This window comes from Amphibalanus amphitrite, unplaced genomic scaffold (genome assembly GCF_019059575.1).
Source record: "Amphibalanus amphitrite isolate SeventyFive unplaced genomic scaffold, NRLGWU_Aamphi_draft 000985F_arrow, whole genome shotgun sequence".
NCBI lineage: Eukaryota > Metazoa > Arthropoda > Thecostraca > Balanomorpha > Balanidae > Amphibalanus > Amphibalanus amphitrite.
This window is the reverse complement of record NW_024882479.1, coordinates 140676-212298: the sequence shown is the minus strand read 5'-3', so window position 1 is coordinate 212298 and position 71623 is coordinate 140676. Positions and strand designations below refer to the sequence as shown.

Here is a 71623-nt window from a genome sequence, read left to right as displayed (position 1 = left end):
CAAGACAAAGTAAATTAATATTATTTCCTTGGCATGGCACTATCTTGTGATGCTAGGCAATGGCCATATTTTCTTTTTGTAACAACTAATATCGAGTGTGCGTGAGCTCTCCGTTTGCTGTCCGGATGCGGAGACATTCCTGACCGACTCCGGACGGAGACCGCATGCGCCCATAGGGCTCTCTCTGTATTAAATTCCGTACGGACCGCAAGCGCTCCGCATAGTGGACGGCGGCCCGCTTTACACAAATGTCTTCCTCGTTTCCCAGGTGCCCCCATTAGCTTCATAGGCGCACTATTGGGCATATAAGCGCCCTATGTATAGTCATCAGAGACATCCCTGTATGTCCCACAGTCGCCCCGTTGTCGCATACAATGTGCGCTTAGCATAGGCGTCTCTCTTTTATGGACACTTGAAGGCGCTTCTCTTTGCCATGCCTCTCCCCTGTTTCTTATGAATGCACCCCCATGGCATTGATCAATTGCAGTCGCAGACCTCTAATGCATGTGGATGCCCATACATGTAGGCCTCAGAGGCGACCCTCTTTCGCATTGAGGCGCCCCTATGGGCTTCATAGGCGCCCCCCTATTGCACGTAGGTGCCCTACTGTCTCAGAACCGCTCCCCTTTGGCATGCAGACGCCCATCTTTCGTACGGAGGAGCCGTTGTGGTTCTTAGAGACGGCATGGTGCTCCCAGACGCAGATGGGGCTCTCGGAGTCGACAGTGTGGGACCTTCAGTCGCTGATGGGTGCCCGCCAGATGTGAACCCTCGGAGACGCCGGTATGGGGCCCTCAGCGATGCCGGTATGTGGCCCTTAGAGACACCGGTGTGGAACCCTCAGATACTTCAGTGTGAAGCCCTTACAATTGCTGGTGTGGAGCTATGAATGCGCTGGCTTAAATCCCTCAGAGGCCGGTACATGGACATTAGAGCTCAGTGAGAGCTTGTGTGGTGCCTTCAGTGGCCTTGTGGAGCCGTTAGACATCAACATGGTGCTCTCAGGAGCCGGTGAGTCGTCAGAGTCACCGGTGTGGGGCCTTCAGAGCTCCGGCCTCCGAGATACTGGTGTGGGGCCCTGAAAGGTGTCGGTGTGGGTCCTTCAGATGTATACCTATAGAGCCTTGAGATGCACAGGTGTGGTGGCCCACAGAGGCGCCGGTGTGGGGCCCCCAGAGCCACCGATATAGGGCCCTAAGAGACACTATATGTTACGGAATTTAGTGAACGCTTCTCTTGGCAGCGATTCAACGACTATTTTTTTAGCAGTGGTTTAGTGTTTCGACGGTCGTCGACGTGGCCTGAGAAATGTGATGTGGTGCGCAGGAATCGTCTGATTCAATATATACGCATTGAAATGGCTTGAGCCACGTGTCTCCAGGTCTGTGTCGGAGATTTTTCGGATTTATTTGAGAGTTGAGAGTTGAGTCAAGTTGAATTGTCAACATTTTGGTGCCGAAACCCGGGAATATTTACTGAGTTGTTCTTTCCCGTTTCCAGTCTGATATCGAGTATGGCGGAGATAGAGCGCTTGAAACGTTCGAGGAACGCCGCCCGAGGGTGGCTGAATCGTGCAGGCGAGTCCCTGAGCGCCGCGCTGACAAGCAAAGATGCAAAGCAAAGTGACGCACAGACAAGCAAAGATGTGGATCTTTTTGAACTGGAAACCATGCTTGCTCTCTTTGATAGGAGGATGTGTAACTTTGAAGCCGCGCAGACGGCTCTTGAGTCGGAACAATCTGAGGAGGACACCCTGTCCGACCAGTCTTCAGGGTCGTTGGACCAGTTGATCATGTTGAGAGCGAGGGCCATGAAACTGCTGGCAGTCCACCAAGCAGCACCAGCTTCTGGTGCTGGGATCCGAGGTGAGACCCCCAAGCTACCGAGGTTGGACCTGCCCCGTTTCTCTGGAAAACCCCAAGATTGGCCTGCATTTTGGGAGGCGTTTTGTGTCGCAGTACATGATTCGAAGTTAGCAGATGTCACAAAGCTCACCTATCTGAGAACGTTGCTGGATGGTGAGGCGAAGAGATGCGTGGAGGGGCTCGCATTGAGTAGCGAGAGTTATAAGATAACATGTGATCTTCTGCAAGAGCGGTTTGGACGCAAGGATTTAATAATATTTTCTCATGTGCAAGCTCTCCTCAACCTTGATCCTATTCCTTTGGACAAGCTCCGTGACCTAGTAGATATCCTCCTCATCCACATCAGAAGCCTGGAAGCCCTCGGCATTACAGGAGAGTCCTATGGTGTCCTTCTAAATCCTATCATCCTTTCCCGACTACCCAATGCTGTCCGCCTGGAGTGGGCCCGTGAAGCCGAGGAGAAGGAGGCTGATCTTGATCATCTCATCGGGTTCCTGACGAGGGAGGTGGAGCGGCGAGGTCGCTCTGGTGTCTACGTGGGACTGGCTTGTGCTGGAGCATCATCTTCATCTTCACGAGCCAGTGGTGCCGGCGCTTCTTCACGGGCTGGTGGTGCCGGAGTCTCCGCTCGGGCTGGCAGTGCCGGCGGTTCTTCATCTTCGAGAGGTGGAGGCAGCCACCCTGCTGTCACTAGCCGGCGCCCGTCTGTGTACACGGAGGCGCGGGGCACCGGCCCTGGTCTACCCTCCGGGGCAGCTCTGCACTCATCTGAGCTTAAGTGCTCTTTCTGCGGTAAGGGACATGTCTCTGAGAGATGTAGAGTGTTCCAGCGTCTGAATCTCCGTCAGAGATTTCAGAAGCTTCGTGAGTTGTACGCATGCTTCTCATGCCTTGAGGTGGGCCATCGGGCCACTGATTGTGGTAGGATGTGTGATCGTTGTGGAGGTAACCATCACCCATTGTTGTGCATGGGTAAGAGTGTCGGAGTGCCATCCCGTGTAGAGGTAGGTGGTGTGGAGAGGGAGCAGACAGCTGCTCTGCCTCAGTCTGACTCTAGTCAGACTCAGAGTCTCAGTGTGGTGGCTGATGCAGCCCCGGAGGGAGGGCCCCAGGGGGGTGGAGGTGCGTCACTGTCATGTGATGGAGATAAGAAGTGTTCTGTGCTTCCTGTAGCAAGGGTGCTGGTGCAGGGTCACGGGGGGAGTCTTGTTGAGGCCAACCTTCTGTTGGATTCTGGCTCAGACACTACTTACGTGAGCAGTGCGCTTGTGCGCAAGGTACAGCCGCGTTGGTGTGGCTCCACGGAGGTGGGGTATGCAGTGTTCGGAGGAGGAAAGGTTCCCAGAGCCACCCGTGACGTGTATGAGCTGAGTGCAGGCGCGGATACAAGGGGGGGTGGCCATGGGGGCCATGGCCCCCCCTTGGCCGATTTTTTCAAAAATAAAATAAAAAGTTAAAAAGTTAAAAAGCTGAAAAGGGGGCCTCCTGAAAATAAAGTGGCCGAAATCCGATGAGTTTTTTTTTAACCTACCCACTTAGTTATTTCTTAGAAGACTAGCTGAGAAGACTTCTTTGTTAGAAGATTGGTAAAGCTTTTCATAACTTGGAGGTCTCTTATACTCACAGAGATGACCACTTTTACAGGGCCTCCTAACCTGCACAGAGGGCCTCCAAGCCTGCACAGATGTTGAGATGTTGCCTGAACAGCTAGATAAGCTCAATAGACGCAGTTTTTTTTTGGGGGGCCAACAAGTGGGAAGATGGGGCCTCCAACAGGTGGGATTATGGGGGGGCCTCCTGGTTTCTAATGGCCCGTCCCTTGGAGATTTTCTGGATCCGCCCCTGGCTGAGTGTGAGTGGTTCACATGGTTCTGTATCTGCCCCTCAGAACCTCAGAGCTGTGGCGGTTCCAGCCATATGTGCCCCCCTCGCGCGTCCACTTCTGCCGGCCTCTGTTCTGGATCAGCTTGATGGTGTAGTCCTGGCTGACCCGCTAGAGAGTGAGAGTCTGCACATCGACATTCTGGTCGGTGTTGATCAGTTCTGGCAACTGGTAAGTGGGGAGACGCGAGTACTGCGAGAGGGTATGGTGGCTCAGAGAACTGTGTTCGGCTGGGTGCTGAGCGGTCAGGTGAGTGGCGTAGATGACCACAAGGGTGGATGTCAGCTCCTGTGTCTGGGTGACATACATGAGTCGGCGCTGCGCCGTCTGTGGTCACTGGAGGGAGTAGGTGTGACGGATGTGACCACTGGTGATGAGTCTGATGTGATGACCACGTTCGAGTCCACTGTGGAACGATCAGCTGATGGTCGTTATGTGGTGAAACTGCCATGGAAGGAGGGTGCAGTTGACCTGTTGCAGGATAACCGAGCTAGTGCTGAAAAGCGGCTGACTGGTCTGGGACGTAAGCTGGAGCGGGACCCTGACCTGCGTGCCTGTTATGATGGTGCCCTGTGTGAGATGGAGGGGGCTGGGGTGATTACAGAGGTGCCTGTGGAGGAGCTGGTAACCCAGAACCCTACATTTTACCTGCCCCACCGTCCGGTAGTCAAGGAGAGCAGCACCTCTACTAAAGTCCGCCCAGTGTTCGATGCGTCCGCTCGTGGGCCTAACGGTGTCTCTTTGAACGATTGCTTGGAGGTGGGACCCTGCCTCCTGCCTAACCTGCTGGAGGTTCTCCTGCGTTTCAGGCGTTGGCCGTTCGCAGTGACCGCTGACATCACGAAAGCCTTTCTGCAGGTCGGTCTGAGTGTCGAGGATCAAGACACCCACCGTTTCCTGTGGGACTGTGACGGTCGTGTGCGTGTGATGAAGTCACAGAGGGTCATTTTTGGTGTCAGTAGTTCTCCCTTCCTCCTAAGTGCTACGATTAGACATCATTTGTCTCTGTACCCTGATTCTCCTGCCATTCGTGAGATGCGTGAGAATTTCTATGTGGATGACCTGTTGTCGGGTGCCAACAGCGAGAGTGAGGCCTCCGCGCTGCTCTCAGAGGCTCAGCGTGTGATGAGAGATGCCCACATGATGTTGACCAAGTGTCGCTCTAACAGCCCCCTGTTGTTCGACAAGGCGCAGGGTGTGTTTGGTGAGAGTGAGCATGTGAAGGTGCTCGGTGTGATCTGGAACCCGACTGATGACCTGTTCGCATTCCAGGGCGTGTCACTGCCTGACGACATTGTTCCCACAAAATGTGTCGTTCTCAGCTTTGTCGCACGCATGTTCGATCCCCTTGGATTCATCAGCCCGTTTGTGATGACTCTGAAATCTCTCTTCCAAGAGCTGTGGCAGCTGGGGTTGCACTGGGATGACCCGCTGCCGGAGTCCTGTCGTGAGACGTTCGCCAGATGGCTGAGTTGACTGGCGGTGCAGAAGGAGCTGCGTGTGCCGCGCCGCTACTCGCCGAGCGCGTGGAGGGACGGCCACGGCGCTGAGCTTCTGGCATTCAGCGATGCATCGCCCAAAGGGTATGGAACTACCGTTTACATCCGTGTCCCTTTGGAGGATGGGTCATTTCATGTGTCGCTGGTGATGGCAAAGAGCCGTGTGGCGCCTGTTAAGAAGCTTAGTCTTCCTAGGCTAGAGCTTCTTGGCTGCCTGATCGCGGCCCGCCTGGTCGTGTTCGTGAGGAGTGCGCTCCGTCTCTCGCACAGTACTCCGTGCCTCTGTTGGACTGATTCAATGGTAGCACTGGGTTGGATCAGGGCCGATCCACGTAAGTGGAAGGAGTTTGTGGCCAACAGAGTGACTGAAATTCAGAGTCTGACGGATCCTGAACGGTGGCAGCACTGTCCGGGGGAGTGTAACCCGGCTGACCTCACCACACGCTTCTGCTGAGGAGCTTGTGAGGTCAGAGCTGTGGCTCAGTGGGCCATCTTGGCTGTCACACTGTCACACACCTGACGTGAACCAGTCTGTCTTGGTGCAGCACGATTTGTCCGGCGTCTCTGTGAGTTCTCCCGGAGGTGACGTGTGCCCCCGTGCAGGTGACGTGTGCCCCCGTGGAGGTGACGTGTGTTCCCTTGGTGGTGATGTGTACCGAGCTGGTGGTGATGTGAGCACGCCTGTGTGCTCACCAGGCGGTACCGTGCGCACGCCTGTGTGCTCGCCTGGCTGTGCTGTGTGCACGCCTGTGTGCTCGCCTGGTGGTGCTGTGTGCTCGTCCGGCGGTGCGGCGTGCTCGCCTGGCGGGGCTGTGCGCACTCCCGGCGCAGCCGTGTGCTCGCCTGGCGGTGCTGTGTGCTCGCCTGGCGGTGCTGTGTGCTCGTCCGGCGGTGCGGCGTGCTCGCCTGGCGGGGCTGTGCGCACTCCCGTGTGCTCGCCTGGCGGTGCTGTGTGCTCGCCTGGCGGTGCTGTGTGCTCGTCCGGCGGTGCGGCGTGCTCGCCTGGCGGGGCTGTGCGCACTCCCGTGTGCTCGCCTGGCTGGGCTGTGTGCTCACCCGGCGCTGCCGTGTGCTCGCCCGGTGCTACCTTGTGCACACCGGACGGAGCTGTGTGTTCGTTTGACGAGAAGGTGTCTGATCCTATTACTGAGGAGATGGTTGAAGTAGAGTCCTTCTGTTTGGTGACTTCACAGTTTGAGGAAGTATTTCCTGTTGAACGCTGGGGTAAGATGTCCAAGGCTGTCCGTGTGGCGGGCTGGGTCCGTCGATTTATACGGAACTGTCGTGTCCCAGCTGACAGGTGCAGTCTTCCTGATCTGACGACTCTCGAGCTAGCTGACGCGAGGCTCGATCTGCTGCGACAGGAGCAGCGGAAGGCGTTTTCTGGAGAATGGAGCGCGTTGGAGAAGCGCCAGTCGCTGCCGAAGGGCTCGCGCCTGATCGGTCTCGACCCGTTTATCGCTGACGATAGACTTCTCAGAGTGAGGGGTCGGCTGGAGTTCTCTGACTTGATGTACGAGGAGAAGCACCCGATTCTGCTGCCAAAATGTCACTTGGCTGTGCTTTTGGCAAGAGAGCAGCATGTTCTTCTGAAACATGCGGGTGTCTCAACGATGATGACTTCGCTCAGAGGAGCGTATTGGATCTTGGGCTTGCGCTGCATCGCCAAGGGTGTGAAGCGCGGCTGTGTCAGCTGCCTTCGTCACGATTCTCGACCGTTCAACGAGGAGGCGGCGCCTCTGCCGGGCTGCAGAGTGACTCAGTCCCCTCCATTCACAGTGACTGTTGTTGATTTTGGTGGTCCCCTGTTCAGCGTCGATTTTCCACGGAAGAAATTTTACGTGTGCCTGTTCACGTGTGCTGTCACGCGTGCCGTTCACCTTGAAATGACTGACGCCCTGTCGTTACCGGCATTCATGCTAGCACTCAGGCGTTTTTCAGCCAGGCGCGGTCTACCAAGGATCATGTACTCTGACAACGCACCTACTTTCAGGGGAGCTGATAAGCAGCTGCAGCGTGTCTACAGTCATCTGGCGCCTGAGTGGCGCTTCATTGTACCGCATTCGCCGTGGTGGGGCGGATGGTGGGAACGGCTCATCCGTTCCGTGAAAGTGGGCCTGCGCAAGTCGCTTGGGTCACGCTGTCTGTCACGGGATGAGCTGGAGACTGTGTTGTTAGAAGTTGAGTGTTGTGTTAACCCGCGCGGGGCTGGGGGGGTAAATTTTACCCCCCCCCCCTCGCGAATTTTTGCGATATCTCAAAAACGGCGGCGCGCAGCGCCGCCAAACTTTCAGTACCTTTTCTTACATCAATTTGACACGTTCCCTGAAAATTTGAGCGAAATCCGTCGGAAAATTTTTGAGAAATTGACGTTTTAGTGACGTCATGTTCGCCATTTTCGCCTCAAAAACGGCAAAAGTTCAAACGCCGCTAACATCTTCATTTTTAAAGGAATCAAGACGTAACAAAAAAGGTTATACGTAATTTTACTTTGTCTATCAAATGGCTATCTCGGTTTTTTGAAAATTTTGGATTTTGGCCTAAATTTTTTTTCAAAAAACTGATTTTTTTGGGAAAATCATTATAAAATCCAAAATTTTGAGTCTATCGAAAAAACCGGAATATATGTCAGAGAAGTGGTCTATGTGCACCTACATACCAAATTTTAGAAGAATCGGTTCAAAAATGTGGGAGTTATTCAAGATTTTATGACGTCACGACATACAAAATTTTTGAAAAATGACTTTTTTGGAAGTTCTAGACCTCGTACGGAAACAAAAATAGCACCATTCGATTTGCCGTGAAAAACTGCATCAGATAGACACCTTTTTAGGCCTTAACAACCAACTTCAAAATTTGACCTCACTTGACCTGACCTTGACCTGACCTCGACCTGAAATTCATCCAGAGGTGGTCCATATCACTTATTGAGTGTGCCTATTGAATTATATGAGTAAAATGACCCATAAAACATGTGTCGCACATGCCCTTTTCTATATTTTGTTTTTGGTGACCTGACCTGACCTGACCTGACCTTGACCTTGACCTCTGAATGATATTGTATGCAACGAATATTGTCTTTGTAACCTAAGAACACGTTTTGGGCGATCAGTCTCAGTCCATGACTCCATTCTTCGGCAACTACGGTGCAAGGCCGATACTGTAGAAACTTGCAATTTGTACCCTTGACCTGACCTTGACCTTGACCTCAAACTTTAAATTAAGTACATGTTTTTAGTAGTTCGTGATGAGAGCTTTCGATTGGCGTTTGAATTTTCCAAATCGGACCATTAGTTCGGGAGATAACAGGGGGGGGGGGTAAAATTTACCCCCACCCCAGCCCCGCGCGTTCGGCTGGAGACCCCAGCCCCGCGCGGGTTAACTCCCGTCCATTGACGTTTGTTGGTGATGGACTGGACTCGAGCCCCCCGATCACCCCGGCGCACTTTCTGACGGGCAGAGGGACCGGGTTCTCCTCGCGGGTGGTGGAGGACCCTGCCTGTGTGAATGCGAAGGCGCTGACTGAGAGAGCTCGTGCGTGTGAGAAGCGTCTGGCTAGATTTTGGTCTGTCTGGTACAAGGAGTATGTCAGGACCCTGCCGCCTTCTGTCAGAAGGTTCAGGCCTCAAGGTAAGCTGTCCGAGGGCTCCATGGTCATGCTGCAGGAGGATAACGTGCCGCGCATGAGGTGGGTACATGGCGTCGTCACGAGACTGATCACCGGCCGAGACGGAAAGGTGAGGTCGGCAGAAGTCCGGACTCCGTCTGGTCTAAAAACCCGTCCCATCCAGAGGCTTTTTGACCTCGACCCGCTGTCCTCTGAGCCGTGAACCGCTCACATTCGTCGGCGGTGTTAGACCGCAGTGTTCGTCAGCAGTGTTAGTTTGTTTTTCTCTCGTCTGCGATTACAGGCAAGGTAGTGTTGGGCGCCGACTGTAGATGTCGCTCTGAGCAGTGAGGCGGCGTGCAGAGGACGCGCTGAGTTGACAGTTGCGTGTGGTGGCTCGCAGAGTGCAGGGTGCAAGTGGCCCTGGTGATGTGACAAGTTTGATGTCGTTTGCGTCGAGGTTGGCGTCTGTTTGTTTGAAGAGTGGTTAATCGATTTACGTTTGCGTTTGTAGACTGATGCGTTTGACTCAGATTCTCTGTCTGAATCTGTCTGAATTGAATTAAGTGATGCAGTCTTGTTCGCTGTGAACTATGGATCTGTCGTTGTAAGATCGGTTCCGTACCTGTGTGAAACGCGCCCTCTGAAGTTCGCATTTCAGGGGGGAGGATGTTATGGAATTTAGTGAACGCTTCTCTTGGCAGCGATTCAACGACTATTTTTTAGCAGTGGTTTAGTGTTTCGACGGTCGTCGACGTGGCCTGAGAAATGTGATGTGGTGCGCAGGAATCGTCTGATTCAATATATACGCATTGAAATGGCTTGAGCCACGTGTCTCCAGGTCTGTGTCGGAGATTTTTCGGATTTATTTGAGAGTTGAGAGTTGAGTCAAGTTGAATTGTCAACACTATATATAAATTGAATAGAAGGGCCTCTCAGACCATCAGTCTCATGGGCCTCCTCTGGCTAGTATGAATAGAAGGGCCTGTTAGACCATCAATCCTAGGGGCCTCCTCTGTTTATTATAAATAGAAGAGCCTCTCAGACCATTAATCTCAGGGGGCTTCCTGTGGACAGTATAAATAAAAGGGCCTCTCAGACCATCAGTCTCGGGGGCCTCCCTAGAAAAGTGTAAATGTGGATAGAGGGCGCCCTCAGATTCATTAGGAGTGGACCTCTCTGACTATCAGTCTCAGGGGCCTCTTGTGGCCAGTATGAATATAAGAGCCTCTCAGACCATCGGTCTCAGGGGCCTCTTCTGACTAGTATGGATAGAGGGCCCTCCCAGACCACCGGTTTCAGGGGCCTCCAGTGGCCAGTTATATGAACAGAAGGGCCTCACAGCCATCAGCCTCGGGGGCCTCTTCTGACTGGTGTGAATATGAGGGCCTCTCATACCATCAGTCTCAGGGGCCTCCTCTGCCTAGTGTGAATATAAGGGCTTCCCAGGCCATCAGTCTCAGGGGACTCTTCTGACTGGTGCCGGATTGAGGGACCTCCCAGACCGAAAATTTTGGGGGTCTCCTGTGGCCAGTATGAATAGAAGGACCTCTCAGTCCATCAGTCTCATGGGCCTCTTCTGCCTGGTGTGATTATAAGGGCCTCTCAGGTCATCAGTCTCAGGGGCCTCCTCTGACTACAGTGTAGATGGATAGGCATCCCAGACCATCAGTCTCAGGGGCCTCTTCTGACTATTGAGGATAGAGGGGCCTCCTATGACTAGTGAGGGTAGGGGGCCTCAACTAGACCGCCAGTGTCAGGGGCCTATTCTGACTAGTGTGGATGGCGGGCCTCCCAGACCACTAGTCTCAGACCTCTGACTAGTGTGGATAGAGGGGCCTCCCAGACCGCCAGTGTCAGGGGCCTCCCCAGACCAGTGTGGATATTGGGGCCTCCTCAGATCCACTAGGGCCTCTCAGGCTATCAGTCTCAGGGGCTTCGACTGACAAGTATGAACAGAGGGCCTCCTTGGATCCATCACGGCCCCTTGGAGTCCGTGCGTGGGGATTCGTGGAACTTATTTTTACCGAGTTTGTTTATTCTGGAAGGTGACGACGTCCTCTCAAATCGAGACGAGGGGCCTCGAGTAAAAAGTGGGTGGGCCAAAACACATGGTTGGCCCCCCCACATCGAAAAGTGGGTGGGCACTTGCCCACCTGGCCCCCCTGTTCCTACGCCTATGGCTCAGTCCCTTGCAACAGACTCCTTCCTGAAAAATAGCTTACTTAAACTTATATATGTCAATGTTTAAACATTTTTTTTCATTAACCTCTGGGTATCTGAAGCACCTGTTCACGAGTATGTAAACCAAAAATCAGCCTGATCTGACTTGCCAGACGGCAGCCAGAGCCCAAAATGTGAACAAGCCAAATATCGATAATTTTTACTTTGACCTGACCTGTGACGTCAGCGGTGACCTCGAGGTCAATTAAATTAGGTTCCGCCCGACAATTTTTCCGGGGCTATCAGATGCCGTTTGAATTTTGACGATCGGCCCAGTAGTTTCGGAGTTAGGAGGGGGGAGCTATGAATAGCCCCCCCCCCCCAGTAGGGCGTGTTATACACAGACCCCAGTGGGGCGCGGGTTAAATCACCCTTAGACGTCTTATATTAGATCGGTTTGACGAAAAACAACATTTTTCTCATTAGCTCAAACTCTATGCATCCTGGCCCCATGAGCTCAAGGAGGCCATTGATACGAAGTAAGACAAAGGTAGTGAGTGCATAAAGCAGCAGATAACAGCAGCGGTTCAGCCGGGAGGGCTGGTGGTCCATCTTGCCCCGCTGGGACGTCTTACCCAACCTTCCCCTACTCTATCTTAAAGTGCCCCATGGACTGCCTGAGTGGAGTTGTTTGCCTGGAACAAGGATGGATAACCAACGTCAAATGACTTTCAAAACCTGGCCGGTTCAGGGGGGGTGGCACAAGGACGCAAACATCGTGGCAAACGCTATATGGGGTCCTCGTGGCACATTTCCTAAAAAAATCGAGCTTCAGTGACCTTAGGTCAGGTCAGAAGGTCACTAAAACTTCAAAAAGGTTGAGATTACACTGAAGTAGCGTGTATTCAGCAGAAGTATTGTGTGTACCTTCTACCAGTAATTATGTTCGACCAAATACCAGTGTTCGCCATGAGCCGGGCCAGCCCAATGGGCTATGGGCTGGGCTGGGCTACGGGCTGGGCTGGGCCCTCAAATATGAAGCATTGATGGGCCGTGGACGGGCTGGGCCATAAGAACTTGAAAATGGACTGAAATGGAGGAGTTCGCGAGTCGCGACTGAGGCAAAACCCATAACTATCTTATTATTGTGCAATGTGCAAGACTGAAGGACTATAGCTGATAAAGCATGCATGTTTAATGTGCATTGTGCATGATGCTCTCAAAAGATTGTTACTTTCTAGTTTCCATAATGTTTAATTCATTCATTATGGTCGGGCCGGGCCGGGCTGGGCTTTGCCGCTTTTACCGTGAACGGGCTCGGGCTGGGCCGGGCCGTGAGCCCATGGGCCTGGGCTGGGCTGGACTGGGATTTTGCGGCCTGTGGCGAACACTGCCAAATACTAAGCATATATAAAGGCGCATCTCTCATCATAGTTTGGTGTTTTCGACCTCGATGGCTACGAGTCTCTCTTATCTCAGGTTCAGGAGAGAACATTACTCCTCTCACCCTGCCATATCATTCATCATGTCACGTATATCCTCTGAACTGTTATCGCACATATGGCAGCCACGATTTTCCCTCCGTTACAGTTATTCCTTCACGGGCGAGGATGAACCGCACGTTACACAAGAGCTGGTCATGGGCATTCAGCACAACGCTGCCTGGTTTCGTGATAATATAGTCTCGCGTTGTGTATATTTAGTCATTTAACTTAGTCATTGATCTTACGGTAGTAGGTCTCACAAATCTTAAATCAATCATGAATCATAAATGCAAATCTTAGCTTTATATTCTTCGGTTCTTTGATTCACACTCAATTCACAACATTTCATTGCCAAGTTCCCCCATTTCCTCTTCATCTTCGACTTCGCCTCATTTTTTTGGCTTAAGTCTTTTTTCTTGCGGAGGACGGCTCGCGCTATAGAGGCAAGAGAACCGCTAAATGCTCGTAAACACTGCCAAATAAATCCTCGTCAGCTGCCACACCTGTTTTGGGAGATTGGACTCCGATAGTGGCTATTTTATTGTCATCAAACCGGAAACTATTTGTCGCAGTCTAGCAAAGGTCCGGGGGATTTTTTTCCCATCTGTTCATGTTGTTAGGCTGAGAGATGGTGAGATAGGAGCTTGACCGATCATGTCAGTACAGAATGCAATTGCGTTTAAGTTTCAACAAGCTAAAAACGGTGACTGTCGCGATTTTATTTCTTTAAGTATCCCTGAATTTGATCCGACTAATCACAACTGATGATTCGAAATCATCAATTTAGTTACGCTGGTTTCTTTTCATATCGGCGGTTATTTGTTTTGCGCGGATGGCGATATTCGGAAGTGCCTTCAGGAAAAAGAAAATTAGTCATTAGCCACAGCCAGCTATCTTCCAGCTTGGAAAACTGGCCTCAGCTGTCAAGTGTCATGTCACAGTGTGACAGGTATTTTATTTGGATGAAATAAATAAGGGCCGGGATGCTATTTCAATCGCGACCCCGAAACTATGACACAAAAAGCGCGTTTGACGGTTTGAGATCAAGGTATGATTTTCCCCTCGTCTGTCACTTTGTTCTACTCTATGAATGATTTCAGAACAAAACATAAATTTATATAACTAAGTTTATATTTCAAATTTACATGCACCGATTGATCAATTATAATGATCGTATGACTATTTGCAGGGCGATGGGTCCGAAACGTCACACCGTACCTAAGTGCCGCTCAGTGGGCACACGGGTCCTGATGCTATCAGTTTGGAGTTTTGGGAGTTCTGGGCTTAATTTTAACCAGCCCCCGTTCACGAGTTCCAGAATCCCTTAACCGTGACGTCACCACGGGCGGCGGTAGAATCTCCCTTCACCCATAGGCATGCATGCAAATTTCATCATCTTTCAAGCGAGCTGGAGAAAAAATCAGGATTATTTGTCATCAAAAGTTGTACCAATGTAACAATGAGCTCGCCTCATTACGATAAATGGGGCTGAAACTAAAAAATAGGACTATATCGAGCCAAATTCAGCAATTCAAATGACCCCTTCATTTGAACGTGAATCATTTCCTCTGATGACGTCACCACGGCGCCTTTATTTCTCTAGTGAACCAGCCCGAGAAGTAAAGGAATATTGATTTTAAAGGGACCCTCCCACCTTAACATTAGTTTTGAGTTGAGATAGCCAAGTTTGCGGCCAGGCTCAGAAACCACCATTTATCCTGGTCGCAACCCCCGCAGCTTTATGGTGTTCAAGAAATTTCTTCCCTTTACTTGCAGGGTGGGACCAGCGTGGTCCCTATCTCTTAACCATTACGGGAATCTGATGACGTCATCAGGCTTTCGAACGTCCGTTAAATGTTTGACTAAAACGTTTTGTAGCACGCGGTGGTATATGCTGCTTTGCGCGCAACAAATGCCGCACTTTCAAATAAAGTCGCTAGGAACAGCGGAGATCCCAAAAAGTAAACAAAAGTAAAAGTCTAATATCTTGAAAACCGGTGAATATTTTTCGATGAAATTTGGTAGATATTCGTTTTTGCTCTTTCTGAACCGAGCGACATCACTTTAATGCCAATTCATTAACTTTTTTGAAGGTGGGAGGGTCCCTTTAAGCATACAAGCTCGAAGTTTTTTGGGCGATACATTTTCGGTACTTCATTACAAAGCTAAAATTTTATTTAGACCTCGCCACCGAAAGCGCAGCAGCCGGCAGCAACTGCTTCTCCCGTAACATTTCTATTGAAGCTATAAGTTATGGTATCTTGCCAGTACATATTTACATTGTTAATTTGCCCATACCTATATCTAGGCAGTTTTCAAAGAAAGGGCGAAAGAAACCAGAACAGAACTAGAATAACAAAGAAAGCTGATATGGGTTCTGGTGACTGGAGCATGACATGCACAAAAGCTGTGGATTTTCCATCCAATGATTCGTCGGCATTGACTCACCAAAAGCTAGTTGACACGAAAAAGATAGGCGGCGAGAATCAGTGGGAAAGGTAATTATAATAATCAAGAAAGGATCTTGATAGGTACATTCACTACATTGCGGTGATATTTAAGTCTCTATTTGGCTGGAAATTTCCGAAACAATGTCAATCAAAATCTAAAATTAGTAGCGTTCTACACAATGCATGACGCTATACAGATTAGGTACCGATCATATGACATTTACTTCACTCCAGCTTTTATTTCCAAATCAGTGTGATCATCGCAGAAATACCGCATTGATATCGTTTCAGATATTTATATCCTATCGTACATGTCGTCCGCTAGCAGTGCACACACCGCGATGGAACAGAAAAGCGTGATATACCGCGCGGCGGGCCTGTTTTTTTTTCCTGTAAACTGTCGTTCATGGTGGCAGGTAGGCGCACAGAGCATTTCAAGCTGTCTTAAGGGAATGCATAAGTTGTCCCTCTCTGAAATAGTTCATTGAACCTCGTTTGACCTGCACGACATCATGGTGAAAAATATAGCGATTTCTGAGAAAAACCTTATGCTTGTGGGAACATACACCGAGCTAATAACAGCGAACTGTGGTGGGCTGAGCTGCAAAAGAACATCATTAGATGAATCCCAATGTTTATGAGTGCTCATCGACAATTTAGGATTATCCAGAACTGCTCCTGACACATCTATATTGGCAGATAATGACACTCGTTTTCGTAAGCGGTACGTGACAATTTGTTAGGCTAGCAACGTTTCTTACGGCATACCTACTTATTTCACCCATGGGGTGCAATTTTTTATTTGAATCATAATTAGCATGATTTCCGCTAAAACGCTCGCCAAGGGGAGTGAAAGTGAGGGCAAATGAATCACGGATTTCTTCAATTGTAAAGTTTTTTCTTGGTTCCGGAAACATCCGTCTGTGAACAGCCAGTCCTTACCAAGTGCAATGGACGAGTGTGAACATATGCAGATAAAACAGACAGACAGACAGACAGACCGTAACATTCAAATCAGTTATCAACAAATCTTGTAATCCGCCTCACATTCACTGCCGCCCTGCAGGCCACTCCCCTTCCACCAGCGCGGCGGCGCTGGCAGATACCACACATTCCTCCCTTCACTGACCCACCAGTGACGTCACTTGTCCGCCAGTGACGTCATATGGGTGCCGTTAGTGGCGTCACGCTGTAATCTCTCCGAGTATAACAGACGGACGGACGGAGAAACAGCCTTCACTGTCAAATTAGTGACCGGAGATGAGCTGGGCCGCTCACCTGTGAAAACTTTGTCAGCTGTGCGGCAGCGCGGAGTGACAGTTTTTGACAGATCTCAGAAGGGATCTTTGGCTCGAACCGTAAGGACAACGTTTTTTTAGGGCGGTTTAGAACAGTGTGGAGGACTCTGAATGGTAGCGGTGAGCGTGAAAACTTTGAAAAGTGGAAGTGATTGTAGGGGACTTTGAAAGACATTTTGAAAAAAGAGAACAACTTTGGTGGACGTTAGGGGAAAAGTGATCTTCTGGCATCTAGATCCAAGGAGTGAAGTAGAAATTAGCAACCGAAGAAACGGAAGAAGGGATACAATTAGAAGAACACTGTCAAAACTAAGAACACCAGTTAACGACCAGCGAAAGCAACAGAAAACGACAGACTGTCAAAGAAGCCGAGAAGAGGTGACAGAAGGCGAGAAGAAGGGAAATTGCAGCGACAGAAGGCGAGAAGAAGGGAAATATTAGCGACAGAAGTCAAGGCAGGGTGTTCAGAGCGTTGAAAAGAGCTTCTTTGTCCCGGTAAGTGACTATAATTCCTCCCGCTGGGTGACACTATTTTACACTATTTACAATTACACAAATATTACACAAAACACTATTTTACAGCTGATTGGAGTTGTTGGTATACTGAATCCTAGTAGAGTAGCCTGGGCGTTCATGAGACTTTGTCTGCCGTCGAGTGATTTGTCTTTTGAGTGACCTTTGGTTATTGTCTGGCTTTGGAGGCTCTTGAGTAATTTCGAGATTTGGGCTTACAATTTCAAACAATGAAATTATACATGTATGAATAGTAAGTTGGTTTCACGAGTTATGGTCGTTGCTTACCCACTGTTGTTTTGACTTATTGTACCCATTCATGCATGCATATAACATCTTAGTGATAGTCATCTCTGGATACTCATAACCACAAATCCTTGTTATTAATTATGCTAGCTTTTTTATTCTAACAAACAGTATAACAGTATAAACTAAAATGATATATCGCTACGCTAAATGCACCATTTCACACGTGCAGGTAAATGCCTACTTCAGGCAGGTAGTGCTGCCTATTCAGAAATAATGCGTAACGAAAAGGGAGACAATCGGTGTGAAGTTGTGAACTAATAGAAGGCATTCGATCCAACGGTTCAAAGAGCAGACATCATTTTATTTACATCTAGTTTTCGTTTGCGTTCAGTGGCGCACCCAAGGGGGGGGCCTTGGGGCCCGGGCCCCCCCCGCTCGGTCATAATTAGGAGGCCCCCTGAGCACCGCTTAGGGTACTTTTACACTTGACTTTCCTGCCTAACCTACTATAATTCTGCACAAGATGCACTATCTGGGCAGAGGCCAGGAGGCCCCCTCTGGTAGGCGACCCTTGATGGGCAGGAGGCCCCTTCTGGATGTGAGGCACCTTCTCACAGGAGGCCCTATCTGGGCAGGAATCAAGAGGCCCCCTCTGGCAGGAGATCCTTCATGGGCAGGAGGCCCCCGAGGCTCCCTCTGCACAGGAGGCCCCCTCTGGTAAGCGACCCTTGATGGGCAGGAGGCCCCGTCTGGCAGGGGACCTTTTATGCACAGGAGGCCCCTTCTGGATTTGAGGCACCTCTCACAAGAGGCCCTATCTGGGCAGGAATCAAGAGGCCCCCTCTGGCAGGAGATCATTCATGAGCAGGAGGCCCCCGAGGCTCGCTCTTCACAGGAGGCCCTTTCTGGACAGGAGCAGGAGGCCCCCTCTGGCAGGAAAGCCTTTATAGGCAGGAGGCCCCTCTGGCAGGACACCTTTTCTGCTTAGTAGGCCCCTTCTGCATGGGAGGCTCCCTTCTGCACAGATGGCCCTATCTGGGTGGGAGCCAGGAGGCCCCCTCTGGCAGGAAATCTTATACTGGGCAGGAGGCCCCCTCTGGCAGGAAATCTTATACTGGGCAGGAGGCCCCGAGGTTTCCTCTACTTAGGGGCCCTTTCTGGGCCGGAGTCAGGGGGCCCCTCTGGCCTCTTGCAGGAGACCCTTTCTGGGCAGGAGGCCCTCTCTGGATGGGAGTCTCTCTCTGCATAAGAGGACATATCTTGGCAGCAGTCAGGAGGCCCCCTCTGCACAAAATGTCCTATCTGGGTAGGAGCCAGGAGGCCCCCTCTGGCAGGAGATCCTATATGGGCAGGAGGCCCCGAGACTCCCTCTGCACAGGAGGCCCTTTGTGGGCAGGAGCCAGGAGGCCCCCTCTGGCAGGAGACCCTTTATGGGCAGGAGTCCCCTCTGGCAGAGGACCTTTTATGCTTAGGAGGCCCCTTCTGGATGGGACGCTCCCTTCTGCACAGAGGGCCCTATCTAGGCAGGAGCCAGGAGGCCCCATCTGGCAGGAGCTCCTTTATGGGCAGGAGACCCCGAGGCTTCCTCTGCACAGGGGCCCTTTCTGGGCAGGAGTCAGGAGGCCCCTCTGGCCTCTTGAACGAGACCCTTTATGCCCTCTCCTGATGGAAGGCTCCCTCTGCACAAGAGGCCCCTTCTGGCAGGACTCTCTCTGGATCCCCTCTGGAAGGAGACCGTCTCTGGGAAAGAGGCCATCTCTGGATAGGAGGCCCCTCTTCACAAGAGGTCCTATCCGGGCAGCGCCTCGCCCTGGCAGGGCATTTTTCATAACGCGGCCTGGCAGAGGGGGGGGGGTCGATGCGACCCCCCTCGCGATTGGATCCTATGGCACCTAGAAATACCAAATTTGGTAGGTAGGTGGCCCTCTTAAAATCCTCGTCCCTGTGCAAATTTGGTTGCTCTAGGTCAATATTTAGGTTTTTTTGGGAGGTATAATTGTAAAAAATTTGCTAAAACAGGTCAAAAGTTTTCGCTGATAACTTTTGATCTAATTAACCCGCGCCGGGCAGGTGCTCCGCGACTTCCGCGCCGGGCCGGGGGGGGGTGTCTGAAAACCCCCCTTCTAACTCGGCTCCTGGGTCACGTAGCGACACGCGGTAAGCGGCATTCAAAAGAGCGTCCAAAATAAGTACGAAAACACTTCAGTCATTTTTTGGGTCAGGTCAAAGGTCAGGTTACCAGAGGTCACCAAAGGTAAAATGTTGGCTATTTCAACATTTTGGAAACTGCCAACGGCTAACTCGGGAACCGATAGAGCTACAGCGCCGCGGAAAAGCGCATTCGATAGCTCTTTTGACGCTCTTTCGCCAATATGTCCTCAGATTTGACCTCAGGTCAACGGTTTAGCCTCCAGAGGGCAAAAACTCCAAAAATAGCCGTTTTTTACGAACAGTGTTTTTCGGCAATAACTTCTGACTCAAAAAAGCCACGACATTACTTTTGCCAGAATCGTGTTCCTCTTGTCAAAACGCGTCGAATGAACTATAAGTTGACCTTGAAAAGTCAACTTAAAAATTTGACCTCAGGACCTGACCGGAAAAGGTCATGTTGCATATCAGTCGATCCGCATCGTCGAGCCGAACACATCTAAGGCGTTTTCATCGCTCTATCATGCCTCTATCAGAAGTTATTAGCAAAAAACTGTTAGATACTATTCGTGACCTGAGATGACCTCGGGGACATCTCAGAACGAGGGGTCACACTCCGGGTCACAGGTGCAATTTTCGGGTTCAGTGTGTCCATTTTACCTACATCCCGATGTTTGAGAGTGTCTAGAATGGCGTTCGTGCAAAACAGACGCCTTTCAATTTTCTCCCATTGAATTATAATAGAGAGGCCGCAAAATTGACCTGACCTTAGGTCACCGATATCGAAATTCCGAGATACACGTTTAATAGGTTTTTATACACGCTTTTATAGGATACACGAGATACACTGTTACTCTCATCAACCGCTGAAAGTTTCAAGGCAATCGTGCGGTCGGTGTAGCCATGACGAACATTCTAATTTGTTTCTGACCTGACCTTGAGAGACCTGGGTCTGAAATTTTCACAGCATGTGCGGAAAAGATGCACGAACAGGTGTGTTAAAAACGGCGGCGCGGAGCTGCGAAAAGCCGCCGGGGGGGGGGGGGTGTTCAAACACCCCCCGGCCAGGCGCGGGTTAAGATAGAGCAAAACAAAAGCACCAGTGAACTCAGCACGTCAAGGCGTGTCGAATGATATACTTTTTTTGTTTGCTTAAGTGTACTTAAAAGTGTAGGTATTAAAGTGTACTTAAGTGCACAACTTAAGTAAAACTTAAGTCTTAGGAATGGTTGAAATGCTTAATGTTGCATATCATTCGACTCAGCTGTTCAAGAGGAACAGAATGATACCATTTTGAAACCTGTTCTATTATGTGACAAGTTATCGGCACAAACGTCATTTGACCTGAGTTGACCTCATTTGACCTGAACCTTAGATAAGTACACCAAACAAAGAAACACCGAGTGACATTATGTTAAGTACTGTGGTATCAAAGAACAAAAGGGATACAACGAAGCGGACATCTCTATATTTTCCGAATAGGAGTTATTTGAATATTTTCCCATAGGCTTAACATTACGACGTAATGACCCCTAACTGACCTCAGGTCAGTGACATAAAAAACGAACTACATATTATACAGCTCGGTGAACTTAGCACATCCTGAAAGTTTGAAGGAAATCAGTCCAAAACTGTGCGTTGGACAGGTACATAAAAAATTAAATTTGACCATAACCTTGTACCCGTTTTTCTGACATGGTGGCCTGACCCAAGGTCGACCGGACCTGAAATTTGCAGATCACATGAAAAAAGGTTGCCCCATATGTTGTGCCAAATTTAGCGGCGTTGCGCGCCGCCAATTTTACGCTATCTTTGAAAAACCTTAGGGGGAGGGGTCGCATCGACCCCCCTGCCAGGGTGAGGGTTAAGCTTTACTAATAACGCTAAGAACGTCACCAAACATACAGAGGCCGTCAAAAAGTAAGCCATTTGGAGGCCCCCTCGATAGAGAAAAGGCCCCCTGGCAAGCGGAACACGGAGGCCCCTTTGAGCCCGGGCCCCCTCCCCTGGAAAATCCTGGGTGCGCCCCTGTTTGCGTTTGCAATATGTTGTTGAGCTTCTTCTGATTGTAAATGCTGAGCATCCACTATACATTATCACAAAACTGAGTCGTACTCGTAACTACGAAAAAAGGAGCTGAATTTAATTGCTTTGCTCTAACATTACACTCTGTATCATAATGCTATATTTCTCTTCGATGTCGCTCACTTCACGTACGGTATATTGAGGAATAATCACTCCGGAATGCGTATTTAGAGTCACGATGTGCCTTTCATCACGGTTCAAAGAGGATTTGGAAAGTCCACCCCCTCGCTAATGCTTGTAATAGCGACATGTACTGACTTCGCCCTTGGCAGTGAATGTATGCTACTTTGAGCATGATATGGGTAATACAACACAATAATACTAGCTGAGCATCTTATCATAAAGGCCCATAATTATTGCGCTACACCCCACTCTGGTGTGTTGTATGTTACACTACTCAGAGGTGTATGTGTATTGTGTGTTACACTCTAACCACGGGTAGGGTAGCAAATGCCATAGTAATCGGGTGAGAGAGAGAAAAGCCGACTGGAAAACGATAATTATAATCAAGTTATGTTACCAAATGAGGTGTAATGACGTGGAAAGCTTGAAAAGTCATCTAAGTCATCTAATCATTACCAAAGTCATCTAAGGTCAATGGCCTTGGCCTGACCTCCAAGCGACCTGGACACCCAACACAAGGCATGGGACTTAGATCATTTTACATGTTGAAACCTTTACAACCACAAAAAAGACTGGAAACTCGCGTGGATAATGTGCGTGGACATACGCCGAATCGCGATTCCGGCCGAGTATTGTCTCGAAAAAAGGTCACAGGTAAAGGTCATATTGGTCAGAGTCATTCAATTTTAAACCTCGCCTGCATAAGCGGGAGGGGGAGGAGGTCGAACGGACCTCCCTCGGTTTTTCGCGAATAACTCACGTAAAAAGGGACCGATCTCGACGAAACTTTCAGTGCCTTCGCGTTAATCAATTTTACACCTAACCTAAAAATTTAATGACCCTGACCCAAATGACGTTTGACAGGTGACCTACTTTTCGAGACCATGTTTGACCGGAATCGCGATTCGGCGTATGTCGGCTCGCATTAGCCGCGCGTTTGCGGTCTCTTCGTGGTTTCAAGCGCTCAAACATGTGATATGATGTTGGTTCCGTGCATTAGCCCGCGACCTGGTGGGGGGGGCTATTTTTTGCCCCCCCTCCAGACTTTTCGATATATCTCCAGAACCGCTGCGCCGATCGTCACCAAACTTTCAGTACCCTCCCGGACATCAATTTTACACATTGTGACCAAAATTTTTTCCAAAGGCTATGATAGGTTGGCCGGAAATGACGTCAGAGTGACGTCATGTTCTGCCGTTTTCGACCCAAAAAAGGGTTTCGCGGGAAGAGCTGTCAGGCCTATAGTTTTGCGAATACAGAAAAATGATAAAGACATAAAAGCTGTAGATTAGACAGGGCTACAAAACTGCTATCTCGGATTTTTGATTTTTTTATTTTGACCCCCAAAAATCAAAAAATAGATTTTTGGGATAAAGTAGTCAAAAAATCCAAAAAGTTTTTTGAATTTCGCAAAAACCGGAATATATGTGATAGTCCTTACCGCCTTCCATCCACATACCAAATTTTAGATTGATACCTCTTTTTTTGGCGAAGTTATAGCGAAAAAACTGTTCAAAATTGATGACGTCAAATTTTCAAACTCAATTTTTAGCAATTCTAGACCTCGTAGTGCAAAACAAAGACCACCATTAGACTCCCCGTGATGAGCTGCATCGAATCGATACCCATTTTATGCAAAAATATCAACTTTGAAATTTGACCTTTTTTGACCTGACCTTGACCTGACCTCCACCAGAAAGTGACCTAAACCGTACCTGATGGTCTTATAACCAACACCATTGGGTTGGAAATGAAAAACTGGCCATAAAACATGCATCGCACAACCTTAGTAAAGTTGGGTTCATGTGGTGACCCTTGGTGACCTTTGGTGACCTGACCTGTGACCTGACCTGGTATGACCAGTGACCTCTAATAGCAACATATGTACTAGACAACTGACGTCTTATCGCTGATTTTCGACAAAATGCGTTTTACTCGGTGTTATAGCGCTTTCCCTAGAAGCCCCGTGAACGGTGAAACATTTTATCTTTGACCTGACCTGTGACGTCATCGGTGACCCCGAGGTCAATAAAATTTGGTTTCCCTCGACAAATTTGACAGGGCTATCGAACGCCGTTTTAATTTTGCGGATCCGTCCAGTAGTTTCGGAGATACGAGGGGGGGCAAAAAATAGCCCCCCCCACCAGGTCGCGTTATAAACAGACCCCACCAGGGCGCGGGTTAGGGTGGGTGTCAAGGTCACCTGAAGGTCGGGTCAGGTCACTGACCTTTGATGACCTCGGTTCACTTTTTCTGGTTTTACTTGTTTTTAGTCTAGTTTTTGCAACTGATTTCGAATTTAACAACCATTTGAACATTTAAGAAGTAGTTTTGATGACTTCGTAACATGTTACAAAGCTGTCAGAGGCGGCTGACACGTACTACGAATACCCGACAGGACCCCTATTGGTTGACCTGACCTGACCTGACCCGACCTGGCCTAAATGCATGAAGACATTTGTGATCAAAACTGACATGATATTCGTCATCAACAACCCGAAAAAAAACAGCAGCCGCACTTCACGACGTTCTAAAAGACCCCGATTTTCCCGACTTTTTTGTCATTTACCTGACCTGGAAGGTCAACCAATGACCAAGGACCTTAAAATTGGGTATCATCGGCTTCCTCTCGTCACAGGCAGCACGCTCGTTTTTCCGCGAAGCTCTAGCTCGATCAGGGCCAAACGGCAAGGGGCGGGCCCAAACCGAACCTTCCCCCCTCCCCTCCTTATATGTTCGAGGCTGGCAAAAAACCAATACGGGCGAGGGTTACGAATGAGTGTAAATTTGGTTATTGTCATTTAACGTCTTGGCACTAAATTGTCATTGACTAATCAAACCAATGAGCGTCCAGCACGGCTTACTACGACTGGTCAATTGAATCGATAGCTTAGTTTTTTTTTTCATTTGGAATGTTCTCGGTCATGTACAAAGCTAGCGCAAGTGTCGCCACTTTACGTCACATTCATAGGTTGGAGCGCACGCCCGATGTTTTCATTTTCTGTTTTGTTACTTAAGGCTACGTTTTGGTATGTTTTTATCATAACATAACAATTTTGGCATGTAATGTTATAACCATTTTTACTTCAGTAGCAATATCATTCAAACAATTTGGCAGCAACTATCCCAAAAAGGTCCTCAGTCAAGCAATTGACGTTCCCGCTATTTTCAAACTTGTTTGCCAGGTGCGTGGTGCGAAAAACTCGCCTATCGCCTATGCCGATTACACGGAGCCGAGCTCTTATTTCACTGCTCAGTGCTCCCGATCAGTACTGAATTTGCTCATGTAAATGGCGCTGGGTTAAGGACGGCTCGACGGATCCAAATGTGAATCTCTTGCCCCTCGAAACGTGGTAGCTGTGTAACAGCGAAATACATTCATCCAATATCAAAAGCAAGTAACTACAACTTCATTTCACAGGGCGCTCACATCCTGATTATATCATATAAAATATTCCGCGTGGTTTTCATAACATTCACTCTCATATCACGCTGGTTACATCCCGTTTTAGTAAAGCCGTCACTTCTCACAGAAACCTGTAGTGTTGCGAATACTCACGAAGTCGCGCTCACGACGCAATTATCTCACCTGATATCGAGTGTCTCAAGTCACGAAATTAGGCGAAAATAGTGTGAAAGATGGCCTGAAGGTGACCATTGTAACTGAGGTTATTCTCAAGAGCGCAGGTTGGGGATTTTGGTAGACGTGTGGATGGGAATGAATTACATATTTGTTAGGTGGTGAGGTAGAGGGCTGCTTTGCTAGTCTTAGGAGATATCAGATAGCAGACTTGACTGGCCTGTATTTTAGGTCCCGAACAATTTGCCATTGGTGGAATCTTTAATTGTATGGCGCAAGGCCAAAGTAGAAAGGTGTCATGATTGTGAATATTATTGTCGATGTAGAAAGGTGTAAGAATCCAGAAGCAGTGGACGGTGTGCTCGCATTTTCCCCGCGACGTTTTTCTACATTTAAAACTCGTTGAATCTCAATTTATCATCAATTTAACCTAAATCTAAGGTCACTTGTTCGCCAAAAAAATAAAATTGAAAGCTCTTTTGTATTTCGTACCGCCACCCTTGTAGTTCATTTTGAAATTGCAAGTAATTTTTATCATTTCATTCGAGGATAACAAGAACTGCTTTCAGAGCCTGCGGGCCGCGGGGGTAAAGGTATACCCAAAATCTGCCCGGAGTCATCCAATCAGAGTAATATCTTTCGCATACCACCTTCCCCGTGTCACACAGAACAGGTTCGATCATTGGAGACAGCTCGCCCATTCCAGAGTGCACACTGTGCACTGCACTGCACAGCTATGTGACTGTGAGCGCTCTAAGCAGAGATCGCTATCATTTAGCACGTGACTAGATAACAGCAGCTCCGCTCACTTCAAGATCGGTAAAACCGCTCCATGCTGGGAATATGCAGTGTCCTCTCCCCAAGAATTTACGTTAGTTGCTGTATTGCTCGTGAGTTTCAGATTTAAATTGCTCAACGCCTCAATTCACATTGCAATCGCCTCACGTTTTCATTTCATGCGGATTCAACATTTTGACAGGGAAAGTGTTTCACTCTCAAACCTTCAATGCATTGTGCAATGCGAATGAATATGGGATTTAACTTCTTTTAATTAACCCGTGCCGGGTCGGGAGGGGGGGGGGGCGTTTTTATCTCCTCCCTCAGGTTTTTCGCGGATATCTCAAAAACAGGTTTTGGTATAGCTGTTCACACATCTTTCCCACACATGTTAAGAAAATATCAGACCTGAGTCGTTAATGTTTAAGTCGCCAGGTCACGTTAATTAAATGACCTTACCAAAAAAAGTTAAACGGCTTGCTGTAGCTTCTCCGACTGGGCGATGGCTTTGAAACTTTTAGCGATTGAATAGAGTAACAGTGTGTGTGTGAACTGTTTATCTCGTAAATTTGATATATGTGACCTAAGGTCAGGTAAATTTTGAGACCTCTTAACCCTATTAGTGGCAGGGGGGGGGGGTTGTTTTTATCCACCCCTCAGGTTTTTCGGGAATATCTCCGAAACCGCTGAAGCTACGATGCTGAAATTTTCTGACTTTTCCTAAAACTAAATTGGGCACATTCCCTGAAAATTTCAAGTTCATAACTTAACCAGGGGCGGCTCCAGAGCACTGGGAATTGGGGGGTCCTATTCGTGAAGCGAGTCATTTGGGCGAAGATCACGATGCTGCACCAGTTTTACGAACAGTGAATAAAAGGTATCATGTGATAACATATACAGTTATTGTGCATCCTCTTTTGACACGTTTTTGCTATAATAGGCGGATCCAGGCGTCCAAAAAGGGGGGTTATGTTTTACCTCCCAACATAGGTGCCCTGACACCGCCTATGCATTACCAATACAATTTTAGTCGTTCTCTCATAAGAAAATTATAACATAACAAGACCATTACCACCCTTTTTAGAAACAGTACCAACAAAAACCTTATTTACTATACTTTTTGTGTACCCCCAATCTCAATTATCTGTATCCGCCTATGATTTTTGAAAATGCATATTTTTAGGATCCATGTGAATTCCTGGTTCATTCTCTATCGATCGGCAAAAGTTGCGTTAAGATTGGTTCAGAAACCTGGCCGTGATAAACAGTCTAAAATGTATCTGCAATTTGCCCGTTTTTACCCCCCTCTACCCCCCCTATTGACATTTTTTAATTTTTATTTTTTAGAAATGTAGATCACGTTGAGCGAAATCGAATGCCGTTTGAATTTTGAAAATCGGCCCGTTAGATCTCGAGATATCAAGGGGGGTCGTAAACAGCCCCCCCCCTGCCACTAATAGGGGGTAGCCAGGAGCCTGCCACTAATAGGGTTAAATTGAAAGTCAATGGGATAATATTGAAATGCGCCTCTTTTCGACGAACGTCGTTCTAAACACTTAGACATTTTCATAAGTAACAATGACGCACTGAATTGGAAAATCACACCCGTGACCTCTCTGTGTGCATCTGAGGTCATTGCTGGTCATGAACGGTCATCAGTAGTTTTTTTCTTTTTTACTATACTCTTACTTCTACTGTTGGTTCCCGAGTTATGCGCCGGGTTTTCGAAAGTTGTTGAAATATGCAAAATTTGGCCTTTGATTACGTTTGGCAACCTGACTTTTGACCTGAATTAAAAATGACCTAAAAATGTATATTGAATATCAGCTACTGGACCGCATGTTTAACTGCGGCATATGCGTAATTCAAACTGCCGATAGCTCTGTTGGTGACTTGCACACTTTCTTATTTATCGAAATAACTTACTATTCGTTTACATTCGTTTACATTCTTACTATTCGTGCAATTACGCTTGTATTTATAATTAGTGTCAATTTTATCTACTTTCGACTAAACTCCAAACTACAATCAATCAGAACTTGACACTCAAACTAGATAGATATTGACGTATGGGCCGCAATCCTACCGGATAATAACCAAGATTCTTACAGATTAGGTTAGGACGCGAGTCACGTGATCCTTTTTCTGCTTTTCCAAATCCTACTCACAATTTTCATAAGCCTTGATTTATTCCTTGCACAGAGGAGTTTGTAGTTATTTCATATACAAAAATTATTCAGTGATATTTAAAATTAACAAACAGATTTAACTCGCAATCACAGACAAAAATTGAATTTATTCGCGTTTCATTAATTTAATCAGCTGGCAACCATCACCCATCGTCCTCGATGTAGTCGAACTTGGCGCACTCAGATAGTGTTCGAAATTTGTGACGCTTACTTGTTGCTATGGCGACCGAGCAGTACCTACGATTTTCATTTGTCAACAAGTGCTTGCAGAGCTACCGCTCACACTTTTGAACACAGTCTTTATGCGTCAGTTTGTTTTACGCGTCATATCTGAAACATGTTTCGTGAGGCTCCAAAACCATTCAATTCATCTCCTTCAATAGAAGTGTTTTGTAACATTTTCGATATGTTTTTTGGGCTTAATTGCTAGCTCCATTCATCCTATCTTGCGTGAGGATAGTCATCACTAGCCACTAGGGGACCAGTCGTTGAAAGCAAGAAACATCGACGAGGAGAAGGTCTTGTGAAAAGTCTCAGCGATTGCATTGAGCATTAACCCGCGCCCTGCTGGGGGGGGGGGGGGTGTTTGAACACCCCCCCTTGTGGTTTTTCGCGAACGCCGCCGTTTTTCGTACACCTTATCATACATCAATTCTACACATGTTGTGAAAATTTCAGACCAAGGTCATTCAAGGTCAGGTCACCAGGTCACTTGAAGTGACCTCACCTCATAAAAAGTTTCAATGTCTGTCATAGCTACACCGAGTGACCGATCGCTTTGAAACTTTCAGCGATTGCTAAGAGCAATAGCATGTACAAAATGTATATCTCAAAATTTTGATATCGATGACCTAAGGTCAGGTAAATTTTGCGACCTCCCCATTATAAGTCAATGGGAGAAAATTGAAATGCGCCTCTTTTGGATGAAAGACATTATCCCGGTAGTTGCTGGGGTATTTCGCCACCCACCGTTTGCTGGGGGGGGGGGGGGGCGTTAAACGCCCCCAGCCGATAACTCGAGAACCAATAGGCGCAGCGAAACGCACGAGGCGGCAAACGAAAGAACGCGACGAGACGCTTCAGATGAGTACTTTAAAATTGAATTTTGAGGTCACAGGTCGGGTCAAGGTCAGGTCAAACACCTGAAATCGGGCTTTCAGTAGCATGGACTTCAAGACTTCGCAATGGGCGCCTCTCGTCATAAACTCTGTGAAAACGGTGCACAATCCATCGTATAAGGCCTACAAGAGTGTCAGCTCCATGTAGGGTCAGCCGAACATAGGTCAGGGTCAAGGTCAGGTCAACCGGGTAGGCACATATCCCCGAAAATCAAAACTGATATTCGCAGCCCGTGACACATGTTTTATGGGTGATTTGGGGCGTAGAACACGATGGTGACATTCATTTTATCATATGTGTACGTGTTTGGCTCAAAAAGTTCAATTTAAGAAATGCATGTATCATGGTCGTGAAAGAGTCACGAGAAATTGCCAAGATTCAGTTCAAGATTTTGGAAAATGCGGAACGATAATCAATAATCGAAGATAGCCATTTGATTGTTCATGGTATCGGGAGTCTAATGGCGTTTACTGCATGCCTGTATGTCTCTTTTGTGATTTTATATGATTTTTTTGAACATATGCCGTTTTTGGTCGAAAACTCAGAAATCATGACGTCACTAAAACCTCGATATCTCAAAATTTTTCGGACCGATTTTTTTTTGAAACTTTGTCACAATAACCTTCAATCAATTCCCTACAGGTACCCAAAATTTGGCGCGCCTGCTTTTATGCTATGACCCGGCGAAAAAAGTGGGGGCGTTTAACGCCCCCCCCCCAGCAACTCGCGGGTTATAAACACTCCCAAACACCGAATTACAAGTGGTTTAGACACACTGAACATGAAAATGGTGTCCGTGACCCTTGTTTATGCCCTGAGGTCATCTTAGGTCACGAATGGTATCTAACAGTTTTTTCGCAAATATCTTTTGATAGAGGCATGCTAGAGCGATGAAAACGCCTTAGATGTGTTTAGCTTGACGATACGGATCGACTGATATGCAACATGACCCTTTCCGGTCAGGTCATGACCTTGACCTGAGGTCAAGTTTTCAAGTTGACCTTTCAAGGTCAAGTTATAGTTCATTCGATGCGTCTTGACGAGAGGAACACGATGCCGGTGAAAGTAAGCTCGTACAAGGCTTGGGTAAAAAGTTATTGCAGAAAAACTGTTTCCGAAAAAATCGGATTTTTTGCAGTTTTTGCCCCTTGCAAGCAAAACCGTTGACGTTAGGTCAAATCTGAGAGAATTACTCAGAAAGGACGTTAATAGGGCTATCGAATGCGCTTTTCCGCGGCGCTGTAGCTCTATTGGATCCCGAGTTATGCGTTGGCTTCTTGGAAAGTTTCGACATTCGACCTGGAAATCGGCGAAATTTTGCCTTCAATGACCTCTGGTGACCTGACCTTTGACCTGACCAAAAATTGACCGAAGTGATTTCGTCATCATTTTTGACGCTCTTTCGAACGCCGCCTTCCGCGTATCACTACGTGGCCCAGGAGACGAGTTACAAGGGGGGTGTTCAAACACCCCCCCCCCCCAGCAGGGCGTGGAAATCCAGCAGGACGTGGAAATCCAGCCGGGCGCGGGTTAAATGACGAAAATATTTTTACCCCCCACCGCCTCAGGCGATCACGTGCCGTCACCCACCTGGAAATAACCTCCCCTCCTGGTAACCATTCTCGGCATAGCGCGATAACTGGGCGCTATACTGTTTGGTCTTTAGTTCATCGTTCTGCCACTAGGCGTCGCTGCTGCTTCACTCAGCCGGTTTCCGTGCGATGGCTATCAGGTTTCGGTGCATAGTTTACTATCTTTGACCGGGCCAAGTTCTTTGAAGCGACGGATGCGAAAACTCACATCGTGATGAGGGAACAGATAACCTAACTGCACCAGAAAGAGATATAAAAAGGTGCTTTCCCAGCACATTGTAGGTAGCGGTTTTAGTTGCGCACATACACATGTTGAAGTGGTTTGGATTAGGCTCAATGTAACGGTTTTAGTTTCGTGCACTGAACTTAACCCGCGCCCTGCTGGGGGTCCTGGATTTCCACGCCCTGCTGGGGGGGGTGTTTGAACACCCCCCCCTTGTAACTCGGCTTCTGGGCCACGTAGCGATACGCGGAAGGCGGCGTTCGAAAGAGCGTAAAAAATAATGACGAAATCACTTCGGTCAATTTTTTGGTCAGGTCAAAGGTCAGGTCACCAGAGGTCATTGAAGGCAAAATTTCGCCGATTTCCAGGTCGAATGTCGAAAATTTCCAAGAAGCCAACGCATAACTCGGGAACCAATAGAGCTACAGCGCCGCGGAAAAGCGCATTCGATAGCCCTATTAACGCCCTTTCTGAGTAATTTTCTCAGATTTGACCTAACGTCAACGGTTTTGCCTGCAGGGGGCAAAAACTGCAAAAATAGCCGATTTTTTCGAAAACAGTTTTTCTGCAATAACTTTTGACCCAAGCCTTGTACGAGCTTACTTTTACCGGCATCGTGTTCCTCTCGTCAAGACGCATCGAACAAACTATAACTTGACCTTGAAAGGTCAACTTGAAAATTTGACCTCAGGTCAAGGTCATGACCTGACCGGAAAGGGTCATGTTGCATATCAGTCGATCCGTATCGTCGAGCTGAACACATCTAAGGCGTTTTCATCGCTCTAGCATGCCTCTATCAAAAGTTATTTGCGAAAAACTGATAGATACCATTCGTGACCTAAGATGACCTCAGGGCATAAACAAGGGTCACGGACACCATTTTCAAGTTCAGTGTGTCTAAACCACTTGTAATTCGGTGTTTGGGAGTGTTTATAATGTCTTTCATCCAAAAGAGGCGCATTTCAATTTTCTCCCATTGACTTATAATGGGGAGGTCGCAAAATTGACCTGACCTTAGGTCATCGATATCAAAATTCTGAGATATACATTTTGTACATGCTATTGCTCTTAGCAATCGCTGAAAGTTTCAAAGCGATCGGTCACTCGGTGTAGCTATGACAGACATTGAAAGTTTTTATGAGGTGAGGTCACTTCAAGTGACCTGGTGACCTGACCTTGAATGACCTTGGTCTGAAATTTTCACAACATGTGTAGAATTGATGTGTGATAAGGTATACAAAAAACGGCGGCGCTCCGCGCCGCCGTTTTTGAGATATTCGCGAAAAACCACAAGGGGGGGTGTTCAAACACCCCCCCCCAGCAGGGCGCGGGTTAAAGGGTGGGTGTGCTTTCGCTTATGCTCATCAACCCATTGTAGGGTAGAATGAAGAGAGTTTTAGTTTGTCATTCATTAAATAATATGGGCTTGGCCACGGGCATCATTTTCCGAAATGTTTGGTAGGGCTCTAATGGATAATTTAAAAAAAAAATACCATGCAGCGCAGAAGGGTTAACGTTAAAATTATCAGGTTATTGGCAGGGCTCGGTCCCTACCAAGCCTCCTACTACAAAACAACACCCATGGACATGGCTATGGAACAAAATCAGCATTGTTGAGTTCATCTTTAGTAATCTCACGCGGCCAGGCCGTTTCGAGGGGCGTAATATACATACACCTCTACATTCCCTTGTTTGGGAAGATTCAGCTTAACCCACTATTAATCCGCGCCCAGCAAAAAGCTCTAGCCGAGCGGCGGTAAAGAAAAAACACCCGTTTCCGGTGTTCCTTTCAAAGGAGGGGCTGAACACACACCTTGCGAGTTCGTGTGGTGTGCCTGGGCTCTGATGAGCATCGCCTAAGCTTATGCTGTGCCGTGGGATCATTGAGCCATTCTCTCAGCATCTAACATATCAGATCCACGCTACGATAAGACCACCAGGACCGGAGAATAATCTAGATAAAACAATCGGAAACCCCCAAAATTGAGGTGTTTCCTTCTCTGGTCTGCCAAGGGCTTATCAATGTAGCTGACTGAAAACAAGGGTTATTTATTATGTAAGATGGAATTTAATGGGCATGGGAATACCTCGATGCCATCAATCGTCACTATGGTGACATTATATAAGACAGCTGGGCCTTTAGCTGGGCCTTTAGCTCTCAGACTGTCTAAACGCTGAGCAGGCATTCGCGTGCTAACCGAATATCGCGTGTAAATCGTTTCCTGCTCAGCAGTACTTCAGCTCACGGACATCGAGCACATTGGAAACTGACGAAAAGGCGGCTGAACCGCTTCCACCTCGCGACAAGTTTGATCAGAAAATATTGCATTTTGACCCAAAATTTTCATTAAGACTTTTTTTACGTAAAAAAGTTATGAATTTCACAATATTCATCATCGAATAGACACATGCGTCAGAGAATAGCGTAGCCTACCTTTCATTGTTTTTTACCAAACCGATAAAAAAAAAAATCAGGAGTTACTGAAATTGTGTGACGTACGACAATTTTTTTTACAAGTTTTAGACCTTGTGAAGGAAAAAAATAGCACCATTCGAGTCATAATGAAAGCCTGCATCAGGGTGACACCTTCTTTTTTTTTTTGCCGAAACACCAACTTCAAAACTTAGGCTCGATTACCTGACCTAGACATTAACCCGCGCCCTGCTGGAGGGGGGGGGTGTTTGAACACCCCCTTGTGGTTTTTCGCAAATAGCTCAAAAACGGCGGCGCTCCGCGCCACCGTTTTTGGCACACCTTTTCATACATCAATTCTACACATGTTGTGAAAATTTCAGACCAAGGTCATTCAAGGTTAGGTCACCAGGTCACTTGAAGTGACCTCACCTCATAAAAAGTTTCAATGTCTGTCATAGCTACAACGAGTGACCGATCGCTTTGAAACTTTCAGTGATTGCTAAGAGCAATAGCATGTACAAAATGTATATCTCAGAATTTTGATATCGATGACCTAAGGTCAGGTCAATTTTGCGACCTCCCCATTATAAGTCAATGGGAGAAAATTGAAATGCGCCTCTTTTGAACGAAAGACATTATAAGCACTCCCAAACACTGAATTACAAGTGGTTTAGACACACTGAACATGTAAATGGTGTCCGTGACCCCTGTTTATGCCCTGAGGTCATCTTAGGTCACGAATGGTATCTAACAGTTTTTCGCAAATAACTTTTGATAGAGGCATGCTAGATCGATGGAAACGCCTTAGATGTGTTCAGCTCGACGTGATATGCAACATGACCCTTTCCGGTCAGGTCATGACCTTGACCTGAGGTCAAATTTTCAAGTTGACCTTTCAAGGTCAAGTTATAGTTCATTCGATGCGTCTTGACAAGAGGAACACGATGCCGGTAAAAGTAAGCTCGTACAAGGCTTGGGTCAAAAGTTATTGCAGAAAAACTGTTTCCGAAAAAATCGGCTATTTTTGCAGTTTTTGCCGCCTACGGGCAAAACCGTTGACGTTAGGTCAAATCTGAGACAATTATTCAGAAAGGGCGTTAATAGGGCTATCGAATGCGCTTTTCCGCGGCGCTGTAGCTCTATTGGTTCCCGAGTTATGCGTTGGCTTCTTGGAAATTGTCGATATTCGACCTGGAAATCGGCGAAATTTTGCCTTCAATGACCTCTGGTGACCTGACCTTTGAACTGACCAAAAAATTGACCGAAGTGATTTCCTCATTATTTTTTACGCTCTTTCGAATGCCGCCTTCCGCGTATCGCTACGTGGCCCAGGAGCCGAGTTAGAAGGGAGGGTGTTCAAACACCCCCCCCCCCCCAGCAGGGCGTGGAAATCCAGGACCCCCAGCCGGGCGCGGGTTAACTCGACCTGAATTTCATCCAAATATGATCCATATCATTGATTGAATATGCTCATTGAGTTCTATGGGTAAAATGACCAACAAAACATGTGTCGCGCATATTCTATTCATTTCTTCGTTTTGGTGACCTGACATTGACCTTGACCCTTGGATAGTTTACCATCTAATGCATCTTGTCTTGTTACCGTAATAATGCGTTTTGAATGATCAATCTAAGCTCACTCTTCACCAGCTGGGTTGCAGAGCCAAAAACGTAGGCATTTGTAATTTTTACACTTATAATCCGACGTTTATCTAGCCTATGACAAATAAAGCAAAAAAAAAAAAAAAAAAAAAGAAGAAATGTTTCAAGGATTCGTCTTCCTGAGAGCTTTCCATCACCGTTTTTCCCACCTCTCTAAGACCATCCGATCGGAATTAAGTTAGACTGTGGGTAGAATCCGCCCCCTCCCTCCCTCCCCCCACCTCAGCGTTCGGCGGAATACCCCAGCGGGGCGCGTTCGGCCGAATACCCCAGCGGGGCTCGTGTTAACTGTTGCGCTGGCTGCTCGCGTGCCGTTCAAAGGAAGCCGATTCGCTGGCGTTTCACCGGCAATTTGCGAGCGAGGACCGGAAGTGGTCGTGCATCATAAAAGCGGCGAGTTTAGCAGTGTAAATCATAAGCGTAGGAACCATGGGTGCAAGGGTGCAGCTGCACCCACAATATTTAGCCAGTGGGTGCAGACAATGTATTCTGCACCCACAATAATCTGAACCAAAAACCCCTTTTTCATCAACACTATTTCCCATGCAGCACGGCATATTCAGGATATGTTGCCTATTATCCATCTTTCGAAGCATTTGCTACTGTGATGTCTTCAAAACTTACATTTGTGCTGAAAAAAGGGAAATGGAGCATGTGATTGAACACATACCGAACCGATGACCCACTGTCAAAAATTTTAGCCCGATATCTTCGAAAATAGCTAAGTTGGCCGCTTTTACTTTTTGCGGTAGTCAATATTGACAATATTAGCCCTCGAATGTGTGCAGCGTTTTCCAACTTCTAATGTGTAGGGGGAGGGGAGGGGTTCGGTCGGACCCCCTGCCGTTCGGCCCCTGATCGAGCTAGAGCTTCGCGGAAAAAAACGAGGGTGTTGCTCGCGTGATGAGAGGAAGCCGATGATACCCAATTTTAAGGTCCTACTTCATTGGTTGACCTTCCAGGTCAGGTCAATATTCCAAAAGTTGGGAAAATCGGGATCTGCTAGAACTGCGTAAAGTGAAGCTGTTATCGGGTTTTTCGGGGTGCTGATCACAAATATCTGATGCTAATTTTGATCACAGATGATTTCTTCATGCATTTAGGCCAGATCGGGTCAGGTCAGGTCAGGTCAACCATTAGGCGTCCTACCAGCTACCCATAGTAGGTGTCAACTACCACTGACGGCGTCGCAGCATGTCACGAAAGCACTAAAACAGTACTTCGTAAACGTTCAAATGGATGCTAAATTCGAAATCAGCCCTATAAACTATACCCTAGAAACATGTAAAACTCGAAAAAGTGAACCGAGGTCATCAAAGGTCAATGACCTGACCTGACCTTCAGGTTATCTTCACACCCACCGTGATGCATGGGAAGAACATCATTTCACATGTTTGGACATCTACAATCACAAAAAGACTGGAAACGCGCGGATAATGTGAGCTGACATGCGCCAAATCGCGATTCCGGCCGAACATGGTCTCGAGAATCAGGTCACAGGTCAAAGATCTTTTGGGTCAGGGTCATGAAATTTTTAGAGTAGGTGTAAAACTGATCAACTCGAGGGTACTAAAAGTTTCGTCGCGATCGGCCGCTTTTTGCGCGAGTTATTTGCGAACAACCATAGGGGGGGGGGGGGGTCATCCGACCCCCCTACACATGCGAGGGTCAATGCTTCCAAATGCACTTATCGGTTGGTACCTTTTCGACATGGTACACCCTCAAAGCTCTTAACGAGCCTTCGCTCGGGTGTCCCCCCCCCCGCTTCACCGGCCATGGCTGGATTTCTGCACCCATGCACCCACAATGTTCCAGCCGTTCCTACGCCCATGGTGTAAATAGGAGCTGTACCACGGGGTATCAGTTGGAATTTTTTCAGCGCGATTTCCATACATGGAAATGCTTGAAATGGGTGGATTAGTATCAATAAAACGTAACCACCACCAAAATACTGCGTTATTCTTATCATAGGAAGCGAATGGCGAGCTAAAAAATTCCACAACTTGGCTCAGCTTCAGAGGCTCCGGGAGTGGAGGCATTTGACACTACCGGTTATGGTCAGGTTCGTCTTTTGGTGCCATAGGAGCAGTGCATATTTATGTATCATCAATCATTTCATACCAATACGCCATTTCTTGTGAAATGATATTATTCAATTTCAATCATACCAAAATGTCACAACTAACATACGAACAAAGCAATTTAAGTAATTAGGATCGCGATCGCTAAAATGGCCATCTATTGTCTCTGTAAAACTCTAACAGTTGAATGTATCACATGCCAGGCAGATAGTTACCTATGTTGTTGAGTGGGGTTTATCCGATAACAAGAAAGCCGACACGGGTCGACCGACTAAATAACCGTTGTCGTCCGGTCCTTCTCGTTTGGCGGCATCGGCTCGTGCCTCTGATTGCGTCATTTGACGTCACTGGCGTCACGCTGCGTCTGCTAGGAATGTCTTTAAACAGAGGTCACTAGGACAAATGTCTCGTGAGAGTAATGGATGGATTCTGCCCGCTGCCGTTTTCCCGTATTGGAAAAGCGTGTTTAGCACATCTTTGGCACGTGTGTTGTGAAATGCTGCGGAAGATATCGCATCAACTATTTCAAGAGCTGTATAATCGACCTAAGGCATGTTATAAATCGGATTTCCTAGGCTGCCTTGCTGCCTGTTTTCTAAATCGTATCATGTATATGCCATCCCGAATTATGAGTTCTAAGACGAGGAAAGCTGAAAGAACCATCAAAGTTAGCCTTACCTGCTTCTTTCCATCGGAAAGTGTGTGTGTAACATTTTGTCTTTTACCTGCGGTCTGTACTTCATCACACTCCCTAAAACCTGTTATGCATTAACCCGCGCCGGGCCGGTGCTCCGCGACTTCCGCGCCGGGCCGGGGGGGGGGGGGTCTGAACACCCCTCCCCTTCTAGCTCGGCTCCTGGGCCACGTAGGGACACGCGGTAAGCGACACTCGAAAGATAAGGAAGAAAACACCTCGATCATTTTTTAGGTCAGGTCACCAAAGGTCACCAAAGTTAAAGGGACTATCCCACCTTCTAAAATGTTGTTAAAACCAGTTAAATTGTGCCCGACTTTATAGATTGGATGACCAGGAACACGGTTCTGGCATTTATTTTTCATTAAACATCTTAGGCTTCCCATATTCCAAACACAAACTTTCAAATATGTGACGGCACAGCCCAAAATTACCTCCTTCCCCAGGCCACATTGCTGTCATAAAGCTGATTCTGTTTACTCTGTAGGCACCACAACAAAGTTCAGACCAAGTTTCAAGCGATTTTTCAACGAACAAACCCATTTAAATCAGAATGACTAAACGAGGTGACGTCACACTAACGGTCGCTCCATGTTGAAGATAGGGCCTTGTACAAGGTCCATTTTCAAATGAAGGGAACGAATTTCTTCAACACCAAGAGGCCGCGGGGGTTGCAACCTACCCCCCGAGGGTTATACAGAAACCTATATAGATAGATATAGGTTTCTGAACCTCGCCGCAAACTTGGCTATCTCAACTCAAACCCCATGTTAAAGGTGGGATAGTCCCTTTATAATGTTAGCTATTTCAACATTTTGGAAACAGTGCCAACGGCTAACCCCGGAACCGATAGAGCTACAGCACCGCGGAAAAAACGCACTCGATAGCCCTTTTAACGTTCTTTTCCTAACATGCCCTCAGATTTGACCTCAGGTCAAACTCAAAGGTTCAAAAGAGCCACGACATTTATGTTGCCAGCATCGTGTTCCTCTCATCGAGACGCGTCGAATGAACTATAATTTGACCTCAGGTCAAGGTCATGACCTGACCGGAAAAGGTCATGTTGCATATCAGTCAATCCGCATCGTCATGCCGAATACATCTAAGGCGTTTTCATCGCTCTAGCATGCCTCTATCAGGAGTTATTAGCGAAAACTGTTAGATACTAATCGTGACCTGAGATGACCTCGGGGACATAACGAGGGGTCGCAGTTGCCATTTTCCGGTTCAATGTGTCAATTTTACCTGCATCCCGATTTTTGAGAGTGTCTAGAGTGGCGTTCTTGCAAAACAGACGCTTTTCAATTTTCTCCCATTTACTTATAATGGAGAGGCCGCAAAATTGACCTGACCTTAGGTCACCGATATCAAAATTCCGAGATATGCATTTTGTATATACTGTTACTCTCATCAATCGCTGAAAGTTTCAACTTTCAAGGCAATCGTTCAGTTGTAGCTTTGACGGACCATCTTATTTCTTCTGAGGTGAGGTCACTTGGCGTGACCTGGTGACCTGGCCTTGAGAGACCTGGGTCTGAAATTTTCACAACATGTTCGGAAAAGATGCACGAGCAGGTGTGCCAAAAACCGCAGGGGGGATGTTCAAACACCGCCCGGCCCGACGCGGGTTTTAACGATGTGATTCACTGATTGCGTAAGGATTTAGAAGCTATTATCATTGACCTGGCGCTTATTTTTTTATGTAGCCTATCATCACACATTGCACATTGCAGAACACTGGAACTGCTTCATCGAGCAGAAATATTTAGCTTTTTACGTTGACAGCATTTCCATCTATTCTGTAATTCAATTCATCTAACACTAATTCACCTACCTCATCACTTCAACTCACTAACATGCTCCACCATTGATATAAGCGTCACGTGCGCACGTGTCTGAGCTGTGGTCCACTGGCGGGCCGGCACGTGCCAGCTGTTTGACAGACAGGCGTATGTCTTTTCTATTCTGTCGTATTTCTGAAACGGAAGATAAATTAAGACGTGTTTGAAACCGGTAGACGAAGAGGACACAGAGAGTGAGTGAGTGAGAGAGAGAGAGAGAGAGAGAGAGAGAGAGAGAGAGAGAGAGAGAGAGAGAGAGAGAGGGAGAGGGAGAGAGAGAGGGAGAGGGAGAGAGAGAGAGAGGGAGAGTATGCAGTCGAGTTCATTAGCCCTCGCCCTGGCAGGGCATTTTTCATAACACGGCCTGGCAGGGGGGGGGGGGTCGATGCGACCCCCCTCGCGATTGGCTCCTATGGCACCTAGAAACACCAAATTTAATAGGTAGGTGGGCCCCCTGGAGTTCTCGCCCCTGTGCAAATTTGGTTGCTTTAGGTCAATATTTAGGGGGGTTTTGGGGGATATAAATGTAAAAATTTCGCTAAAAACGGGTCAAAAGTTTTTCGCTTATAACTTTTAATCTAAATAAGATAGAGCAAAAAGAAAAGCACCAGTGAACTCAGCACGTCAGGGCGCGTCGAATGATATACTTTTTAGCTTGCTTGAGTGTACTTAAAGTTGTTCTTAAATTTTAAGTAAACTTAAAATTATAAATTAAGTTAAAGTTAACCAAATTGCATCATATCGCATAGCATTCGATTCGGCTGATCACCAGGAACACAATGATACCATTTTTTAAGCTCTAGCGTCATTATGTGCCAAGTTATTGGCAAAAACGTCATTTGACCTCAGTTGACCTCATCTGACCTGACCCATGGATAAGTACACCAAACAACGAAGCACCAAGTGACCTGCTGTTATTTACTATGGATTCAAAGCACAAAAGTGATAGAAAGAAGTAGATATCTCCAGTATTTTCGGAATTTAGTATTTTCCCATAGGCTTAACATTACGACGTAATGACCTCTAACTGACCTCAGGTCGGTGACCTCAAAAGACCCGAACTATATGTTATACAACTCGGTGAACTTAGCACATCCTGAAAGTTTGAAGGAAATCAGTCCAGTTCTGTGAGTTGGACAGGTGCAAAAAGAAAATTGAAATTTGACCATGACCTTGTACCGGTTTTTCTGACCTGGTGACCTGACCCAAGGTCACCCGGACCTGAAATTTTCAGGTCATATGTAAAAAGATTGCCCCATAGGCTGTGCCAAATTTGGCGGCGCTGCGCGCCGCCGTTTTTACGCTATCTTCGAAAAACCTTAGGGGGGGTCGCATCGACCCCCCCCCCCCCCCTGCCAGGGCGAGGGTTAATCGCACAAAGTAATGTCAATCCAATGGCATGCGAATAACGACGCCATAACACCGTATCAGTTGCCGTTACGGCCGGACCGACAACATAGCACGCAATCTTTACCATTACCTAATACCTATCCTCCAACCACCTCCTATCCCCCAGCCAGCACGGTTTCCGTCCGCGCCATTCGACGGAAACCGCGCTGGCTACCGTAACCGACCAAATCCTCACAGCTGCCGACGGCGGGGAGATCACCCTCTTATGTCTTATTGACCTGAGCAAGTGTTTTGATATTATCGACCATGACATTTTACTTCGGAAACTCGAGCTGCACGGTGTGGATGTTCAGTGGTTTAAAGCTTACCTGACCGGCCATACCCAGAGTGTGTCACTCAGAGACCACACTGGAGCTGCCAGCGTCTCCCCGCCGATGCCGAACTCGATGGGGGTTTTCCAGGGGTCTGCCCTGGGCCCCCTCTTGTTTACCGTGTTTGCAAATGACATGTCACTGTTCGCTGCGGGTGCAAGTGTCGTGCAGTACGTTGACGACACCCAGGTGATTGTCTCTGGCAAAAAGAACTAACTTTCGGCTGTTATTCATAGCATGGAAAACTCATTGACTGCTTTGGATCAGTGGTTCTGCGCAAACGCCCTTAAAGTAAACGCAAACAAAACACAGCTCATCACTCTCGGAACAGGTCAAAATTTGCGCGGCCTTCCAGACATCAAAATTGCCTTCCGCAACACTGACCTCGTACCTTGCCGCGAGGTAAAAAATCTTGGCGTTATTTTCGACCAGAAATTATCATGGGACGGTCACGTGGGTGTCGTCGGCAGGCGATGCAGCGGTACTCTTGTCGCGCTGTCACATGTCCGTCACGTCCTGCCTGTCGGTGTCATCAAGACACTTGTAGCCGCCTTGGTTCTCTCGCAGGTCACATACTGCCTTTCCGTCTACGGCAACGGCACTAAGAAAAACATTGACAGAATTCAAAAGGTACTGAACTTTGCTGCACGAGTCATTTTTGGAAAGAGAAAATTTGATCATGTTAGTGACCTGCGCGGGAAACTTGGCTGGCTGCCCGCTCAGCACATGGCCGACCACCGTACACTGTGTCTGGCGCACAAGGTGATTGCTGGTGGCGAGCCCGAGTCACTGGCGGCTGCATTCGTGTGCAACGGTGACCGGCGGTCCCGGCGCACGAGGCAGGACGGGCAGCTCTACGTGCCGAGGTCCAACACCGAGACCGGCAAGAGACGCTTTTGCTCGAGGGCACCTGCCCTCTACAACCGGCTGTCGAGTGACCTGACACCGCTTAGCCAGCAGCGTTTTTCACGTACCGTGAAGAGACGCCTGCTGGATCTCCACCGAACGTGACCGTTCCGACAGCCGTGGCCGCCACAGCACAGGGGTAGCCCTGTGTACCGTGTATGAGTGCGTGTGTGTGTGTGTGTGTGTGTTTTTTATCCATGACAGCGACCATGTTTGACTCGGAGCTTAACCCTCGCCCGTATTGGTGTTTTTCCAGCCGCGAACGTATAAGGGGGGGGGGGGGGTCCGTTGGACCCCCCCCTTGCCGTTTCGCCCCTGATCGAGCTAGAGCTTCGCGGAAAAAACGAGCGTGTTGCCCGTGACGAGAGGAAGCCGATGATACCTAATTTTAAGGTCCTAGGTCATTGGTTGACCTTGCAGGTCAGGTCAATGACCAAAAAGTCGGGAAAATCGGGACCTGTTAGAACGTCGTAAAGTGTGACTGCTAGGGGGGTTTTCGGGGCGCTGATCACGAATATCATGTTAGTTTTGATCACAGATGATGTCTTTATGCATTAAGTCCAGGTCGGGTCAGGTTAGGTCAGGTCAACCAGTAGGGGTCCTGCCGGGTATTCCTAGTAGGTGTTAACCGCCTCTGACAGCTTCGTAACATGTTACGAAGGTACCAAAACTACTTCGTAAACGTTCATATGGTTGCTAAATTCGAATTCAGCTCCAAAAACTGGCCTAGAAACATGTAAAACTCGAAAAAGTGAACCGAGGTCACCAAAGGTCAGTGACCTGACCTGACCTTCAGGTGACCTTGACACCCACCCTAATGCATGGGGGCAACATCATATCACATGTTTGAACGCTTGAAACCACGAAAAGACTGCAAACGCGCGGCTAATACGAGCCGACATACGCCGAATCGCGATTCCGGCCAAACATGGTCTCGAAAAGTAGGTCACAGGTCAAAGGTCATTGGGGTCAGGGTCATGAAATTTTCAGGGTAGGTGTAAAATTGATTAACGCGAGGGTACTGAAAGTTTCGTCGCGATCGGCCGCTTTTTACGCGAGTTTTTTGCGAAAAACCATGGGGGGGGGGTCCGTTCGACCCCCCCCCCCCCCTATACGGGCGAGGGTTAATAGCCACACTTTGAGTGGACCGCTCTACGATGGCAAATACAAATACAAATACAATCATTGGACGCTACTAGTCTATCACAAATAAGTGACGTCATCATTTCTAGCTGCTACATCTCCTCACCCAAAAATGTACATTGACATAACTTACAAAGATGCGCATAATCACCAAAGTTTTAATGAACTCTTCCTGCTTCCTGGGCCGCTTTTATAAATAACTACATAACTGTTTCAAGTGGTGTCTAGGCAATTTGATTATAACATTATCAAATAAAAATATTTGCATCTCTCCCTCCACGCACTTCTCATCATCTCTAACACAATTGGTCGGCGGGAACTCCCCGAACCATCCAGCTGGTCACCCCTGGCGGCGACCTGCCGAACTAACCTCACCCGCCAGACGCCGGGGAATCCCAGCACCTCCCCGCCTTTTACAAGGCCGCGGCGCCGTTTCGGAAGGGCCTCAGCTATAGGGCGGGGACGCGAGAGCTGACCCCGGGATACTTTTCCAGCCAGGGTCATTGTGTTATGCATGAGCGGGGCCGGGGATAGATGGTCAGCGCATTGGATCGGTCATGAATTATGTATGAGAGCCGTTCATGCGCGCGGGGTAGGTTTATGATCGGAAACGGAGCAGAGTACAGAGCCATGATCGGTGATGGCTGTGTGAAGAGTTTTGAAGGGGCTGTTTATATACATGACGCCTATAGGTATATATTAGCTGTTTTCACAACGGCCATCTGGTACACATTTGGTGCACATCTGGTGCAGATTAGGTGCAGATTTGGTCAAATTAAGTTCAGTGTGTCTCTTAGTAGCTGTCAGCTAGGGCTGCACTAATTGCTTATATCCTTGCTTTGTCATATTACAGGGCCTCGGCTAAGGAATTTTGACTGGTGGGCCACTTGGGCAGCGACATGGACTGACCTTCGTAGCCATAGCCCCCCCCCCAATTTTCGATTTCTCCCCAGATTTCGGCCATTTTATTCTGCAAAAAACGTCAGGATGGCATTCAAAAAATGTAAAAAACAAAACGGGGCTCGACCCCCCCCCCCCCCCCGACTCTTCAGAGAGAGAGGAGAGAGTAGGGACCCACAACCCTCTCAGTGGTGATACTCCCGCGGTGCACATAAAATCGCACAAGCACGGAATATATAGTCTACGACATATCGTAGTACATATCGACATATCGACATGTCGTAGACTATACATTCATATATTCCGTGGCACAAGTATGCACACAATATTGACGCAGATTATAAAAATTTGGACGATAACTTTACGGCCGTGAGTGGATCACTCGCCGACTAGTCGGAGATTCGGAAGCGGTCGGACGGGATCGGGCGTTGTTGGGTGGATCGGGAGGAATTGTGAACAGCACGAGTGCAATTTTATATATTATGTATAAAGTGGGTTGTAGCAGGAACCCCAAAAGGGGGTTGTAGCAGCAACCCCTACATCTCTGAAAATGATCATTAACACGCGCAGTGGAAGGGTTGCGAGTACTACGCCCAGTGGAAGGGGGGGGGGGCGGATGTCGCCCCCCCCTAAGATCTCAGCTCTCACTGGAGCTAGAAAGACGAAATTTGGAGGGTAGGTGGGGGCCATGGGGAACTCTGTTGTGTGTGAATTTCGTGACCCTAGGTCAATATCTTCAAGGTCAAATGAGGTCAAATGTGGTCAAATCTGCCATATTAGCGACTTTTTTTTGCGTTTACACGCCGATAACTCAAAAAGTTACCAGCCGATTTTTTTTAATCTTTCACTATACGAAAGAGCAAACATTTGTGAGTATGTATGGTAAATTTCTAGATAATCCAACAATAAATATGGCCGTTAGAAGCCTGCTAAGGGTAAGATGTCGCCGGCTGAAGCGGCATCGGCCGACGCGGGAAACGCGGCAATCACAATTTTGTGTTTACACACTCATAACTCAAGTTGTTACCGGCCGATTTTCAAAATTCTTTGACCATACGATTGCCTGTACGTTTCTCAGTCTTCTCACCGAATTTGACGCGAATCTAATATAATCAGCGGTAAGGAGCGCGATGTAAAGACGGAACCGTCCCGCCCAGGCACAGTCTACAATTCAGGCGGCGCGTAACGGCTAGCGCCGGCCGCCGCGCCGCCGCGGCGGCAGGATGTTTGACTTTACACCGCTATTACTAGAAAAGTTGTGAACCGATTTCCTTACTTCTTGCACGAGAAGATCCGCAATTCAATTCTGGACAGGTAGCCGAAATTTCACATTGATATTATGCTTGCGGCGCGAGTTATTGGCGAAAAACAGGAGGGGTGGGCGAAATCCGCCCCCCCCCCCTTCCACTGCGCGTGTTAACCTTCGCCCCAGTGGGGGGGGGGGGGCATATGTTACCACCCTGTCGCGTTTTTTGCGTGTGAATAAAAAACCGCGGCGCGTAGCGCCGCGCCGCTTGGGGTAGCTTTTGGTACATCAATTTTGGACAATGTGTGAAATTTTTGACCCCAGGTCATGTCAGGTCAGGTCACCAGGTCAAGTTAACTGACCAAGCCTAAAAAAGTTTGCAATCATGTCCAGCCTGCAGTGTTTGTCAGAAAGGTTTCAAACTTGGTGGATTGCATGCTGTTATGGGCGCCTACAATTTGTATATCTCGGATTTTTTTATATCCGTGACCTAAGGTCAGGTCAGTGGCGAAACCTTTCCATTACAAGTCAATGGAGAAAAATGAAAATGCCTCTAGATCCGTGTGTACGCATCGGAACAGTCCAAATATTTCAGAATCACAATGATTTAGTCCACTCGTGATGACCAAGGTGTCATTTTTGCTGATAGCCTCTAGACAGGTCATCCGAGGTCACTTGAGGCTACAAACAGTTTTTTGCCAATAACTCGCGATTGGAAAGAGATAGAACGCTGGGGATGGTCTCATTGTGTTTGCCTTGTTGAGACGCATCGACTGATATGCAACATGACCTTTTCCGGTAAGGTCATGACCTTGACCTGAGGTCAAATTTTCAACTTGACCTTTCAAGGTCAAATTATAGTTCATTCGACGCGTCTCGGCGAGAGGAACACGATTCTGGCAATAGAAATGTCGTGGCTTTTCGTAGTCGAAAGTTATTGTCGAAAAACACTTTTCGTAAAAACAGCTATTTTTGGACTTTTTGCCCTCTGGAGGCCAAACCGTTGACCTGAGGTCAATATTGATAATGACCTTTTCAAAAGAAGAGTTCAAAAGCTATCGATTGCTCTTCCATGCGTTTTTCTAGCTACCATAGTTCCTGAGATAGCGGCATGTTTTCTGAAAAATATAATGACAATTGGCAAATTTTGACCTTTGGTGACCTCTGGTGACCCCAATATTGCTCTAAGGTGAAAAATGACCGAAATACTTTCAAACGTACTCATTGAGAGCTATCGACTGCTTTTTACTGCGTCTTTCTAGCCCTCTTAGTTTTTTAGTTAGAGGTGGGTGGTAACATATGCCCCCCCTCACTAGGGCGAAGTTGGCTGAGACCGCCACTGGGGCGCGGGTTAAGCCTATTGGTGTCGCATGGAAAATAATTGACTCAAAAGCCCTGAAGCGCACTGCGCAGCCCTGATATTTTCTTTAAAAAAAAAAAACTAAGTTATATACACGTTCACTTCTGGTGAACAGTGTCCCAAACTTCAGATTTCTCTTGGGTGTCTGAGTGGAAAACTCGAGCCACCCAAAATGTGAGAGTGGAAAATTATCCATTCTTATTCTTGAGTGTCATCTTCAGCCCAAATGATAAATTTTTGGAACGCTGACTGTGAACGGTTCGAAATTCGTCCAACTGGTCAGATGTGTGACTGCAAGCATCATACCGGTCGTGAAGACGCATAATATCGCTTGCAGACTTCAATCGGCTGGAAGTCGCCGACACTACCTCTAGTTTGACTCTGGCTTATATCGTGTCTATCGGCGAGCCGTCTGAGATCGCTCGGAGGCTTATCCCCGACCGTCTGAACTGGTCTGTTCTTTTTCGTAGTGTTTCTTGTAACCGACTGGTCTGCGGCCGATGCTTATGTGACTGCAACCACTCGATCGATCGGAAAGCTTGCAAGAACTCTCGCAGACCTCGATCGGCTGGAAGCCGCCGACACTATCTGTAATTGACAGAGGCAGACGTCTTTCGCGATTATTGCATAAAATTCAAAGCCTCGGTCACACTTCACCGGATTGGACCAACGGACGAGAAACGGACGAGAACTGTCAGCGTCCGGTGATGTCCGATTGTTTTCGTTGGACGTCCGTTTGTTATCCGTTAATATCCGTTCCATGTCCGGTGGTGTCCGGTTGAGCACACCGGACACCACCGGACATGGAACGGATATGAACGGATGAGAAACGGACGTCCAACGGAAACGAACGGACATCCCCGGACATCACCGGACGCCGTCCGTTTCTCGTCCATTGGTCCAATCCGGTGAAGTGTGACCGAGGCTTAGTCCACTTAGTCCACTATAGTTCACTTTTTACCCCAAGAGGATATTGCAAACAATAGGTTGAAGTTTTTTTTTCACAAGAATATGTTTCACCGATGGGTCCTTTACAGCCTGAAAATGTACGATAAGATCTGCTAATTCAATTTAAAATGTGAAAAATGTGAAAACTTATATTTTTTCGGAAAATTACTGGTGGGCCAAATCTTTGAGGCTGGTGGGCCATTTCGGGTCACTGGTGGGCCATTTGGCCCACCAGTTAACCCTCGCCCTGGCAGGGCATTTTTCATAACACGGCCTGGCAGGGGGGGGGGGGGGGGTCGATGCGACCCCCCCCCTCGCGATTGGCTCCTATGGCACCTAGAAACACCAAATTTGGTAGGTAGGTGGGCCCCCTGGAGTTCTCGCCCCTGTGCAAATTTGGTTGCTCTAGGTCAATATTTAGGGGGGTTTTGGGGGGTATAAATGCAAAAATTTCGCTAAAAACAGGTCAAAAGTTTTTCGCTTATAACTTTTGATCTAATTAAGATAGAGCAAAAAGAAAAGCACCAGTGAACTCAGCACGTCAAGGCGCGTCGAATGATATACTTTTTAGCTTGCTTAAGTGTACTTAAAGTTTTTCTTAAATTTTAAGTAAACTTAAATTAATAAATTAAGTTAAAGTTAACCAAATTGCATCATATCGCATATCATTCGATTCGGCTGATCACCAGGAACACAATGATACCATTTTTTAAGCTCTAGCGTCATTATGTGCCAAGTTATTGGCAAAAACGTCATTTGACCTCAGTTGACCTCATTTGACCTGACCCATGGATAAGTACACCAAACAAAGAAGCACCAAGTGACCTGCTGTTAAGTACTGTGGTTTCAAAGCACAAAAGTGATAGAACGAAGCGGATATCTCCAGTATTTTCCGAATTTAGTATTTTCCCATAGGCTTAACATTACGACGTAATGACCTCTAACTGACCTCAGGTCAGTGACCTCAAAAAACCCGAACTATATGTTATACAACTCGGTGAACTTAGCACATCCTGAAAGTTTGAAGGAAATCAGTGCAAAACTGTGAGCTGGACAGGTGCAAAAAGAAAATTGAAATTTAACCATGACCTTGTACCGGTTTTTCTGACCTGGTGACCTGACCCAAGGTCACCCGGACCTGAAATTTTCAGGTCATATGTAAAAAGGTTGCCCCATAGGCTGTGCCAAATTTGGCGGCGCTGCGCGCCGCCGTTTTTACGCTATCTTCGAAAAACCTTAGGGGGGGGGGTCGCATCGACCCCCCCCTGCCAGGGCGAGGGTTAACATGTTAGCCGAGGCCCTGTCATATTATCAGAGAGAATCATCGATTAAAACACACATCGATTAACACGATTAAAGCAACATCGAAACAAACAAATAAATTCATAAAATAAAGATATTTGCAGTAAAAGAGCTTAGGTGCAGATTTGGTCAAAATAGGTGCACTCGCCGGATAGCCCGTCGTGAAAACGGCTATTACATATATACCTAAACCTATGACCGAAGGTTTGTTGTCAATAGTTAAAACACTATTCTTTAGAATCGTGTTTTTCTATTGAAAACAAATCTGAGTTCCCTGACAATTTGGCAAAAGCTGCCTGAGATAAGTATAAAATCGATTGCATAACACCGCGCAATAGCGCCATTCGTATAACCATGAAACGACCAAGAGGAATAGAACGTTTATGATATACATTGCATGGCAAAGTTTGTTGACTTTGATCTTACCTACTAGGTATTTGCATAGTCCGATAGAGTTTATGCAGTTTTAGTGGAATTTAATACATTTGAAAAAAAAAAAAACAATTAAACAGCTGCCCTAGATATTTTCATAGGTATCACAGGGGAGCATGAAAATCCCAGGTGTACGAGTATAACTAGGGCCTTGCCCAGTCCCACCCTCATCCATAAACCTGTGTGCTGCTGCCCTGCTTGTCAAAGTAGGTAGAGCTATCGTTATCACTGGGACACATGACAACGACATGTACAATTATACACTATCTCGAAATCTACCACATTTTGTCATCGATGTGGTATGATAACAGAATTGTGTTGGGAAAGCCGGTGTCAGTAATTTATCAGTAATTTGCTCATGTTAGATAACTGCGTCTGCTGGGCTATTAGCTGAGTTTTAATCCTGAGGCACACGTTCTCAAAATGGTGCAAAAGATATGGACAACTAAATGCTATTGCAAAACGGCATTCTTGGTTATGCTAATGCAAATTCCGTTGTCGATGCGAGATTTGTCTGCTGCTGAATGTATGGTATAGCCGAGCGGTTAACGGTCTCGTTTTGACACTATAGGTAAGCAGCCAGGCATTACCGAAACCTACAGCGCAGACGCGTAGCTTAGCTCATAGGCGCGCGGGGGAACAGGGGGGGGGGGCACCGGGGCACTGTGCCCCCTTTTGATTTTTGCATCATAACCATTATAACCCTATGGCCCTATGGGCGTTGCATGGAAAGAAAGGGGCCAAAAGTCGGCAGTACCCCCCCCCCCCCTCCTTACGATTAGAGGTGTTCCCCCGCCACTGGCTTCGCTGCCTTAACCCGCGCCCGGCTGGGGGTCCTGGATTTCCACGCCCTGCTGGGGGGGGGGTGTTTGAACACCCCCCCCCTTCTAACTCGGCTCCTGGGCCACGTAGCGATACGCGGAAGGCGGCGTTCGAAAGAGCGTCAAAAATAATGACGAAACCACTTCGGTCAATTTTTTGGTCAGGTCAAAGGTCAGGTCACCAGAGGTCATTGAAGGCAAAATTTCGCCGATTTCCAGGTCGAATGTCGAAAATTTCCAAGAAGCCAGCGCATAACTCGGGAACCAATAGAGCTACAGCGCCGCGGAAAAGCGCATTCGATAGCCCTATTAACGCCCTTTCTGACCAATTTTCTCAGATTTGACCTAACGTCAACGGTTTTGCCTGCAGGGGGCAAAAACTGCAAAAATAGCCGATTTTTTCGGAAACAGTTTTTCTGCAATAACTTTTGACCCAAGCCATGTACGAGCTTTTTGTTACCGGCATCGTGTTCCTCTCGACAAGACGCATCGAATGAACTATAACTTGACCTTGAAAGGTCAACTTGAAAATTTGACCTCAGGTCAAGGTCATGACCTGACCGGAAAGGGTCATGTTGCATATCAGTCGATCCGTATCGTCGAGCTCAACACATCTAAGGTGTTTTCATTGCTCTAGCATGCCTCTAGCAAAAGTTATTTGCGAAAATCTGTTAGATACCATTCGTGACCTAAGATGACCTCAGGGCATAAATAGGGGTCACGGACACCATTTTCATGTTCAGTGTGTCTAAACCACTTGTAATTCAGTGTTTGGGAGTGTTTATAATGTCTTTCGTCCAAAAGAAGCGCATTTCAATTTTCTCCCATTGACTTATAATGGGGAGGTCGCAAAATTGACCTGACCTTAGGACATCGATATCAAAATTCTGAGATATACATTTTGTACATGCTATTGCTCTTAGCAATCGCTGAAAGTTTCAAAGCGATCGGTCACTCGGTGTAGCTATGACAGACATTGAAACTTTTTATGAGGTGAGACCTGGTGACCTGACCTTGAATGACCTTGGCCTGAAATTTTGACATGTGTAGAATTGATGTATGATAAGGTGTACTAAAAACGGCGGCGCTCCGCGCCGCCGTTTTTGAGATATTCGCGAAAAACCACAAGGGGGTGGGGGGTTCAAACACCCCCCCCCCCCCAGCAGGGCGCGGGTTAAACAGCGTTTCCTGAAACAAATGCATGACATTATTCGGTAGTTAAAATATTCATTTCCAACTATTGCTTCTGTAACGAAAAACATTGAACAGTACAGCGTCCATATCGGCGTTCTCAATAACCTTTCACCTATCGTTGACACATTGAATACTTACAACGACCCCACTCTCTGTTAACTTACCCTCATAGACTTGTCCGTCTACCGACCCACGGGTCATTCACCCCATCATATTTGTTTGCAAAACGCGGTCAGCCATGGCTGATCACCGCTCTCATGCAAATTAATTGTATTGTGCTGTCATTCTTTGCCATGTTGCAGCTATCAGGTTTGGGATTTTCGGCATATGGAATCGTCATCTATTCAGAAATGTTTCCTGCTTGGCACTTGTGAGTAGTGATGCTTCTTCAATGGATGCGAGCCTGGGCAGTGGGCATTGTTCTGTTGAAAGTTGGCTTTCTTTTTCGGTCTACGTCAAACGATGTACTAGACGCCATCGTCCTTTGCCATTTACTTATACCAGCCAACCCTGATTGCTACACTGTAAAAAAAAGTTCACTAATTTCCTAGTTATCCAGCCACTTTTCACTAACAAAGTGGCAGTCTACTCCCAACAAAATGGGAGTAGACTGCAAAGTCTACTGGCAATCTTTGTAGTGAAAAGAGGCCGGATAACTATGAAATTAGTAAACATTTTTTACTGTGTAGTACCTAATCCCTGATGTAATTAAGGACCTACCGACAAAAGTATCGGACAACACATTCTCTCAAAATGTTGCTTAGGCGTAGTCCATTTTCCTGAACAATCATGGTTGCCATGGCAACACGTTAGTTATGGATTTTTAGCGTTTTTTAACGTATGTTTTACCGTCCATGGCAACACCTTGTTTTATACTTCCGTCACGAATATTTGGCGTGCCAATGCCATTACGCTTTCACCTCACCATACTTTCTAACCAGTCCTTGGTTTGACCACAATCGTCATTTCCTACGAAACATGCACAAAGCAACGCACGCAACAATAGTTCTCTATTGGAGCCTCGGGGAAAGAATAGTCCTTCAAAAGCGGGGGGAAATTTTATATATGAGTTATATATGAGTAAGAGCCGAGGTGCCATTTCCCATTGCACATACATTCCCAATGCACTTACACATGGATAATACTTATGATCACAGATCATCGAATATTGTTTTGATTTTCTTATTTATGCATACCACAACATCCACACGCATCGTGGCTTTTCAGTTGAGGTGAATATGAGATCGAAACACATTACTATGGCAAGGATACGGATAGGATACGGGACATTGTGGTAGGATGGTGAAGAACTGCGAGTGCTGCTGCTGCCCAGTTGGCGCAGCGCACATCTGCAGCCTGCAGCACACATCATAGATTCGGGTCTCACTATTAAATTTACTTACGAAATTCTACGAATGAAATCTAGAAACAAAGAGTTGTACTATCAAAACGAATTCATGAGCACTAGGAAATAGACAAGAGAGAAAAACGCGAGCCTGTACAGAAGAAGACATAGAGAAAGGGAGATAACCTCTAAAAACCTATATGCGTTGTATGCTCATCCCTTACCCTCTCTCTGTTTCCTCTTTTTCATAGCTCTGCCACCAAAATAGGTCAACCACCCTTGCACAAAAAAATATGTATGTTAATGTATGTATGCATATATGTATTTATTTATCTAAACGTCAGCAAGTATCACACACCCAGCTACAAACGTAGTCATGGATTGAAACGAATCCTTGAGGGTGCTAACGATTTGTCCTTTTCGTTTCAGGTTGTTTTTCCACCACCATGGTTTTAATGATGCTTCAACTTCTCTGCCTTATAATGGCCAGCAGTGTCCCTGGTGGTGAATCGTTGAACCTCAACTTACACCGTTCGCCGCTAGGTGGGTGTATAAAACATAACCGCGAATATCGAACTTGGCTCTTTGAGTGAGCTTTTGCCATTTGTCTAAAATTGTACAATTATTTCTTTTCTGTGAACGTAAGCATTCTTGCCTAGATTAAGCTAATTAACCCGGCAGTTGCTGGGGTATTTCGCCACCCACCGTTTGCTGGGGGGGGGGGGGGCGTTAAACGCCCCCAGCCGATAACTCGAGAACCAATAGGCGCAGCGAAACGCACGAGGCGGCAAACGAAAGAACGCGACGAGACGCTTCAGATGAGTACTTTAAAGTTGAATTTTGAGGTCACAGGTCGGGTCAAGGTCAGGTCAAACACCTGAAATCGGGCTTTCAGTTGCATGGATTTCAGGACTTCGCAATGGGCGCCTCTCGTCATAAACTCTGTCAAAACAGTGCACAATCCATCATATAAGGCCTACAAGAGTGTCAGCTCCATGTAGGGGTCAATCAAGCATAGGTCAGGGTCAAGGTCAGGTCAACCGGGTAGGCACATATCACCGAAAATCAAAACTGATATTCGCAGCCTGTGACACATGTTTTATGGGTAATTTGGGGCGTAGAACACGATGGTGACATTCATTTTATCATATGTGTACGTGTTTGGCTCAAAAAGTTCAATTTAAGAAATGCATGTATCATGGTCGTGAAGTAGTCACGAGAAATTGCCAAGATTCAGTTCAAGATTTTGGAAAATGCGGAACGATAATCAATAATCGAAGATAGCCATCTGATTGTGCATGGTATTGGCAGTCTAATGGCGTTTACGGCATGTCTGTATGTCTATTCTGTGATTTTATATGATTTTTTGAACATATGCCGTTTTTGGTCGAAAACTCAGAAATCATGACGTCACTAAAACCTCGATATCTCAAAAATTTTCCGATCGATTTTTTTGAAACTTTGGCAGAATAAACTTCAATCAATTCCCTACAGGTAGCCAAAATTTGGCGCGCCTGCGGCGCGCCGTTTTTATGCTATGGCCCGGCGAAAAAAAGTGGGGGCGTTTAACGCCCCCCCCAGCAACTCGCGGGTTAATGTTGTTTGTGCCTGTCCCTCTTTTTTACTGGCTGTTGTGTCTTTTTGAAAAAAAAATGCTTTGGGTGTATTAGGTACTGAATGAATGCATTTTTATTAATCTAATTGTAAGTTGCACGAGAACTCATCCATAAATTAGTGAGAAAAAAGAGCGAAGTTTGGTTATGACTAAGACTTAAGCCTTTAGGTATCTTAAATGCAGTTTTTTAACCCGCGCCCGGCTGGGGGTCCTGGATTTCCACGCCCTGCTGGGGGGGGGGGGTGTTTGAACACCCCCCCCTTCTAACTCGGCTCCTGGGCCACGTAGCGATACGCAGAAGGCGGCGTTCGAAAGAGCGTCAAAAATAATGAGGAAATCACTTCGGTCAATTTTTTGGTCAGGTCAAAGGTCAGGTCACCAGAGGTCATTGAAGGCAAAATTTCGCCGATTTCCAGGTCGAATGTCGAAAATTTCCAAGAAGCCAACGCATAACTCGGGAACCAATAGAGCTACAGCGCCGCGGAAAAGCGCATTCGATAGCCCTATTAACGCCCTTTCTGAGTAATTCTCTCAGATTTGACCTAACGTCAACGGTTTTGCCTGCAGGGGGCAACAACTGCAAAAATAGCCGATTTTTTCGGAAACAGTTTTCCTGCAATAACTTTTGACCCAAGCCTTGTACGAGCTTACTTTTACCGGCATCGTGTTCCTCTCGTCAAGACGCATCGAATGAACTATAACTTGACCTTGAAAGGTCAACTTGAAAATTTGACCTCAGGTCAAGGTCATGAGCTGACCGGAAAGGGTCATGTTGCATATCAGTCGATCCGTATCGTCGAGCGGAACACATCTAAGGCGTTTTCATCGCTCTAGCATGCCTCTATCAAAAGTTATTTGCGAAAAACTGTTAGATACCATTCGTGACCTAAGATGACCTCAGGGCATAAACAGGGGTCACGGACACCATTTTCATGTTCAGTGTGTCTAAACCACTTGTAATTCAGTGTTTGGGAGTGTTTATAATGTCTTTCGTCCAAAACAGGCGCATTTCAATTTTCTCCCATTGACTTATAATGGGGAGGTCGCAAAATTGACCTGACCTTAGGTCATCGATATCAAAATTCTGAGATATACATTTTGTACATGCTATTGCTCTTAGCAATCGCTGAAAGTTTCAAAGCGATCGGTCACTCGGTGTAGCTATGACAGACATTGAAACTTTTTATGAGGTGAGGTCACTTCAAGTGACCTGGTGACCTGACCTTGAATGACCTTGGTCTGAAATTTTAACAACATGTGTAGAATTGATGTATGATAAGGTGTACCAAAAACGGCGGCGCTCCGCGCCGCCGTTTTTGAGATATTCGCGAAAAACCACAAGGGGGGTGTTCAAACCCCCAGCAGGGCGCGGGTTAATCACCGATGTGACATTACTATCTTTTTTCCCCCAGTGACGTCACCAATGGACAAGCCGGCTGGCCGCACGCGGAGGTCTCTGGTGCCTCGTCAGAGCCTTCCCGGAAGTGTGGGATTTGCAGTTTTCAGCGGGCGACAGTTCGACATTCTACCTTTCCAAGGTATCGTACCGCACACCAGCCAGCCGGCCAATCAGCAGTCGCGGCTCACCGGCTCGACCAATCAGCGAGGCCGTCACACTGTGTCGACCAATCAGAGCGGCCGCAAGAGGTTCGCGCCGACCAATCACGGTGCTCGACGCAGCGTGACCGGCGGAAGTGCACTCGGTCGGACGGGCATTTTTGCAGCGCTAAAGAACATCAGAAATAAATCAAGTATGTTTGGGCCTCAGCAGCAAGGTCAATGTGATGGCCTTGGTGTTCGTGACAATTCATAATTTGCACACTGTTCAGAGTTCACGGTAGGCCTATGTTTGCATATGTTTAGAGGTGATTGTGTTTAATATTTATATTGTACTGACGTATATCAACCAGAAAATGGCTTCAGGTCACACATTCCGAGATAAATATGCAAAGATGCATCTGCATATGCAGATTGGTGTATCTTACTGCATTTACATACAACACGTCTGATCATGTCCCTTACATGAATGCCTACCGATCCTAAATCACAAGTACCAGTTCGGTCTACATTATAAAAACGGTTGATAAAATATGGCACTTTCAAAAGACGTTTGTGTGTTTCATGCAATTAATACAAGCCTAATTTTAGTCACACATTTAAGGTGTATTTTTCGTTGATTTTCATCTGATGCTAACGATAGGTATTTGACCATTTCAGCTCGGCAGCATCTTCGCTCTCCTCCTAGAAGACAATTCTTCCAAAACTCCAAACTCAACTCAATAACGCGCCAAATCTTCCAAATCAAGCAGACAACGCGAGACAATTCTGTCGGAACGAAAAGCGTGCTTAGTGGATTGAGCCGCTTCCAGCAGAAACCGAGCCGCAATGTGTTTCTCAGCAGCATCACTAAAGGCAGCGGCAGCGGCGGCAGTGGTCTTCGGGGATCCACCAGAACAACGTCGGCCTCTCCCATAGGCATCGTGGTGACAAGTCACGGTAAGTAGTGTTTCCGTACTAATTTTGGTACCATCTGACTTTTTTTGAAAGAATTTATTACATTTTGTGTAGTGGTTGCTCGTAACAAAGTCCGGCTTGTCAGCTTGTGCTCAAAATTTATACGTGACGTGTATGTCGATTGTTAGGTAGCAAACCAACTGACCGCTCAGTTGCTCTGCAAACTAACTAGGTAGGCATACGAAATACCGAGTTATTTTGCAACGGAACTTGGCAGACCTGACAAGTTCCCTAAGTACGAGTATGTAAGTTCCGTACGTACCTGTATCATACCTGTATGATGCTAAATAGACGACCCAGTGTCAATAATTGAACGGTGATTCAACATATTGATCAATTAATTGTTAGTAATCGCTGGTAGAGCAAACCTTTTTGAATGTCATCAAGCTGTGGTCGGTTGGTCCCCCAGGGTGTTTTTTATGCCGAATAGGGTCATTACTTGCACCCATCAGACCCCATTGCTCCTACAATTAACCTTCACACTTGTTCAGGTGTAGGATGAATCCCTCCTTAAAAGAATGAACCATTCCGGTTTTTCATAAATTACTCCGGTAATGATAACCGTGTCTCATCACATATTTCAATGTCTCCGAGGTAATCATTTTTAGACCTCTAAACGATAATGACCTGGATATAAAATGACCTTTATCTGTGACCTCTTACTCGAGATCATGCCAAGCCAGAAGGTCAATTCGATGCATTCAAATACACTAACTCAATTGGTGTAAATAATTAATACTGAAATGATGATGGTTTGCCCAGCGACCCTCAATACTCCTGCCGAAGAGTTATGTTACCCCCAGAGAGGGCAGGCCCCAATATTTGCCGACCCCTGACCTGAGGGTTCTGGGCAAGTGGACTCTTGCATCAAAATACCTAGCTAAGTAAAATTGTTTAACTATTTTTGCAGTTAGCTGCTAGCCTGTTAGTTATTTTGCACTGCAGCTATAACGAAACGTTACAAGTACGTGGTTCAAGCCTGTGCAGGAAAACCACCTTTTGTATAATAATGTATATCAACAAAATAATTGTTAAAATGTGTTTTAATCTACGTCACCAGCTCAAGCTACACTTCCTCCAAAGTCCAAGACGTTTGGAAAATCGCAATAGAAATTGATGTGTGCTGCGACTGAGACCGCAGGCCTGTGCTGGGTCTCGTTTCAGCCGACTGCCAAACGCGGTACCAAATTTGGGCGCCATCGGTCTCGCCCTTCTAAGTCGAAGGTGCGCCAGGCCGCCGTGGCACATGTTTCTTCTACGTCGAAGGCACTCGGGATTTGATAAAATAATTGAATAATATTTCATTTTTCTTTTACAGAACAAACGGTCTTGTAGTTTCGATGTAAAACGATTTTTCCCATTCGATCTGTCTTTCTAATAAAAAATTGTCACCAAAAAAGCATCACTCGACGATAACATATATTTAAATAATGTTTAAACAAACCCCTCACCCGGGGAATACGGCAGGGGTCGTATCAACGCCCAGACGCCCCCGCCTATACATGCCCGGGGAACCCCCAGCTGACCTTTGTGGTTGTCCTTTAACCATCCCTCGTGTGGTGTAGTATAGCTAGCTTGGAGTGCAATCGGTCATCTATGGAAATGTAGAAAACGGGGCCTGCAGTGCAGACAAGTGCAGGAACACCCCGACTGTGACACATGTCATGGAAATATTTTACTTTGATTTTCAATGTGACACGTCGCATGCTGGTCATTCAGATACATAACTGACTGATACAAGGCCGAGCGACTGCACGGCAGATCGACAGTCCCGGCCATCAATGCCGGAACACCCGACTACTCCGAAAGGAAGCCTGTCAAAGAGTTGTTTTGCTTAAATAAATCAATAGGAATTGAAAATGTTATCATTCGAAGGAGCGCAGAGCTTCGCTTTTCTAGCTACTGTAACCATGTGATCGACATTGGAATCATCGATCAATTATCGCCACTAGATCGTCTATTTCGCATATCTAATTCCCTCGCGAAGTACGCGAAACTAGGTAGTTTGCATCCTTCAAGTAGTATGTATACAATAAATGAACGGCCAGCTAGTTTGCAGTGTAACTAGTTAGTTTGGAAACTACATGGCTGGTCAGGATAAAATAATTGAGCGCCTAGCTAGTTTGCAGCGCACTTAGTTTGCAAACTATCTGGCCGGTCAGGTAAGCTGCAGTGTAAACAAGGTACATTTCAAATTTCCGGATTCCGCATGTTGTTTGTAAACGCGCTTATCATTGCGCATTTCTTTCCGCCAAAAGAGCAATGCTCCTTCTTTGCTGAGCGTTATTTGTAGTAACAAAACATGCCCCAGCTTGTGTCACATGTGACACGACCTTCGCGATTTTCACATTCCAATGCATCTCTAAATCACGTGACTCTACCGTCTCTTGCGACGTTATGGGACATTTTATCATGTGTCTTTCTTCTTTTTTTTGCAGGTTTGCAGGCGCATTCTCCTCCTAACGCCCAAAATATGGAGACTTTTCTGATCCAGAGAAAACACGGCCCCGGCCACTATGTGGACGGAACTGCTGGAACTGGAACGCTGCTCTCCAGTAAGTGGGGAATACTGGGGAAAACTTGGGGAATGCTGGTGAATGATTAACACCGAGGTGCTGCTGTCCAGTAAGTGGGACTAACACCGGAACGCTAGTGTCTAGTGAGTGGGAATATTGGGGGAAAAAATGGGCAACAGTGCGAATCGTGAGACATGCTGGAGAATGTTGGAAATTGGCTGGAGCCGGAACGCTGCTGCTGTTATGGCGTCCTCGTCACCCATGTCAGTGTTTTGTGTCTGACCTTCTGACGTATCTGATCTTCTAACCACGTCTTTCACCGAGTTAGAGTCCTGCATCTGACTGCCTCTAACCGCGTCTTCCGCGTTCCGTATACCGCATCTGACCTTCTAACCCCCCTCTCTGCCCCCATGTCGTCACGGTCAGTATGACCCGATGCCGTATCTAACCCCCATGAGACGGGTTAGATACGGTATCTAACCCCTCTCCCCAGGTCAGTGTCCTGTATCTGACCCCACCCCACCCCCTCCATCTGCCCCAGGTCAGTGCCTAGTATCTAACCCCTCTCTCCCCAGGTCAGTATCCTGTATCTGACCTCCTCCTCTCCCCAGGTCAGTATCCTGTATCTGACCCCCCTCCCCAGGTCAGTGTCCTGTATCTGACCCCTCCCCCTCTCTGCCCCCAGGTCGTCGCGGTCAGTGCCCGGTGGTGGACCAGTCGCGGTGTCCCCCTCTGCCCAGCGGGCCCCTTCCCCCGTCCTGCAGTAACGACTACCAGTGTCGAGAGCCCACCACAAAGTGCTGCTACGACCCCTGTCTCACAGTCAGCAAGTGCGTTCGGCCCGTTGGAATATAAACGATTATCACCCTTATTGAAAAACGTGATAAAATGTCGAAAAACGGAAGCAGAAATGATTATACCGCGATCTGTCGCGTTGAGCTGGCCTTTACCATGAGAACTGATAGCATTTGTATATTTTAGACGGAGACTATATCTTGTGTGCATTAGGACGATAGGTTATCTACTGAAGCATGTCAGCAATGTCAAATAATAGGTACTACGGTTTGGAAATATGTTCGACGCTTTCATAATCTTGGCTTCTTCAAGACAATATGGAACCGAAACTGAAGTATCGTGACATCTTGTAACCACTTTATTTGCCGCATAAATAAACAACAGTGGCTTGTATGTGTCAGTGTTTATTTGAGTACATGAACTCGAAATGAAATGACGCCACAATCTTTATCATTATTCAATCCTTATGTGCCTTAACCCGCGCCCCACTGGGGGGGGGGGGCTATTTGTAGCCCCCCTCCCGTTTTTCTGCAATAACTTCCAAACCACTTGACGTATCGACGCCAAACTTTCAGTACCTTCGGCTGCATCAATTTGACACCTTTTGTTAAAATTTTAACTTCGTAACTACCATAGATCGGCCGGAAATGACGTCAGAGTGACGTCATGTTCGGCCGATTTCGACGCAAAACATTGAACCACGGCAATCGCTCCCAAGAGCTCAGTTTTTAAGCTAGATCCAATTTCTTTGCATGAGAGGACTCAGAATAGACTGCGCTATCAAACTGCCATCTCGGATTTTCGAAATTTTGAAAATTTGGAAAATTTAATATAATAAAATAAAAAAATTATATTTTTACATTTTTTTTCAAAAAGTTTTGATTTTTCGAAAAAAAAAACCGGAATATATGTGATAGAACGCATTATTATGACTAACTCTAGCAAGTTTTAGCTAAATATCTTCAAAAATGGCCAAGTTTTACGCATTATTGCAAAAAATTCACAATTATTAATTTTTCAAATCAATATTTCAGCACGAATTTGACATCGTACGCCAATATAAATAGCACCATCGTGTTCCTGAGCTCACACTGCATCCAATAGACACCTTTTTTGTTGAAAAATTTTAACTTCAAAATTTGACCTTTTTTGACCTGAAAGTGACCTGACCTAAGCTAAATTCGACTCAAAATGACCTCGAATGACACAGACGACATCACATTCGAAATTTCTGGCCTAAATGGACCATAAAACATATGTCACGTGACCGACGCATGATATAATATTTTCGTGACCTGTGATGACCTGACCTTGACCTGAAAATCAAAGTACAAGTTTGGTATCCTCGGGGTATCTAGAGCATCTGTTCACGAGTGTGTGATCCAAAAATGAGCCTGATCTGACTTGTAAGACGGCGGCCAGAGCCCAAAACGTGAACAAGCAAAATTCTAATAATTTTTACTTTGACCTGACCTGTGACGTCATCGGTGACCTCGAGGTCAATGAAATTAGGTTTTGCGCGACAGTTTTCCGGGGCTATCAGACGCCGTTTGAATTTTGACGATCGGCCCTGTAGTTTCGGAGTTAGGAGGGGGGGGCTATGAATAGCCCCCCCCCAGTAGGGCGTGTTATACGCAAACCCCAGTGGGGCGCGGGTTAAATGCTTTAGGTTTATTATGTTTTTTTTTTCGCTGCATCAGCCAGCTTTTTTAAACGAAGACTTCGTAGAATCAGGTCTTGGGACCGCTTGCAACCTGAATCAAAGCGCACATTTGATATGGAAGAAAAGTAAACTATTTTCGTTCGAACAAAAGCTTAGAGCTGGAATTGGGACTATAGTTCGTTTTTTTTTCAAAAGGACGCTGGCTCAAAGTTCAATATCGAAGCTCTCACGTGAGTTTTGGCAGCTTCAGTGTCTGGCCAAGAATTTCTTACCGAAAAAAATAATCGATTTCAAATTGTGCACGGTAAGTAGCTGGAAATTATTTCTTAAAAATGAACATACTATATGACGTCACTGGTGGCAGCAGGCACCCAAATGTCCGTGCAATGGGACAAGTGTCAACGAATTTGGGTGAAACTTAGTTTTCACTGTTGCCGAGCTTATAATCGAGTAAGCGGTTCCGTCCATGATAGTTATACGTTACATTGCAATACATGTTCGACAGCATGACGTCACCACTGTTCTCATATCTGGCTCCAAAACGCACATATGGAAATTATCGGGAAGAAATCACATGTTAAAATTAGTCGACGTTCGATTTTCTCAAGTTCAGTTTTTGCTCGTTTTGCTCGCTAAAACACGTGCTTGTTTGAAAAACATACTTGGAGCCAGCGTCCTTTTGAAAAAAAAAACGAACTATAGTACATGTTTATTGGGTTCTCCGAGATATCGTAAAATACTTGAAGTGAATTTTGTTTTGTTTTTATATGCACATAAGTTACATTGTATGTACATCGTTAGCATGACTGTGATTTGTGTCCGTGCGACCCATTCGCGCAGTTTTCTTTTGGGGGGGGGGGGGGCCTTTCGGTCCGATTAGACCATTTCAGAGCCGGGAGGATGATAGGATAGGTATAGGGGGAGACATTGGTCTGGGCAGGCACCCTAGTAAGTCACCGGGGCTGAGCCCGTCCAGAGGACAGGCCACCCAGCCCCAAGGTAATCACTGCATCCGCCTACGGGGTGCACTCCTCGGGAGCAGCGGTGCCGCTCCAAGCGAACAGCCCGCATCAAGATAAAGTTGCCTGTCCAGCCCGGAGGGGGTTGTGGTGAGGAGGAGAAGGACTTCTGTATCCTGAGGATGGAAACACGGAACGGTGCATTCGTGCAGCACCATAACCGTTTTAAATGCACCAGGTAGGCCACCTTTCTCCAGGCTATCGGACCATTCTCTATCTTTGTATCAGGGCTATCTCCAGCCTCTGTGCCAGATCAGATCAGTCGGGGTGAGCAGTAGCACTGGCATATTGACCTCAACCCAGCAGAAACGGGTCCTTCCAACCGCCCGGGGTCAGAGGGTCACGTGACCCACTGGAAAGAAGCGAACCGGGGTCACGTGATCCACTGCAGCGAGGTGCACCGGGGTCACGTGATCCGACTGGCGTGAGGAGCACCGGGGGCACGTGATGAGTGACCCACTGCAGTGAGGCGCACTGGGGTCACGTGATCCACTGGTGTGAGGCAAACCAGGGTCACGTGACCCACTGGAGTGAGGCGCACCGGGGTGGGTGAGCCTGTGTTATACAGAAATATACGATTCCATGGAAGGGTGTGTATTGTGTATTACATCTAATATAATGGGTAAACAATTGAACTAGTCGATGGTCTGGTAGCATACCCAAAACTACTCGCCTAATGCAGGTATGATGTGGTGTTCGCAGGTTAAATGTCACGAATAAGTTTATGTGACGGTTGCTGAGGCTTCTAAAGATGAGGACAGTCTGTTCCTTCAGGATTCGAGCTTATCACTATACGCATCGATTTTCGTGATTCGATATTTACCGCACGAAGACTAGCTTTAAGATTAGGTATGGGTAGGTAATGGTTTGCCCAGCAAACAAGAAGTCAAATATATGTCATAGCGAAAATATAGTATATTTCCAGGCATGCGACACTGAACATGCAAATGCATTGCAAATAAAAAGCACTCAATTTTCCAGCAAAAAGAAACAACCAGAACAACACTTACATACACAAACGTAAGCACTAAGCAGCTAACACGCTAAGCGAAGTATAGCCTTGGGCCTGTTCAGTGCTCAAAACTATATCAGGTATATTCATGACACAATATTATAAATAACAGATCATGCAGATCTTACGCTAATTATGACAATATACATACTGTATGGTATATTTGTTCGCATAACAATGTGTCCAGTTGCAACACCGGCAGACAACAGTTGTTTGTTCATCTCAGAGGACATTGCAGGAAATGTTCCACCAGCACTGAATATCAAGCAAGATAAGCATATGATACAATACACACACGACTGGGGTGTGTTAATAAGAAATAAGAATGCGGGATAAAATACATTAGCTATTGAATAGTGAACTCAGAGTAATGCATAAAAATAACCTCTCGCTAATACGCACATTTGGGAATACGTCGTGTAAAACAGGTCGTATTTTACAGGTCTTTAACCCTCGCACGACCAGGCCATTTCTCATAACACGAACGACCAGGGGGGGGGGGGTTGTTACGACCCCCCCTGGCGTTTCGAAACGGAAGGTCGAAGAGCTTAGCGGAAAAAAACAACGGATTGCTCTCAACGAGATCTCGCGATTGGTGGTATATTTTTTGGTCCTAGGTCAACATTTGACCTACTTTTGACCGGTCAAAGGTCAAATTTTCGGAAAATAGACTTTTTTCAACTTTCGGCGGCGATTGCGGCAAAACGGTGGGAGATATCGACTTCAAACCTTCACTATCGTGTTCCTTGATCAATTCTCTATCGTTTGGTATGTATTTCGTTTCCCTAGCTCTAAAAATGGCGCGTTGGGAGCGCCGGAAGTCGGCAAGGTCACAGTCGGCGGCAGAAATTCGAAAAATCAAAATTTAAATTTTTGAAATCTGATTGTATTTTTGGATTTGGGAGGTCCATTTGCTCCCTATAGAAGCTAATATTGCTGCATATTCCCATTGAGGTGACAAGAATTAGCAAAATAGTGGTTCGGGCGCTTTTCAAAAATAGTACCGGACGCTGTTCCTCTTGTGACGTCATAGCTCCGTGACCTGACCTGACCCGGTCAAATTTCTTATACCATATGATAGCCAATACTTGCCCCAACATGCATGGGAAGTTTCATCACGATCCATCAACCGATGTCCGTACCACAGGCAGGAAACCTCGGGCGTTGGCACTCAGTTTGTGAAAATCCGGCCGGAGGCTGTACCTCTTATGACGTCATAACTCCGTGACCTGACATGACCCGATCATTTTTTTTCGGCAAAAGATGCGCAAAGGTTGCCCCAGAGGGTATTGAAAATTTCAGCCCGCTACGACAAGCCGTTTAGCGTGCACTTCGAAAAAACCTCAGGGGGGGGGGGGTTGATACAACCCCCCCCCCTAGGCGTTCTAGGGTTAACCCGCGCCCTGCTGGGGGGGGGGGGGGTGTTTGAACACCCCCCCCCCTTGTGGTTTTCGTACACCTTATCATACATCAATTCTACACATGTTGTGAAAATTTCAGACCAAGGTCATTCAAGGTCAGGTCACCAGGTCACTTGAAGTGACCTCACCTCATAAAAAGTTTCAATGTCTGTCATAGCTACACCGAGTGACCGATCGCTTTGAAACTTTCAGCGATTGATAAGGGTAACAGTATCTATAAAATGTTTATCTCGGAATTTTGATATCGGTGACCTAAGGTCAGGTCAATTTTGCGACCTCCCCATTATAAGTCAATGGGAGAAAATTGAAATGCGCCTCTTTTGGACGGAAGACATTATAAACACTCCCAAACACTGAATTACAAGTGTTTTAGACACACTAAACATGAAAATGGTGTCCGTGACCTTTGTTTATGCCCTGAGGTCATCTTAGGTCACGAATGGTATCTAACAGTTTTTCGCAAATAACTTTTGATAGAGGCATGCTAGAGCGATGAAAACGCCTTAGATGTGTTCAGCTCGACGATACGGATCGACTGATATGCAACATGACCCTTTCCGGTCAGGTCATGACCTTGACCTGAGGTCAAATTTTCAAGTTGACCTTTCAAGGTCAAGTTATAGTTCATTCGATGCGTCTTGACGAGAGGAACACGATGCCGGTTAAAGTAAGCTCGTACAAGGTTTGGGTCAAAAGTTATTGCAGAAAAACTGTTTTCGAAAAAATCGGCTATTTTTGCAGTTTTTGCCCCCTGCAGGCAAAACCGTTGACGTTAGGTCAAATCTGAGAGAATTACTCAGAAAGGGCGTTAATAGGGCTATCGAATGCGCTTTTCCGCCGCGCTGTAGCTCTATTGGTTCCCGAGTTATGCGTTGGCTTCTTGGAAATTTTCGATATTCGACCTGGAAATCGGCGAAATTTTGCCTTCAATGACCTCTGGTGACCTGACCTTTGACCTGACCAAAAAATTGACCGAAGTGATTTCGTCATTATTTTTTGACGCTCTTTCGAACGCCGCCTTCCGCGTATCGCTACGTGGCCCAGGAGCCGAGTTACAAGGGGGGGTTCAAACACCCCCCCCCCCCAGCAGGGCGTGGAAATCCAGGACCCCCAGCGGGGCGCGGGTTAATGTGAAACTGGATGATAAAATTGACAAAAACATGGTGACGTGTGCACATGACACTCAGAGTATGGCATGGGAACACTCAACGGCTTGGAATTTACACAATTTTGCTAAATAACTCTAATGAAAAAGCATGACAAAATGCAAAAGAAAAGTTATAGCCAAGTCAGCTACTTTAACACCCGCATCCATGCAGTCAGACCTTTTGACAAATGACGGGAGACATATATGTAGGTATACCAACTAAACATTAGGGTGACAGTTAATTTCTGATTTTTTTGAAAAAGCAAAAAGGCAGTTCATTTTATGGTTCCATATAGCATAAAAACATCACACGCAAAGTTTCATCCGGATCGGATTATATTTAACCGTGCCTCCTCGAACTTGAATGTGTACGCTTTTAGCCATTGGGCCAGCAGTGTAGACCTTTCTGGTATGTAAACCATAAGCAGTGTTTCGCAGCTATTCATAACGATGCAATCATAAAGCAAAAGACTGTGGTACACGAAAACTAGTGATGTATTGTAAAACGATTTAAAAAAAACTGAGATAAGACTCAATGCGTCTTGTGGCAGTTGGCAAACCTGGACCTCCTGAAAAAAATCTGAGCATCTGCGTCGAATGCTATCGCGCATTACTGCAGATGCCGGGTGACGGTGCCTTTGCTAGCGTTTGGAAACCTTCCACGGTGTGCCTCCACCACCTGCAGAATGTACTGTCTCTGGTCCTCATCCTTGGTGAGGGTCAAATTGTACGCTTCCATCAGAGCGACGCCACGCTCGGCGAAGTCGTTCACCACCTTGATGCCGTTGGCCTTCCCCGCTGCGGCGACATAGCGGGAGTCGTCATGCCACTCGGCAGGGTCGGGCTCGAGGAAGCCGTCGTCAATTCCAAGAGTGACGAAGAACGTCCGCGACGATGTGGTCACGAAGTCTGCGCGGGTGTTCTGCGTCAGGTCTGCGCTGAGGTCAACGACGGCCCGCTTGGTCCTCCGAGCCTTCGTTCGAGGCGAGGCCTCGTCCATGGCCCGCTTTCCATGCAGTGGTAGGCTCTCGTCAAAGAACGCCAACGGGACTAGGCTCTCACTCAGATACCACAAGTGACGTCGGGCGAAGCCGCTGAGGAGTGTCTTTGCGAGGGACTTGTCCTTGTACCAGGCCAACGTCTTCAGAAGGGAGAGGTTGTTCTTCGGGGGTTCCGTCAGAAGAGAGCGGTCGTTCTTGGTCGTTGATTCGTCAAGTTTGCCGTGTCGGTCTACATTCCCGCGTGGTACACCGCGCCGAGCCCAACATCGGCCCCTAAGAACGACCTCTCCCTTCTGAAGACGTTGGCCAGGTACGAAGACAAGTCCCTCGCCAAGACGCTCCTCAGCGGCTTCGCCCGACGTCACTTGTGGTGTCTGAGTGACGGCCTCGTCCCGTTGGCGTTCTTTGACGAGAGCCTACCACTGCATGGAAAGCGTGCCATTGTTGAGGCCCTGGCCTCGAACGAGGGCTCGTAGGACTTTTACCAAGCGGGCCGTCGTTGATCTCAGCGCAAACCTGACGCAGAAGACCCTCGCAAACTTCGTGACCACATCGTCGCGGACGTTCTTCGTCACTCTTGGAATTGACGACGGCTTCCTCGAGCCCGACCCTGCCGAGTGGCATGACGACTCCCGCTATGTCGCCGCAGCGGGGAAGGCCAACGGCATCACGGTGGTGAACGACTTCGCCGAGCGTGGCGTCGCTCTGATAGAAGCGTACGATTTGACCCTCACCAAGGATGAGGACCAGAGGCAGTACATTCTGCAGGTGGTGGAGGCACACCGTGGAAGGTTTCCAAACGCTAGCAAAGGCACAGCACAGTCACCCGGCATGTGCAGTAATGCGCGATAGCATTCGACGCAGATGCTTAGACTCGTCAGGAGGTCCAAGTTTGCCAACTGCCACAAGACGCATTGAGTCCTATCTCAGTTTTTTTTTTCTATCGTTTTACAATACATCACTAGTTTTCATGTACCACAGTCTTTTGTTTTATAATTGCATCGTTATGAGTTGCTGAGAAACTCTGCTTATGGTTTACATACCAGAAAGGTCTACACTGCTGGCCCAATGGCTAAAAGTGTAGGTACACATTCAAGTTCGAGGAGGCACGGTTAAATATAATCCGATCCGGATGAAACTTTGCATGTGATGTTTTTATGCTATATGGAACCATAAAATGAACTGCCTTTTTGCTTTTTCAGAAAATCAGAAAATAACTGTCACCCTACTAAACATTGATTAGTAAGAAATGATTGATCTGAGATCAGATCGTGTCAAAAAGGTGATATTTCTTTCTTCTTTAGTGATGTGACGAAGCTGTGGCAAAAACAAAACGATGATGCACAGTCCACCATGGAGTGGCAATGCAATACCTAGCAATACCTATTACCTACCACAGCAACAACGCGAATAATTTCTTTGCACAATGACATTCAAATAGCAATATCTTACCAAACAGATCACACAAGTCGGAACGGAAACAAATAACAAAGTAATTTAAAAATTCATACGATAACGGAAACACTTTTCTAGCACGTTCATTGAAGAAAATGTAAAAAAATAACGTCTTCCATCATTTGTAACACTCAGTACACATAATAACGGAAACATCGGTCACCTCTAACACTAGAGATTAACGACTCGATAAATGGATTTCTAACATCAGACTTATCGTGAGCGATAAATGACTTCATCGATTTATTTGTAAAACTTAACGTTTTCAACTCAAATGAGGCTTTAATATCGCGCAAGGCCTCACTTTCGAATGGCAAGAGTAACCTTACCAAATAAAACACGGAATATTTTTTGCAACAGCAATACATATTACCTCTCCTCCATAAAACAATGTCTTTCTGGCGATAGGGCGACAAGGGCCAAATTTCATCACCTTCCGACGGGCCGAACGCACTTGCTGACTGTGAGACAAGGGTCGTAGCAGCACTTAGTGGTGGGCTCGTGACACTGGTAGTCGTTGCTGCAGGACGGGGGCAGGGGCCCGCTGGGCAGAGGGGGACACCGCGACTGGTCCACCACCGGGCACTGACCAACACGACCTGGGGGCAGAGAGGGGGGGGGGGGGTCAGATATAGGATACTGACCTGGGGCAGAGAGGGGGTCAGATACAGGACACTGACCTGGGGCAGAGAGGGGGTCAGATACAGGACACTGACCTGGGGGCAGAGAGGGGGCGGTCAGATACAGGATACTGACCTGGGGCAGAGAGGGGGTCAGATACAGGACACTGACCTGGGGAGAGGGGGTCAGATACAGGACACTGACCTGGGGAGAGGGGGTCAGATACAGGAACCTGGCAGGGACGACGTGGCGGCAGAGAACAGGGAGATCAGAATGTCAGCTGCGTTATACTGAACGCGGGTGACGTCTAGTTATAGACGTAGACGTAGGCGTAGACAGTACAGACGGCTAGATGCAGGGCACCAGCCCGGTAAGAAATACGTTCAGCAGATCAGATACGTCAAGTCAGACGCAAAATACTGCCATGGGAGACGAGGACAGACGGTCAGATACGGTCAGATCCCAGGCCGTGCTGACCTGGGAGAGAGCGGGGTTAGAAGGCCAGACACTAGTGATGTCAGTTACGGAAAATCAGAATACCGATACCAAACCAAATACCAACCAAAACCGTGGAGAAATACCGAAACCAAACCAACTTGGGAACATGAGGGAAATACCAACTTTTTACCGATTTCTTAGCCTCTTTAACATTAGTGGGGTTCATGAAACCAACAAAATACCAAACACATTACGATTGAAATACCAAATACCAAGTTGGTATCGGTTTGGTATCGGTATACCAAAAAGTCGGTATCCGATTGACATCTCTACCAGACACACATCACTAACTCGAGAAGACGGGCGAGATACAGGAAGAGGTTCTGACCTTCTGACCCTATCTGGAACACCAGACATAAAGAATAAAATGTCTAAAGGACTAACCGCGAGTCGCCTGATCAAACATAGATTGGACATCACAATACAATGTGGTATAACGACTATATGGCTGGATGATACATGTATCTAAATAATGCTATACATAAACGTCACTCACCTTGTGTAGCTAGCCACAAAATAAAAAGACTGCAAACGCATATATGTAGAAAGCGAATGAGCTCCAAGCATGGATTCGGGAAAAAATCTAACAAAGTGGTGGCAAATTTGGCCAATTATTGAAAGTATGCGACTGTTGTCGACACAATTTTAGCTACTCTATCGGAGGCCTCGTGGGTCTGGTACCAATCAGTTTGTCTGGCTTTATGCTATTTCTTTGTTTGTTCAGTTCAGTGTTGTTGTTTCTTTTTTCTCTTCTTGATATTATTCGGTTCTTTTGTGTTTTGAGTTGCTATCATTTTTTTTTTGTTCTGTACATAGATAACATGATTCATGTTATCTATGTTCTATATAATTTCGTATGGTTCTTTCATGTTATGTTTGGTTGTGTGATGTGCTTGGTTTTGTTTTGCTCCTGCATGGTCTTTATTGGTTCTGTATGGCTCTGTGTCATTTCTGCATGATAATGTTTGGTTTTTAGTTACGTATGGTTCTGTACGTTTTTTTTTTGTCCTGTTCACTGGTAACTCACTGGTGTGCAGTGTGCCGAGCCCCTTGGTGCGGTCCAAATATGGCCTTTTCTGGGTCGACTTTTTGATCAGAAACGTCGCCATTTTTCCAGCGTTCAGCGGCATATGCGGCTCCAGACCTGAAAATAAACACCTCTATCAGTATTGGTATCTGAAAACTCGTCAACTTTATTGTAATGTATTCAAAATTTGTTTTCATGGGCTGTGTTAGTTCAGGGGATCAGAAACAATTTGTGCGTAAATGCATTGATTATATTGGTACAAACAAAGCTGAGCTTTGTAAAATACTGCCAAATTGGCAAATTCAACAAGGTTATTTGGACAAGAAAAGTAGCATGTTGCCAAATAAGTAAGAAAATCACATTGTAGCAAATAAAATCTGCAGTTAGTCCGTCTCTTACCTTTTACACAATCAGTTCAGCATTTACAAATTCATTGTGATTGGAGCCATTTTGAGGTGACA

General features: G+C 46.9%; 3 protein-coding genes across 4 annotated transcripts in view; 2 read left to right on the top strand and 1 right to left on the bottom strand.

The window, feature by feature from the left end:
- The first annotated feature begins 2532 nt into the window (after window positions 1-2532).
- Window positions 2533-9679, top strand: LOC122368878. Its single transcript, XM_043343188.1, has 4 exons — window positions 2533-2657; window positions 3754-5194; window positions 5850-7438; window positions 8624-9679. Exons 2-4 carry the CDS (start codon window positions 3952-3954, stop codon window positions 9074-9076), a joined length of 3285 nt encoding a protein of 1094 aa, XP_043199123.1. The 5' UTR covers window positions 2533-2657; window positions 3754-3951; the 3' UTR covers window positions 9077-9679.
- Window positions 9680-16188: 6509 nt separating this feature from the next.
- LOC122368884 lies at window positions 16189-60691 on the top strand. Of its 2 annotated transcripts, none has more exons than XM_043343196.1 (6): window positions 16189-16743; window positions 53288-53401; window positions 55886-56011; window positions 56691-56969; window positions 59426-59542; window positions 60189-60691. In XM_043343196.1, the coding sequence occupies exons 2-6, from the start codon at window positions 53305-53307 to the stop codon at window positions 60356-60358; spliced, it is 789 nt and encodes a 262-aa protein (XP_043199131.1). In that variant the 5' UTR covers window positions 16189-16743; window positions 53288-53304; the 3' UTR covers window positions 60359-60691. The 2 variants fall into 2 exon arrangements, with proteins under 2 accessions (XP_043199131.1, XP_043199129.1); XM_043343194.1 differs by having other exon boundaries at window positions 55886-56224.
- Window positions 60692-68796: 8105 nt separating this feature from the next.
- Window positions 68797-71623, bottom strand: part of LOC122368880 — an 8320-nt gene continuing 5493 nt past the window's right edge. Inside the window, exons 5-6 of the mRNA XM_043343191.1 lie at window positions 71163-71279; window positions 68797-69615 (exon numbers count right to left, since the gene is read on the bottom strand). Coding sequence (XP_043199126.1) covers window positions 69446-69615; window positions 71163-71279 — 287 coding nt within the window. The 3' untranslated portion in view covers window positions 68797-69445. The remainder of the gene's footprint in view (window positions 69616-71162; window positions 71280-71623) is intronic.

Excerpts from the sequence above, each read along its gene's own strand:
- LOC122368884 (XM_043343194.1), top strand. The coding sequence starts at position 53,305 with ATGGTTTTAATGATGCTTCAACTTCTCTGCCTTATAATGGCCAGCAGT. Across the intron at positions 53,402-55,885 it reads CTTACACCGTTCGCCGCTAG|TGACGTCACCAATGGACAAG; the intron begins GTGGGTGTATAA and ends TTTTTCCCCCAG. Across the intron at positions 56,970-59,425 it reads CATCGTGGTGACAAGTCACG|GTTTGCAGGCGCATTCTCCT; the intron begins GTAAGTAGTGTT and ends TTTTTTTTGCAG.
- LOC122368878 (XM_043343188.1), top strand. The coding sequence starts at position 3,952 with ATGGTGGCTCAGAGAACTGTGTTCGGCTGGGTGCTGAGCGGTCAGGTG. Across the intron at positions 5,195-5,849 it reads CCCGCTGCCGGAGTCCTGTC|GTGACGTGTGCCCCCGTGGA; the intron begins GTGAGACGTTCG and ends GCCCCCGTGCAG. Across the intron at positions 7,439-8,623 it reads TGTTAGAAGTTGAGTGTTGT|GTTAACTCCCGTCCATTGAC; the intron begins GTTAACCCGCGC and ends AGCCCCGCGCGG.